Below are 71,093 nucleotides of genomic sequence, written 5' to 3' on the forward strand. Positions count from 1 at the left end.
GTGTATGTGTGTGTGTGTGCGTGCGTGTGTGTGTGTGAGAGAGAGACAGACGAGGAGAAGTACACTAGTCTAATGGGGAAAGACACACACCAGCTGGTGTGCTATGAGATCTCCCCATCTCCCCCAGTGGGGCAGCACCATCACCATGGACCGCCATCGCCAGGGACGACTGGATTCTAGAGACTAACTCTCCACAGAGCCTTGAATGGAAAACTAAAGCCTTGGGTTTTAGTTGTACCTGGAAATGTCATGGCGGGGGGATTTTACTATGGCGATGTACTTGAGACTCATATTGAATGTTTTTTGTTGTTGTTTGTTGATCAGTGTTTTTTTTCATTATAATTTAAAGCAATATTTCAGATGTAGTTCAGCTTTGCACATATTCCTTTCTATTGTATTGTTTACTGTATATTGTATAATATTATTGTGGGGCTAATCTTCTGTCTGATGCGTGGGTTCACCATGATTAATGCCACAACAAAGAATACTTGTTGATGTGGTTTATTACATAAGTAACATATAACTCACAGCACAGTGTGAACAAGTACCTAGCAGCTAGTTAGTATGAGTTTGTTAGGATGCTGTAGCTTTGGCACAAAACGAGTAGTGCCCCCAGTCCTGTGTCATTAAGCCATCAAGAGATCAATTTATTAACTGACAATCACTGGGTGCATGCCCACTATATTAAATACCCATATACTATGGTAGCCAATAGAATTACAGGAAACGTGCCAACGTGCACGCCCGCACGCCTGCCCGCACGCCTGCACGCACACACACACACACACACACCTTGAAATAATTCTTCAGGTAATATATTTACGAATATCATTGTCATCATTCTGAATACCATTGTATTGGAGAAACAAGCAGGTGAAACATATTAAAGTCTCCCTCAACTAATATGTAACGCATATTGCCACAGTCGAGTCTACCTGCAGCTCTTGTAAAAACAAACAGATGAACATTGACTGGAATTTTCAATGACATGCAGTAGTTTATGTGTCGGGGGGCTAGGGTCAGTTTGTTATATCTGGAGTACTTCTCCTGTCCTATTCGGTGTCCTGTGTGAATCTAAGTGTGCGTTCTCTAATTCTCTCCTTCTCTCTTTCTCTCTCTCGGAGGACCTGAGCCCTAGGACCATGCCCCCGGACTACCTGACATGATGACTCCTTGCTGTCCCCAGTCCACCTGGCCGTGCTGCTGCTCCAGTTTCAACTGTTCTGCCTTATTATTATTCGACCATGCTGGTCATTTATGAACATTTGAACATCTTGGCCATGTTCTGTTATAATCTCCACCCGGCACAGCCAGAAGAGAACTGGCCATCCCACATATGCTCTCTCTAATTCTCTCTTTCTTTCTCTCTCTCGGAGGACCTGAGCCCTAGGACCATGCCCCAGGAATACCTGACATGATGACTCCTTGCTGTCCCCAGTCCACCTGACTGTGCTGCTGCTCCAGTTTCAACTGTTCTGCCTTATTATTATTCGACCATGCTGGTCATTTATGAACATTTGAACATCTTGGCCATGTTCTGTTATAATCTCCACCCGGCACAGCCAGAAGAGGACTGGCCACCCCACATAGCCTGGTTCCTCTCTAGGTTTCTTCCTAGGTTTTGGCCTTTCTAGGGAGTTTTTCCTAGCCACCGTGCTTCTACACCTGCATTGCTTGCTGTTTGGGGTTTTAGGCTGGGTTTCTGTACAGCACTTTGAGATATCAGCTGATGTACGAAGGGCTATATAAATAAAAAATAAATTTGATTTGAAATAAAATAAATTTGATTTGATAAGATTTTTGCACTACATTTAGTAGACACACTTGTCCAGAGCGACTTACAGTAGTGAGTGCATGGTGCTGGTGCATGTGAGGTAAACAGATACCGTAGATACACCCAGTGGTGGAAAAAGTACACAATTGTCATACTTGAGTTAAAGTAAAGTTACTTAATAAGTCAAAGTATTTGGTTTTAAATATACTTAAGTATCAAAAGTAAATGTAAATGTTAAAATATACTTATGTATCAAAGTAAAAGTATAAATCATTTCAAATTCCTTATATTAAGCCATCATTTTCTTGTCTTTTATTTATTTATGGATAGCCAGGGGCACACTCCTCCACCATTTATAAACTAAGCATGTGTGTTTAATGAGTCCACCAGATCAGAGGCAGTAGTAATGACCAGGGATTTTCTCTTGATAAGTGTGTGAACTGGACAATTTTCCTGTCCTAAGCATTCAAAATGTAATGAGTACTTTTGGGTGTCACGGAAAATTGATGGAGTAAAAACTACATTATTTTCTTTAGGACTATAGTGAAGTAAAGGTTGTCAAATATATAAATAGTAAAGTAAAGATACCCCAAAAACTACTTTAGTAGTACTTTCAAGTACTTAAGTACTTTACACCACTGAATACACATAAATAAATACATACAAACCACAAACTCAGCAAAAAAAGAAACGTCCCTTTCATTCAAAGATAATTCCTAAAAGTCCGAATAACTTCACAGATCTGCATTGTAAAGGGTTTAAACACTGTTTCCCATGCTTGTTCAATGAACCATAAATAATTAATGAACATGCACCTGTGGAACGGTCGTTAAGACACTAACAGCTTACAGATGGTAGGCTACAACGTCGCCTATGGGCACCAACCCACCGTCGCTGGACCAGACTCTGACGAGTCACGGTTTTGTCTCACAAGGGGTGATGGTCGGATTCGCGTTTATCTTTTGAAGGAATGAGCGTTACACCGAGGCCTGTACTCTGGAGCGGGATCGATTTGGAGGTGGAGGGTCCGTCATGGTCTGGGAAGGTGTTTCACAGCATCATCGGACTGAGGTTGTTGTCATTGCAGGCAATCTCAACGCTGTGCGTTTCAGGGAAGACATCCTCCTCCTGGTACCCTTCCTGCAGGCTCATCTTGACATGACCCTCCAGCATGACAATGCCACCAGCCATGCTGCTCATTCTGTGCGTGATTTCCTGCAAGACAGGAATGTCAGTGTTCTGCCATGGCCAGCAAAGAGCCCTGATCTCAATCCCAATGAGCACGTCTGGGACCTGTTGGATTGGAGGGTGAGGGCTAGGGCCCTTCCCTCCAGAAATGTCCGGGAACTTGCAGGTGCCTTGGTGGAAGAGTGGGGTAACATCTCACAACAAGAACTGGCAAATCTGGTGCAGTCCATGAGGAGGAGATGCACTGCAGTATTTAATGCAGCTGGTGGCCACAACAGATACTGACTGTTACTGTTGATATTGACCCCCCCCCCCCCCCCCCCCTTTGTTCAGGGACACATTATTTCTGTTTGTCACATGTCTGTGGAACTTGTACAGTTTGTCTCAGTTGTTGAATCTTGTTATGTTCATACAAATATTTACACATGTTAAGTTTGCTGAAAATAAATGCAGTTGACAGTGAGAGAACATTTCTTTTTTTGCTGAGTTTAGATATTATGCCTATTATATATACAGATATACAGTACGTGTACCAAACATTAGGAACACCTCACTAATATTGAGTTGCACTGGCTTTTGCCCTCAGAACAGTCTCAATTCCTGGACTCTATAAGGTGTTAAAAGCATTCCACAGGGATGCTGGCCCATGTTGACTTCAATGCTTCCCACAGTTGTGTCATGTTGGCTGGATTTCCTTTGGGTGGTGGACAATTCTTGATACACACGGGAAACTGTTGAGCATGAAAAACCCAACAGTGTTGCAGTTCTTGACACAAACCAGTGTGCCTGTCACCTACTACTATACCCCGTTCAAAGGCCCTTAAATATTTTGTCTTGCCCATTCACCCTGTGAATAACACACATACACACAATTGTCTCAAGGCTTAAAAGTTATTCTTTAACATATCTCCTCCCCTTCATCTACACTGATTGAAGTGGATTTTACTTAATGTTTTGTATACTCAGTGTATTTAAAAAAAATAAATGTATTTAACTAGGGCAAGTCAGTTAAGAACACATTCTTATTTACAATGATGGCCTACCCTGGCCAAACCCTAACGAAGCTGGGCCAGTTGTCCACAGCTCTATGGGACTTCCAATCACAGCTGGTTGTGATACAGCCTCGAATGGAACCAGGGTCTGTAGTGATGCCTCTAGCTCTGAGATGCCGTGTCTTAGACCGCTACACCACTCGAGAGCCCCCCCTGTACAGATAGACACAAAATAGTTGGTAGAAATTATAGAAATGTTGAAACACCCAGAGACGATAAGTATTGATCAATACAGATTAGCAGGCCTAAATCTTAAAGGAAAATTCCACCCAAAAAGTATATTTTGGTATTTGTTTCATTAGTCCATTATTTTTTATAGTCTCAATGTTTTTCATGTCAACAATCAAGTTTTCAAGATACAGAACTTTCAAAATACAGAAATACTGCCGGTATTGAAAACTTGATTGCTAGTGTAGCCGATGCGAAATGGCTAGCTAGTTAGCTGTGGTGCGCGCTGATAGCGTTTCAATCGGTGACGTCACTTGCTCTGAGACCTTGAAGTAGTGGTTCCCCTTGCTCTGAGACCATGAAGTAGTGGTTCCCCTTGCTCTGCATGGGCTGCGGCTTTTGTAGAACGATGGGTAACGATGCTTCAAGGGTGAATGTTGATGTGTGCAGAGCGTCCCTGGTTCGCGCCCAGGTTGGGGCGAGGGGACGGACGCAAAGTCCATAGTGTTACACTGAAATGCAAAACATTTTGAGACTAGAAAAATGAAATGGGTTGTATTTCTGCATTTTGTATTTCTGTATTTTGAAAGTTATATACACTTGTCGTGTCTTTACAATCATTAACTCAAGACTTTTAGTTTGTATCAAAGATTCTCTGTAATTAGCATTTTGTGATTAACTAATCAGGCAAATGTAATTAACTAGGAAGTCGGGGCACCAAGGAAAATATTCAGATTACAAAGTTATAATTTTCCTAATAAAACTTTTCCGATATTTTAATATCTGATCAATTAGTCTTCTTAATAAAATATTTATTTATTTGACCTCACGTTAGTCTCATTCCAAACGTTGTAAATTGTTGGTTATCTGCACGAACCCAGTCTTCACTATTAGTCATCCATACATCAATTGTCTTAAAATCCTTTATTTACGAACTAAGTAACTCACAGAAATGCATAAACAAACAGTAGATAGTTACAAGGAAATGATAACGGAGTTTCCCTAGTGGGATAAACCGGCATCGCGACTTGGTGTCCAAAAGGGATGTGGGGGTCGACTGAGAAGACAACACACAGTTGATAATTATAACAATTGAAATGCTAATCCTTTGCACATGAACGCTCTCTCATTCGGAACAATTGCAATCAATTAATATATTTACGCTCAGTGTGTTGTCGGGATCTCTGTTGAAAAGTTAGTTTCTGTTGGAGAGTTTGTCCGTCCTCTCTGTCGTGGTTAGAATGGTTAGTTCAGAGTGACATTCATTCATGTTGTTATGGGTAGATGTTTTGGCGGTTGTCGGTCTTCGTGTTCAATGATACCGAATTCCTAGCTGCAGACTAGTAATTAATATCAAAGACTTGTTCTTATTCTGTCGGTATCAATAGTCTAAGAGTTTAACCATGTGGGATGGTTAAAAGATTCAGCAATCTGGTCTCAAACCTTGGCCCTCTCGTTATCGAGGGAAGCTGGTCTGCAACCTTTGTCCTCTCGTAATTGAGAGCAACATGGTCTGTTGAGAAATTCTCAAGGTGGGGTTTTTATTCGGAATTGCAGAAAAGGGCCTGTCCCAGGATGCCCGACCATAACTGTGCTCATGGGCGGCCCTCTGATTTAGTTAAACTCCAAAGGGAATTGGAGTTTCCTTCATTAAACAGTCCAAAATCACATTACACAATTTCACAAACAGTATCATCCTCACTCATTCATCTTATACAGCAATTAGATTTAAGCCTCATATCTGAGGCTATTATATAAACAGCGTTATGGTAATGTGGCCGTACTGGCTCCCATGAGTTTCACAAAATTGTACCAAACGGACCAGTTCGTAGCTGGATTCTTCACCGATCTTTTATACATTCTCCAGAACATAAATGTTGTTCGAACCTCAAGTTCTGTGAGGTGGAAGAAATTCCTTTGTTCTCCAATGAAAATTTACTCTGTCTCTATACTGTGGCCATGAGGAGATAATCTCCTCCAGGAATTTACGACCTCTCTCTGACCACAGCAGCCTGGGTGTAGGAGACAGGGGGGTAGGGGGATGGTGCATAGAAAAGGCCGGTGCAGAGGGAGGTGTGCTCGCTGTACCCAAAGAGGGCAACGTCATGACACACTGAACAAAAATATAAAGGCAACATGTAAAGTGTTGGTCCCATGTTTCATGAGCTGAAATAAAAGATCCCAGAAATGTGCCATATGCACAAAAAGCTTATTTCTCTCAGATGTTGTGCACAAATTAGTTTACACCCCTGTTAGTGAGCATTTATCCTTTGCCAAGATAATCCATCCACCTGACAGGTGTGGCATATCAAGAAGCTGATTAAACAGAATGATCATTACACAGGTGTACCTTGTGCTGAGGACAATAAAAGGCCACTCTAAAATGTTCAGTTTTGTCACACAACACATTGCCACAGATGTCTCAAGTTTCGAGGAAGCGTGCGATTGGCGAGCTGTTTGCTGATGTCAACTAATTGAACAGACTGCCCCATGGTGGCGGAGGGGTTATGGTATGGGCAGGCATAAGCTGCATGAGGCACATTGGCAGTCACACCAGGTACTGACTGGTTTTCTGATCCACGCCCTTTTCTTGAAGGTATCTGTGACCAACAGATGCATAGCTATATTACCAGTAGTGTCCAATTCAAAGATTAGGGCCTAATGCATTTATTTCAATTGACTGTTTCCTTATATGAACTGTAGCTCAGTGAAATCTTTGAAATTGTTGCATGTTGCGTTTATATTTTTGCTGACATGCAAAAACATTTTGGGACTATATCAACAATGGACTAATGAAACACATCGTTTTCCTTTAAGGATTTGTTTACGGCCATGACCTTCATATTATTGTTGCTGCTGCTGGTGTTTGCTGATGTCTTCGCTGTGGTCAGAGTCATCCAGAGTTACACTCGCTCCAACGTCGAGGGTCTGGTTTATAATATTAACTTTAAGTGTGTGATGTTTGCTCTTACTATGAAATATTTTTGGGGGATGTATTGAACAGTAGTATTTCTCTCATTCTCACTTATGATAAAATAATAGGATTTAAATGTGTTTTAACAGTTGATATTGAGCTTATCGTGCAAAATTAAATTTGTTATAAATCTCCTACAAAGGCCTTCAAGAGTAGCATGCAATCTCTTCCCAGAGGGCACAGACGTCAATTCAACGTTTAATAAACGTTGGTTCAAAATCATTTAATTGGATTGGTGTAGAAACAATGTTGATTCAACCAGTGTGATATTACATTACAGATAAAGTTGGAGTCCCAAGGAACAAAACTTACAGTTTTGACAAATTCATGTTACATATTCAAAAGGTTTTTTGACACATTTTCACTAACTTTTAATTTGTCTCCCAGAGATATCTACAACTCCTTCATCATTCTTTTCATCCTCATCATCACGGATCACTAATATGCTCTGATCGCCAACACCCGCAAAGTTCCAGAACTGGGCCAAGACACCTGTGGCCTGTACATCATCTTCTGGCTGCAAACATAAAACAGACTGGACTTCCATTGCAAACCATTTTAAACTATTTTCTATTTTATGCCCTAATGAACAGGCCCCTGGTTTCCTCTGTTAGACTGGGAGGTATACGTGGAGGACAACCTGATGGTGATGCAGGAGCAAGAGGAGGTCGAGAAAGTCACCTGGCCCGGGACTCTCTCTTCAGGTACTTTAAGCTGCAGAACATCCTGGACAAGGAGAGGAAGAAGCTGCAGAACCACCTGGACGAGGAGAGGAAGAAGCTGCAGAACCACCTGGACGAGGAGAGGAAGAGGCTTCAGAACATCCTGGACGAGGAGAGGAAGAGGCTGCAGAACCACCTGGACGAGGAGAGGAAGAGGCTGCAGAACCACCTGGACGAGGAGAGGAAGAGGCTGCAGAACATGGCAGGTAAGGAATCACATGTATAGTAGTAGTCCCCTACCAGAATGGATTTAGACAGGGAAGAGACTGGGGTCAGGTTAGGGCTGCATCTCAATAGTCATAAGTCGCTTCATTTGTTTCCTTGTCTCCTTTCCTTCATCTGCACTGATCAGTGATTATGAAAGAGATGAGATGGGCCAATGAGGTCAAATATATTTCTTCCTATTGATAGTAAACTTGAATGGCCTCACACTTCCACAGGATTTTCAATAGGGGGCGCTCTTACACAGTTTTCAGTGAGCCCCCTGGTAGGCCATGAACAATATCAACCAGTTCTCCTTGGGATTATTCCCTGGAATCAAATCCTCATATTACGGGGTTTAGATATGCCTATTTGGTAAATACAACATTTGTTGTCAGGGAATCATGTTCTTTCTCATTGAACGGTTTCCAATGATTACCCAGTTTCTGCCCCTAAAATGTAGGAACGGGGATATTTAATGTCCAGGTCATTCTTGCAATGGGTTGGCATTTGCATCCCTTTGCAACCATGAAAAACACTTGACAAATAGTTACACATCATACATATTTAAATATTTATCAATGATAAAACAAAATGCAAGTCCTTCATATTGCAAAACGTTTATGCATTGTTTAAAGTGCTAGTAAATTGTTTTTAGTTGTAGTGTCATGTTTTGGGGATTTAAAGATATCTATTAGTTTTAAAGCTAGAAAGTAAATACAAATATTTCATATATTGTAAATATCAATAAAAACAAAAGGATATTAAAATATATTTTTTAACAAATATAATATATGTCCCTAAGTTATATGTCATTGTTGTTACCGTCTTGACAATCTGTCATTACAAAGATATACTACGACGTTGAGCATTCCCTCCAGTGGCAAACTTATCAAAGGGGTTTATATTAAAGAAAATGATTAGCTAATCAGACCCTTTTATGATGTCATATTACATATCACTTAAGAAAATGATTAGCTAATCAGATCACATATCACTTTAGACAGGGTTGATTACTTTAGATTTGAGCATCTGCGTCCTCCATTTAAGAAAATCCTCAATGACCTAAAATGTTTCATTGGTGTTACCATCATTGGTGTTACTACGCCTACTGGTGGCACAATGTTATCATAACGGTTACAAACATTTAAAGAGTTCTTAAGATTCCATTTTAGTTCATTTAGAATGGGTGTGGAATGGCTGGGAATGGATGTTTTGACAAAAGAATCTTCTCTTGAACTTGATTGGACAACTCCCTGAGTCCTGCATCAACTACCATTAACATTTGTATAATTTGGGGTTTGCTGCAGTTCAGTGTTGTGGCACTTTAACTTTGCCCCACTCAGAGGGATGTAAAGAACTCTCAAGATCAGCCACCAAAGATATAGGATAAAAGGCAGGAATTCCTTTGGTGAGGGATTAGTATCGTACCCTTCCCGTTAGTACAGAACTTGAAGAGTAGGAATATGAAAATAAATAGTTAACATGCAAAAAAGGCTAAAAAGCAATCATTTTGTAAAAATGTGCTCAACTAGGGTTTGATATGTCATTACAAAGTATGGTGGACTAAGTGTAGGGTACATCATTTTAAAAAGAAAGTACAATTATTTTGGTGAAAATTATTTAACTGTTGACAACACACTATATTAGAAAACATACACTGGTTAAACCACATTTTATGATCCATGGGGTCAATTAATAATCAATAGTTGGTCTCCCATAAAATAATGCTTATAATAGTAATAAAATAAAAGCAATTGAATATTCATATTTGGACATACAAAATTACCATAATTTGACATCAGTCCTTATTTAACAATGCTTCACCTACATATAAAAGCCACTGAAGCAGACCTAAAGTTATTTTTATAATTTTGTTGAAATTATAATATAGCATTGCTGGTGTCGACCTTCTTTTGGCTTTTCAACCGCCTGGTAGAACTCTATTATTTCCTGAATACAGCCTGGTAAAACACTGTTATTTCCTGAATACCGTCTGGTAGGGCTCTATTATTTCCTGAATAACGTCTGGTAGGGCTCTATTATTTCCTGAATACCGTCTGGTAGAGCTCTATTATTTCCTGAATACCGTCTGGTAAGGCTCTATTATTTCCTGAATACAGCCTGGTAAAACACTGTTATTTCCTGAATACCGTCTGGTAGGGCTCTATTATTTCCTGAATACTGTCTGGTAGGGCTCTATTATTTCCTGAATACTGTCTGGTAGGGCTCTATTATTTCCTGAATACCGTCTGGTAGAATTACATTGGTTTCCTTACCCTTTAATTAGTCGATGGATAAGGTACGACAGCAATATATGCTGTGGTTTTGTTTACCTGGCCATTGTCTCCAAATGCTATAAATTTGGCATTTGTGGGAAGTCAATATGCCTGATATTTTTCACGTTTTATCATGTCCACATTTACAGTGCATTCAGAAAGTATTCAGACCTCTTGACTTTACACACATTTTGTTACGTTACAGCTTTATTCTAAAATTGATAAAATCTACACACAATACCCCATAATGACAAAGCAAAAACAGGTTTTTATACATTTTTGCAAATGTATTACAATTAAAAAACAGGAATACCTTATTTTTTCTGTAAGTATTCAGACCCTATGCTATGAGACTTGAAATTGAGCTCAGGTGCCTCCTGCTTCCATTGATCATCTATTTAACTTTTATTTAACTAGGCAAGTCAGTTAAGAACAAATTCTTATTGACAATCGGGGGCAGAATGACAGATTTGTACCTTGTCAGCTCGGGGATTCGATGACCAACAGATGCATATCTGTATTCCCAGTCATGGTAATCCATACATTAGAGCCTTGTATGAACAGTAACTCAGTAGAATCTTAGAAATTGTTGCATGTTGTGTTTATAGTTTTGTTCAGTGTAACGCCAAACCAAGGGGTCACCAAGAATACAAACTGCCCTGCAAAGATGAACATCAGTCTTGTACACACAGACGTTTGATGCAAAACATCCAAGGGCCATCCGGAGGGCTTTCAGGCAAGCAGGACCCACAACAATGACATCATCAGTTGCAAGCCGGCAGGTCAGACTTCGTTGATAACATTGTCTGGTTGCAGGACAACCCACCAATCAGTACCTGACCAGAAGTACAATCAGCTTTAGAAGAAAGTTTGAATGTCAAAATAACTCCACTCCAGCTGGACAATGCTTTACGAAGTACTGTAGCAATAACATTGATGGCAGCCGTCATATTTTATGCTTACATTTTTTTTTCCCCCAGTGTAGTCACACTGATGTCAAAAGACTGATGAATTTTGTAAGATTGCCGTAGTCTTTAAAATGTACACAATGTCAAACCAACCTGAATATCACTGTTTCACATCACTGTTCCTTTTATTTAATCAAATCACGTCCTCACACAAGGGCACATTACAGGAATAACTTCTTGACCTACTTATACAGTGTCATCTCTGACTCTGTGGCTACCTTGTAGTGTTCAGGCGTCACTTTCAGCTCTGGATCGTGTTCATTAGGAACAAAATGAAAGAAAATGAACTGAAACAGTGGGGCACTATCTGGACTTGTCCAATAAGAAACACTTGTTTTCATTTTGCATTGCAAGACGTTTTATAACTGGCAGATGACCCTTTGTTAATCTATTTAATGCAGCTAGATAAACAGACCCTCTGTAATTGTAATCAGATTACTGCAGAATAATAAAGACCACTGCAGACCTGTCTGTAGGAGTTACATCCTCATGTGGGACTGTCTCCAGTGCTGTAATACTGTGTACTGGCAGCCGTTTACATCTGTAGTAGTAGTAGTGCACTGCGGTGGTTTTGTGCCACCGGATAATATGGTACTGGTTGTCTTAGTATTTCAAAAGACTCATGGGTAAAAAAAAACAACAACCTGTCCTTATAATTTGCTATAATAAAAAGGTTGTTTCTAAAGAAAGATTACATCTACCACCATTCATATACATTAAAACACTGGGCTACAGTTACATTAAACACTGGGCTACAGTTACATTAAACACTGGGCTACAGTTACATTAAACACTGGGCTACAGTTACATTAAACACTGGGCTACAGTTACATTAAACACTGGGCTACAGTTACATTAAACACTGGGCTACAGTTACATTAAACACTGAGCTACAGTTACATTAAACACTGGGCTACAGTTACATTAAACACTGGGCTACAGTTACATTAAACACTGGGCTACAGTTACATTAAACACTGGGCTACAGTTACATTAAACACTGGGCTACAGTTACATTAAACACTGGGCTACAGTTTCAATCCATTTTAGAATAAGGCAGTAACGTAACAAAATGTGGAAAAGGTGAAGAGGTCTGAATACTTTCCGAAGGCACTGTTTTGGGCAACAGACGACCACACCGTGTCCCACTCCTATCAGAGAAAAACAAGAGGAAGTGGCTCCAGTGGACACGCGATCACCAACACTGGATCTCATATGCATACGTATATACTGTACTCTATATCATCGACTGTATCCTTATGTAATACATGTATCACTAGCCACTTTAAACTATGCCACTTTGTTTACATACTCATCTCATTTGTACATACTGTACTCGATACCATCTACTGTATCTTGCCTATGCTGCTCTGTACCATCACTCATTCATATATCCTTATGTACATATTCTTTATCCCCTTACACTGTGTACAAGACAGTAGTTTTGGAATTGTTAGTTAGATTACTTGTTATTACTGCATTGTCGGAACTAGAAGCACAAGCATTTCGCTACACTCGCATTAACATCTGCTAACCATGTGTATGTGACAAATAAAATTTGATTTGATTTGATTTGATAATTGAGGAGTGGAAAAACATTGCCTGGTCTGACGAATCCCGGTTCCTGTTGCGTCATGCTGAGTCAGGTTTTGGAGTGAACAGCATGAGTCCATGGCCCCTTCCTGTCTGGTGTCAACAGTACAGGCTTGTGGCGGTGGTGTGGGGAATGATTTCCTGGCACACGTTAGGTCTCTTGATACCAATTGAGCAATGTTTCCATGCTCAGGAGAATTCAGGCTGTTCTGGAGACAAAGGGGGGACTGACCCAGTACTAGATGGGTGTACCTAATAAAATGGCCAGTGTATATGGCATGCTTTATTGTAAAAAAAAATAAACGTCCCTTTTTCAGGACTGTCTTTCAAAGATAATTCATAAAAATCCAAATAACTTCACAGATCTGCATTGTAAAGGGTTTAAACACTGTTTCCCATGCTTGTTCAATGAACCATAAACAATTAATGAACATGCACCTGTGGAAAGGTTGTTAAGACACTAAAAGCTTACAGACGGTAGGCAATTAAGGTCACAGTTATGACAAGTTAGGACACTAAAGAGGCCTTTCTACTGACTCTGAAAAACACAAAAAGAAAGATGCCCAGGGTCCTTGCTCATCTGCGTGAACATGCCTTAGGCATGCTGCAAGGAGGGATGAGGACTGAGGGCTTGTAGGCCTGTTGTAAGGCAGGTCTTCACCAGAAATAACGTTGCCTATGGGCACCAACCCACCGATGCTGGACCAGACAAGACTGGCAAAAAGGGCTCTTCACTGACGAGTCATGGTTTTGTCTCACCAGGTATGATGGTCGGATTCGCATTTGTCATCGAAGGAATGAGCGTTACACCGAGGCCTGTACTCTGGAGCCGGATCGATTTGGAGGTGGAGGGTCCGTCATGGTCTGGGGCGATGTGACACAGCATCATCGGACTGAGCTTGTTGTCATTGCAGGCAATCTCAACGCTGTGAGTTACAGGGAATAAATCCTCCTCCCTCATGTGGTATCCTTCCTACAGGCTCATCCTGACATGACCCTCCAGCATGACAATGCCACAAGCCATGCTGCTCCTTCTGTGTGTGATTTCCTGCAAGACAGGAATGTCAGTGTTCTGCCATCTCCAGCTGAATAGCCCGGATCTCGAGCACGTCTGAGACCTGTTGGACTGGAGGGTGAAGGCTAGGGCCATTTCTCACAGAAATATCCGGGAACTTGCAGGTGCCTTGACAGAAGAGTGGGGTAACATCTCACGGCAAGAACTGGCAAATCTGGTGCAGTCCATGAAGAGGAAATGCACTGCAGTACTTAATGCAGCTGGTGGCCACACCAGATACTGACTGTTACTTTTGATATTGGTTGGAGGGTCAGGGAGCTGGTTGGAGGGTCAGGGAGCTGGTTGGAGGGTCAGGGAGCTGGTTGGAGCTGGATCGAGGGTCCGGGAGCTGGATCAAGGGTTAGGGAGGTGTTTGAAGTGGATCAAGGTTCAGGAGGTGGTTGGAGGGTAAAGGAGGTAGGTTGGAGGGTAAGGAAGCTGGTTGGAGCTGGATCGAGGGTCCGGGAGCTGGATCGAGGGTTAGGGAGGTGTTTGAAGTGGATGAAGGTTCAGGAGGTGGTTGGAGGGTAAATGAGGTAGGTTGGAGGGCGTTAAACACAGGTTACGACACCAAATGTTGACCGTTCTAAACCCATTGTAGCTTTTGATTTTCAACCCTACCCAGCTCAAAAAAATAGTAAAGGTCTATTTATAGCCCTGGTTACATTTTAATGAATGTGATTTTGGTGCTCTGGCCCGGATGACCCAGATACAACACATCCCCGACTACATCTGGAGTAAGATCATTTTACAATCACTTATTTAATCGTATACACCAGTTTAAAAATGTGGGCACAATCAGAATGTGGACAAGATCAAGACACACGTTGGAACCAGGTTAAAATGGCAAGGAAATACTTGGTCCAATAAGAACAGCATATTTTCGTTTTGCTACGCTGTCCTCTAAAAAAAAAAAAAACAACAACCTAGATTTCAGTAACAACATGCTTCTCCAATGCTTTTCAAACAATTCCGCCACCTGATTGTGTTACAATATCCAATGTTAGCCTGGCTGGCAGATCTGATGGGCAGTGCTCTGGTGACAACTTCTAATATCAGAACATTTTTTAGTAATTGTTCATATTGTGAAAGCTAGGCAGATATGCAGTTCTGACATATCGTACATTGTCATAGCTAACATTACTTGTCACTTACCGTACAAACAGAAAATAAATCAATGCAAACTCACACTTTTTGACCTTAAATCTGGGTACAGTAAAAGTAGTTAGCACAGTGCAGTGTTGTTTAGAGTATCAGTGTCATCATGACACCAAACCCTACCAAGCTGATCACAATCAAGCACCCGAGTGCTTGGCTACCATGGCGCTCACCTACTGTAAGTCAGTCAAAGCTTTGCTTTCATGCATGCACACACACACACACACATATACACCAGCCTTGAACAGTTAAAAGGTTACTAAGGTCTGCAACAGGCATGCAACAGGTTTAAAATATTAATGACAAATGAGAAAGATATTAAATAGATGGTTTCTTTAATAAAATATGTTTGAGAATGACATTCAATGGTGGGTTGAAATGATATTGCTGCTTGATACATACAGTAGGTCATCAAGCACCGAGCAGAGTAGTTTAGCATGAGCTATTAGTAGGACTTAGTTCAACCCGTGTCTTATTAATAACCCCAGCATACAGACAAACCCCTTACAAGTTATTATCAGTCCAACATGGCTGTTGTGCTACATTCAAGTTGTCAACAATCACTACATGGTTACACTGAATGTAGACTACCACAAATGGATGGATTATGTCAGGGATAATCAACACGGTGCTCTATGCGGTCTATGGAAAACAATTAACAACGTGGAAGGTGTGTTTCACGACGCGCTACAAAGAGCGGCATTGACCTTCCACGGAGTTACATTATTTTCCAGAGAACGCATAGAGAGAGCACCGTGTTGATTATACCTTTTGTACCATGGCTAAAATGTAAAATGTTCCGCTAGATGCGTGTTCATTTTCCAGTAGAAATGTGTTTTATTAACATCCACTGAAGTTGCTAACAAGTTTACTAGAAAGCTACAGTAGTTGTCGTAGTAACCAAACAAACAGACTTGCTAGTTTAGCTAACCAAACCCATCAGTAAGTTACTAGCTTGCCATTATGAAAATCAAATTCAGCAATGCTAATAAAGTTTTCCATTCGACTTTCGCTTTCTAAAAGCAGCTCAAAACATGTAAAAATTAACTATAGCCTTTGAATTCTACCGTGCTGATATACTTACTGTGCGTTATAGAGAAATAATGCACGCTCTAGAATGCTCTTCAAGCCAATCAGAAACAAGCATTCAACAATACCATGGTATATAGAATATAGGCATCCACCCAATAATACACAGGAGAGGATAAATGGTAGTAGACACATTGAGTATAGGACATGCTGTAGTTTAGGGTTAGGAGGTTAATTTTATTTATTTAACCTATATTTAGCCAGGTTAGTCTATTTTTCAAAAGAGACCTGGTTTAGGTGTTAAGCAGGAGTCCATTACGTATAATTTTATAGGGATTAGAGCTATAGGTATGCATAGTTCAGCCAACTTGTCAGGCATTTTGGCTCCAAACGCCCCAATGACTACCAGAATAATGTTCTTGAAACATTTGGTGCCATTTAAATCTGACATCTCAAAGAGAGTTGGATGTGTACACATGACCTATGGCTCTGATGGGGATGAGACAGAGGTTGGTAGGAAGAGGTATATCTGGGTTGGGAGTTGGGAGGGGGGGGGGGGGTTAGTCTACTTCCTGACCGGCGGAGGGATCTTGATGTCCTGACCCTTCTCCAGCTTCTTCTCACATTCGATCAGGTAGTTAACGCCGTCCACCACCGTCTGCACTAGCTGGACCTGATCACAGAGAGCGACAGTGGGCGTGTTAGCGAGCGACTGCATTGCAGACGCATGACAGATCTCACAACATCTAGGTAAGGGGTTTAGCATATCAGCTAAAGCACATCATATGATATTGGCCTAGCAAGCTGATGCCCGTTGGCACAGTCAAGGACGTGGCACGCAACCAAAGCCTGCGCGTGTTTGAGATCGACTGCATTGCGGCCAGACAGTGGCCAAATCACTGATCTACGAATTATCTTACATCCCAAATAACTAGTCATTATGTGATCAAGTTTAGTGATCAGAATTCTAAGCCCTGCTCAAACTAATCGCCTCAATCATGTGGACTGAGAGATTGTGGAGGGTCAAAAGTTCTCTCTCTCTTTCCACATTTTTTTTTCGCACACTACGGTTTTAGTTTCTTCACTCTCTCAAACTTGCCCTTCCATTCCTCACTGATTGGTCCTGGAGAGCTGCAGTGTGTACAGGGCTTTCATTCCCAGTGCTGTAATACCTCATTCCTGATTCAACTGATCAACCACATCTTGACTAGCTGAATCATGTGTGTATGTGTCAATTCACAGTGTTATTAGAGGTGTTATTAGTGTATGTGTCAATGCACAGTTTACTACCCCCCCCTTCTTACCATGCATTCACCCATCATACAACCCATGTTAACAATCCCATCATACAACCCATGTTAATAATCCCATCATACAACCCAGGCATGACAATATTGATGAGGAGTCCCACCGTACAGAATAGTGATGTGTACAGGAGTCCCACCGTACAGAATAGTGATGTGTACAGGAGTCCCACCGTACAGAATAGTGATGTGTACACGAGTCCCACCGTACAGAATAGTGATGTGTACAGGAGTCACACCGTATAGAATAGTGATGTGTACTTGACTTATGTTTCCCATCCAGACACAGGAGAGGGTTAGGGTTAAACACAGGCATGACAGTCTCTCTCCTCAATACATTCCTCAAGCCTTCCAGTGCAACCCATAGCCGCATCTCAATAGTCTAAAATGGATTCCTCTCTCATATTCTTTCATTCACTTGACTGATGGGTAAAGTGAAAGGATTTGCTACACTCCCCCTACCATCTGTAATGGGTAATAACTTTGACTTGACTCAAGCCTTTGGCTCCTCCTACAAGGAGCGGAGGCTACTGAGGAATGTCCTCCATCTCGATCCCTTCTGGGAAAAATTTGCCCGGTCGTACCAGTTGTAATGACCAAGTGAATTTATTTTGCATGGCCTTGTAATGTAGCGTAAGCCATTTAAAAAAATTGAGATGCACCCAGTAGCTGTGGGGGATGACATTTCTCCTAGGTACAGATCTAGGAACAGTTTCCCCTCCTTCTAAACCCAACTGAAACCATTAGTAGTGGGGGGGTAAAAACATTAAACCAACCCAAGATCAGTGTCCAAACCTAACACCATGTATTCCCCATTACCTCTGACTGGCCCAGTCTGTCTAGGTTGGAGATGTCGAAGGTGCTTCCCACGGCTGCAGTGTCCACTCCCCCAGTTCCTCTCTTCTGCAGACGCAGGTTGTCCAGGATCTTAGTGAAGCGAGGGTCCTGCAGGTTTACCAGACAGGAGTCACTTTTAGTAGACGCCCAAACAGAAAAACGGTTGGAAAATGGACAGATACCATCTCAACGCTCGTTTACCCCTTTTTTATATATTTTTCTGTTACGGTGTACCCTAACAAAGAGAAACATTCAGAAGATGATGGGTGGTGGATGACTGGCTCGTGGGGATCATATTGGTCCCTGGTTTAAGGGTATAGGTCTCATTCAAGTCCTACCATGGAGGTCTGGAGTACTGCTGGTTTTCGGTTCTACCTGATCATTAATTGCACCCACCTGGTGTCCCAAATCTAAATCAGTCCCTGATTACAGGGATGAAGGGTGAAAAAAGCAGTGGAACAGGTCCAGATTTGAATTTAAGGGGTTTGTGTATTTAAGAACCTGTATTTGGAAAATCCAAAGATAGCCTGTGGGTTGGGAATGACATGGGTGGCAGGTAGCCTAGCGGTTAAGAGAGTTGGGCTGGTAACCGAAAGGTCACTGGTTCGAATCTCCAAGCCGACGAGGTGAAAAATCTGTTGATGTGCCCTTGAGCAACGCACTTGACCCTAATTAGTTAACCCACATGTCAAAGTAAAATGCTTGTTGGTGCTCTTGATTAGATGTTACCTTGCTGAGCTTGGGCAAATTGACGTGTACTCCCGCACGGAGCCCAGTTCCCAGGTTGGAGGGGCACGTGAGGATGTAGCCCAGTCTCTCATTCCACATGAACTCCCAGCCTTTCTCCTGGATCAGCCTCTCCACCTGAACAAACCTTTCACTTTAGACTAGATGGAAAAACATTCGATGACAACTTTATTTGTCTTGCATACATACACCGGCAGCCACATAATGGTGTGTGTGTGCGTGCTGCACCTCTTTCAGGCCTGTGCAGAAGCGGTCAAACACTCTCTTCATGTTGCCTCCCTTCTCCATAGAGATGACTCTGGTGTGATCCTCTTCATTGATCCAGATCAGGAAGGTCTTCGTGTTGTTATGCCTGGAGTAGCGAGGGTTGAAAACACAAAACGTATCAATACTAATTTCAAACTAAATAAAAACTACACAAAACACAATCTTAAAAAGCAATACTTGTGTAGTGCTTCCTAATGCCATGGGATCCCAGCGCTCCCACCAGTGTACGTAGACTATTTTAGAGGAGCTGATCACGATCGTTGATAATAAATGCTTTTCCTAAGGAGGCCTTTATTTAATAAATAGAAGGTTCTGCTTCTCCTTCTGTCGGTAATCAGGTTTGATTCGGGTGGTCCAAAAAGGAGCTCAGAGCATTCCTCAAATTGAGTTAAACTATTTATACATGACAGAGAGATCATTTCTCCATCCTCTATTGCACCAGCTAGAGTTAAATGTCCAGGTTCCATTTCCCATACGTTATAACTTCATTGAGGTGATGGTGGCGGTAGACAGTATTGCCACATACGCAATAATCATATTGCATTGTAATGGATACAGTATTTCCATATAAGCAAAAACGTTATTGTAATGCAATTCATTATAGACAATGGCATATTTGCCCCATTGGCCTCCTGAAAACAATTAGAGAATTGAATGAAGTAATGGATAGGTCTGAAGCCAGGAGAGCAGAGAGAAGCATGAAAGGAGGAGAGAGCTGTCCGAACATTTTTAATTTAGAGCCCTGAGGATAAATTATAGAGGAGAGGCTGGCATGCTGTAGGGGGGTAGAGAATGGCTGGAGCAGGCCCTGGCAGGGTAGCGGTTGGCATCAGGCTATTTCTGGGCACCAACGGAAACTCAATGCGGAGAGGGCATTGTCTGCATCACTAATGTACATCTAAGGCTCAGTCTACAGAAGAGTCTATGACTAAGTCTACAGGAGAGCCTATGGCTCAGTCTACAGGAGAGCCTATGGCTCAGTCTACAGGAGAGCCTATGGCTCAGTCTACAGGAGAGCCTATGGCTCAGTCTACAGGAGAGCCTATGGCTCAGTCTACAGGAGAGCCTATGGCTCAGTCTACAGGAGAGCCTATGGCTCAGTCTACAGGAGAGCCTATGGCTCAGTCTACAGGAGAGTCTATGGATCAGTCTACAGTAGAGTCTATGGCTCAGTCTACAGGAGAGCCTATGGCTCAGTCTACAGGAGAGCCTATGGCTCAGTCTACAGGAGAGCCTATGGCTCAGTCTACAGGAGAGCCTTTGGCTCAGTCTACAGGAGAGCCTATGGCTCAGTCTACAGGAGATACAAGCTAGTGGACATTGCCACTTTGCTAGAAGGAAAACCTCCATAAAGAAGAGTCCTGATGATGTGTAGCACCAACTGTATGCAAATAATAACTTAGAGACAATAATCAAAATCCCCTCTTACCGTTATGACCACTAAGGTTCTGTATCTATAACCAACAGGTGCTTACCAGATACCGCGTGCATCTGGCCAATCGCGGGCCATCCCTGAACAGGTCAGCAGAGGGGACACGGGTTTATCGAACAGGAAGTGGTCCTGTGTCAACACAGTAGAGACAGGAAATGCTGTCTTAATGAAAGGGGAACAACATCAATGCCTAACAAAACATATCTGCTATTGTTTCCCTCCTGTCTTTTAGGTCTTCAAATGGATTGGCATCCTGCCTCACGTCAATGAGCTGCTGCTGCTCCTGGTCTGTCATGTGGGTGAGGCTATAATATGTCCCCGCCAGGTCCCCCTTCAGGCCAGCCAGGGCGTCCACCACCACCTTCTCCACCTCCCGGCGCTCTGCCCGGGTACACGCCGGGGGCAGGCTCAGTCCCCTGATGCTACGGCCTGTCCTGACCCGCGACGACAGCACATAGCGCTCGTCGAATTTGCCCGACTTGAGCTGACAGATGGAGGGAAACAGAAAAATAACAAATGGCGTAGCTATAGTAGTAAATAGTATGACAGTTAGGCCTATTATCATGAAACCGAAAAGAAGGACATTTGTGAATGACCTTTGCTCCCCAAAAAGCTAAATGGTTTAAGTCAAGGAAGTCATGACATGATTATTGATCCTACATTAGGTTCCTTTGATATGTGATTTGTATGGCATTATACAGTAATTGACATTCATTGTTTTTTTTTTATTTTTTATTTTACCTTTATTTTACTAGGCAAGTCAGTTAAGAACAAATTCTTATTTTCAATGACGGCCTAGGAACAGTGGGTTAACTGCCTGTTCAGGGGCAGAACGACAGATTTGTACCTTGTCAGCTCGGGGGTTTGAACTTGCAACCTTCCGGTTACTAGTCCAACGCTCTAACCACTAGGCTACCCTGCCGCCCCAATTGTAGCATATAACATATCATCGCTGTTTGAAGAAAACCTTGTGACATTTACATTTTTATTTATTTAAAGCAGTAACATCCCTCAATGTACTATGAACATTTAATTTAAGCTTCTAGTTTCAGAATTATATGTTCGTTAAAGAGAAAATATGGTCATTTGTTTTCAAATTCCTGAAAGGTTTCTGTTTTGGAGACGAGAGGTTTTCATCAGACAGAAACGACATTCATGTAATATAACGTAATGAATGATTAACGTTCCAATATGCACAATCGATTTACTGCCTAACGATATAATGTTAGCTGGTATCACTGATTAGTATAGCATGAGTGAATCTGTCCACTTTCTAATGTTAAATATAGTAGTATGCAACACCTAACATGGTCTGTGTGTGGTGACAGTGACGTCAGGGAAAACTGAGCTTAAGGACAGCTCCACCATTCAGCCAGTTCTAATTTTGACCAGACACAGCCCATACTGTTGTTTTCAGATGTATCTCTGTACCTTGCTGGAGTCCAAGTCAGTGGGATGGGTCATAGTCTGAGGGTCGTAGCCATTGTGCCTCTCCTTGATGACCGGGTCAAGGAGGTCTGCAAACACCTGAAACCCCCCCGTGTCAAAAATGTCATCATTATACAGTCTCTCATTTGGTTAGGATTTATAGAAAAGGAAAGGGTGATACCTAGTCAGTTGTATAGCTGAATGCATTCAACAGAAATGTGTCTTCCGTATTTAACCCAACCCCTCTGAATCAGAGAGGTGGGGCTGCCATAAATCAACATCCACAGCATTGGCACCCTCAGAGCAGCGGGTTAACTGCCTTGCTCAGGGGCAGAATAACAGATTTTTAACTTGTCAGCTCGGGGATTCGATTCAGCAACCTTTCGGTTTCTGGCCCAATGCTCCTACCCACCAGGATACCTGCCGCCACCTTGTAGACTACATTAAGAGAATCACTGTCACTTTACAAACTATTAGACAGGCTTACAGTATAGTATTCTAGTCTAGTATGATTTATACTATACCATTATGAGTTGGTGTAGTCTCATAGCAAGCAATGAAACTAACGACCAAAAGATGTGATCCCAAATGAAGGTCTCCTCTATCCTAAAACCAACACCCCTCTGGTGCAGTGGTAGTTGGTCTCAGTCTGAAATGGGACAGGGGGACTGGGTGTGCCTGTTCTCCATTGTCAGATTGAGTGGCTGGGATTGTAATATCACATGTGATCAATAGACCACTTGCTCTTGCTCCTCCTCATGTCAGAAAAGTATCAAAACACAGAGAGTTCTCATTCATTCTTAATATAGCTGACATAAATGTAGCCTATAGACTAAATGGGCTTTTTATGGCTTTAAGAAATGTCAAAAAGGGCATCTATTAAAAAAAGCAAACAATGAATATATACAGTGCATTCGGAAAGTATTCAGACCTGGATCTTTTCCACATTTTGTTACATTACTACCTTCTAAAATTAATTAAATTGTTATTTTCCCCCCTATCAATATACACACAATACCCCATAATGACAAAGCAAAAAAAGTTTTAATTCTATATATTTTTTAAATGTAAAGCTCATTTGAGGATGAGGTCCAGAGGGGACATTGGATCCTCTCCTCCAATGTGCTTTGTAAGAGCGGTGAGGAACTGAGAAAATAGACAGCCTATGGCTTCACCCTGATGAAAACTATACAGCTGTCATCTGCATTCAAGACTTCTAACTGCTGCCTGCTCTGACCTCGTAGGACTCCTCATCCCCTGCCACCATGCCCACGGTCTTGATGAAGGGGTGCCCGGGGTTGTCCACACCAGTCTGGATGGCCTGGTCAAGAGTGTAGCCGTTGGGCGTGGCCTTGTCCACCAGCTTGGCATAGATGGCAGGTGTCAGGTGGCTGGCCATGCAGTTGTTGTGCTTGCGCAGGTCCGGGTAGTCCGCACTGTCGGGATACATTAAATCATGCGGACAAAAATTGCTAAATCATTGTCTTTGAGAACCACAAGGATAATAAATAAATAATATATATATATATATTATAAAATATGTATATAAATATATATTTAAAAAAAAAAGCTGTATAGGAACCACCTGATTGATGACACCATTATGATAATTACTGCCTAAGACTCGCTGCAATGTAGCTTAGGCTACTCAATAGCCATCAGCTACAGTGATTTCCATCTATCACTCTGTTCTAGCCTACCTGTGCTTTTCTTTTGACATACCAGTGCATGCGCGCTATGTTTAGCCTATACCTATCACAATGCGCGGTCATCACAGACACAGCAGTGCAACCATACATGCTACAATCTGATCGCAGCAGACGTCGAGCATTCGACGACTTTGCTTTGGAAACGGAATATCCTATATTTCTTAATAGGCCTATGCGTTATGCAATCGGTTTGTCCAGTTTTGCATTTTGCCTCCAGCATCTTCTCTAATCGGTTTTGCGGTAGATTCTGCCTATCATAAAACCATAAAGCTGAGTTTTAGCCCAGCCCCCACGCAAGCCAAATAAAGAGATTCTAGATTCATTCTAGACCATTCCAACATGGTTCTGGAAAAAAAAACACCTGTCTATCTCACCAAATAATTAATTAGAGCGTATCAATGTAGTCTACATATTGTTGGCAAAACATTCCATCAGTAGACCATGCATTACGAGAATATTCTTATATTTTTATTTCATCATTAGACATAAAAAAAAACATGAGGCTGACTATAGTTTTAACATTTCATGAATAAAACAGGCCTAGGTCATTTATCATTTCCACAAAAAGTAAGTAAGAAAGAACCGATTCGAAATAGCACATTCATACAATGAATGCTGAAATAGTCTCCAGTTTTGACAGTCAGAGAATTCAGTGCATGTCAGCGTAGACTATTACTCATGTATTATTGTATCTAAAACAACAGGTCTACAGAATGACAATATTTCGCCCTTGAAATGGCTGGACTGAATGTCCATATAGCGCAATAAAGGGCGTCGTGGGTTACCTGGCAGGGTACACTCTCCGTACTTGCGCTCCGGCGGTGACATGTTCACGGTTGAGCAGAAAGGCCGCTGTCAAAGACCCGGCTCCAACTAATGACATAATGCCCACATTTCGTTTGCCGGACAAAATTCTGGCGAAGTTGTTTGCCATTGCTTTATTTCCACAGTTTCTGAGAGGTAGGGATGGATGAATGGAATGTGAGCCTTGGTGATGCTACGAGTCTAAAAGGAAAGGAGGAAAATCAGAGAGGATAAGATGAGTGAGACTGGAGGAGGAGACCGACGCGTGGAGTGAATGCTGATGGATCCAAGTGAATGCAGCAACAGACGAAGCGGCTAGACTAGGCTATACAGCATTTGCTGAAGTTCGTGTGTATTTCACCCCTCCTTTCAGAACGCTCTCAATTCCCATACACGCCAGCCTACTTAATCCAATGGACAGTAGTTAGTCCTACTGGAATTAGTTAAATATATATATTTTTTCATTAAATTGTTATTACAGATCGACATAATTTAATTGTGTTCATAAAACACTATTGAATTGAGAAATTAAAATTAGAAACTGCCGCGCACTAGCCCCGAGACTGCCGCGCACTAGCCCCGAGACTGCCGCGCACTAGCCCCGAGACCCGAGAGTGGTTTCTTGCATCAACACAACAACATTTTTTGTCACCTGGTCTGAAGGACCAGTGGATAAACAGGTTAATGTACAGTCCTGCACGTTTCCCCCCCCTAAAGTCTCTTGGAATGTAGTCTCATTGAACACCACACATTGACTTCTAGTGTTGGCTGAATGATAGAAAAGCTATTTCCATTTTAAAATGTTATGGATGCATTTTCTCCATTGTTTTTGATGGTAGGTCACTCTGTTAGGCATACATTATGATACAATAGGCACAGTATCCTACTTGGCCACTGGTATAACTAATTTAAAGCGAGTACAGCCTCAGCGTTGGAAGTTTGCGTTTTGACGTTTTAGAGGTAACATTGCTCACGGACAAACGTCCCATAACTAGACACCCAAGTAACAACGCAACGCGTTATGGGTGCGTGCAGTAACGCTAACGGTTTAATCCTTAAAAGCCAAATTAGAACAACTCGATGATATTCTTGGCATTTTCTTAATTGGTTTATCAAATTATTTTATCAATAGGTTGGAATATGACAAACATTATGCTTTATTAACCCAAACCAACAAAAACTATAGAAGGCTATTGGCGTTTGCGCAATTACACAATAGTCTAGTAGGACCAGTCAGCATGCATCGCAGGAACCAGGAATTTAGAAAGACGCTCTGGCTTTTTGCAGGCACCAAGGACAACTATAGTGGATAAATATATTGCTTTTGAGATACAAAACGTTTAAAGATGCACACGTCCCTATTCAGCCATATGCCTAATTCAACTGAAAGGTCAAGGCAAGATTGTTGCAATACTGTATTCTGAGGGAGACTTTTAGGTAGGACTATTTAGCAGGGGATAATTCAGTGATCAAGACATGAAATGAGGAAATAGCAAATGTATACGTTATCTGATCAAAGTTCACAGGAGGAAATTATGCAAGAGAAGTTTCTTTATACAGGCATTTACATTGCAGGAGGAATGATTGCATAACATATGCATTTACATTGCAGGAGGAATGATTGCATAACATATGCATTTACATTGCAGGAGGAATGATTGCATAACATATGCATTTGCATTACAATTTAGCAATCAGCAGTCTCTTATGTGGAATAATTTTGTAAAACAGCAATAAATGATACATTGTTAAAAATATCATAACGTGGTATGGTAATTGAGTTAACATTCATGGCAAACCAATTATTAAAATGTGTAAAGCATTTATACATTATAAGTTTTATGTGACACATTACAGATGTGAAATATATGTAGGATAGTCTCACCTTGTTTCAGCTACTGGATGGTACTGCCCATTGATGCATTTGGCAGCCCCGGCAGACCTTTGAGGCGTGGTGGCTCCTTATCTCCCTTAGAGTTGATTGTGCCTACACACATGACTAACGCCTACCAGTTAACCTGAGACACACACACAGTCTACGAAAACAGAGCCGACCAAGGTCCGTTTGCGTCGCTCACTAGAGTTGGAAGATAAAAGGGAGATGTACTTTACAGCTCTGACCTTTGAACAGGAAAGGGTGATTTCAGTTAGACTATCAGGTGCCTTTTATCAAATATACCTGCTGATAAGGTAAGGACAAAAAACACACAAAAAAAACACCCCGACAGGTTTACTGCCCATCCACTGGGTCCAGTATTGGAGACTGAACTAAAATTGTTATAAATAATAGGCCTAACTTGTATCTTGTTTGAAAAATTGTTACAGGTACAGAAATTAAAACTGGGAATGACAAAAAAGTGGTTCAGAACATACAGTTGAAGTCGGAAGTTTACATTCACTTAGGTTGGAGTCATTAAAACTAGTTTTTCAACCACTCCACAAATTTCTTGTTAACAAACTATAGTTTTGGCAAGTCGGTTAGGACATCTACTTTGTGCATGACACAAGTCATTTTTCCAACAATTGTTTACAGACATGTTATTTCACTGTATCACAATTCCAGTGGGTCAGAAGTTTACATACACTAAGTTGACTGTGCCTTTAAACAGCTTGGAAAATTCCAGAAAATGATGTCATGACTTTAGAAGCTTCTGATAGGCTAATTGACATCATTTGAGTCAATTGGAGGTGTACCTGTGGATGTGTTTCAAGGCATACCTTCAAACTCAGTGCCTCTTTGCTTGACATCATGGGAAAATCAAAAGAAATCAGCCAAGACCTCAGAAAAATAATTGTAGACCTCCACATGTCAGGTTCATCCTTGGAAGAAATTTCAAAATGCCTGAAGGTACCACGTTTATCTGTACATACCATAGTACGCAAGTATAAACACCATGGGACCACGCAGCCGTCATACCTCTCAGGATGGAGACGCGTTCTGTCTCCTAGAGATGAACATACTTTGGTGCAAAAAGTGCAAATCAATCCCAGAACAACAGCAAAGGACCTTGTGAAGATGCTGGAGAAAACAGGTACAAAAGTATCAATATCCACAGTAAAAGGGGTCCTACATCGACATAACCTAAAAGGCTGCTCAGCAAAGAAGAAGCCACTGCTCCAAAACCGCCATAAAAAAGCCAGACTACGGTTTGCAACTGCACATGGGGACAAAGATGGTACTTTTTGGAGAAATGTTCTCTGGTCTGATGAAACAAAAATAGAACTGTTTGGCCATAATGACCATCGTTATGTTTGGAGGAAAAAGGATGAGGCTTGCAAGCCGAAGAACACCATCCCAACCGTGAAGCACGGTGGTGGCAGCATCATGTTGTGGGGGTGCTTTACTGCAGGAGGGACTGGTGCACTTCACAAAATAGATGCCATCATGAGGCATCAAAACTATGTGGATATATTGAAGCAACATCTCAAGACATCAATCAAGAAGTTAGAGCTTGGTCACAAATGGGTCTTCCAAATGGATAATGACCCCAAGCATACTTCCAAAGTTGTGGCAAAATGGCTTAAGGACAACAATGTCAAGGTATTGGAGTGGCCATCACAAAGCCCTGACCTCAATCCTATAGAAAATGTGTGGGCAGAACTGAAAAAGCGTGTGCAAGCAAGTAGGCCTACAAACCTGACTCAGTTACACCAGCTCTGTCAGGAGGAATGGGCCAAAATTCACCCAATATATTGTGGGAAGCTTGCGGAAGGCCAAAGTTGCCCAAGTTAAACAATTTAAAGGCAATGCTACCAAATACTAATTAAGTGTATATACATTTATATAAACCCACTGGGAATGTGATGAAATAAATAAAAGCTGAAATAAATCACTCTACCATTCTGACATTTCACATTCTTAAAATAAAGTGGTGATCCGAACTGACCTAAAACAGGGAATTTTTACTAGGATTAAAATGTCAGGAATTGTGAAAAACTGAGTTTAAATGTATTTGACTAAGGTGTATGTAAACTTCCGACTTCAACCAAATCTAGTTTGCACGATGACTTGCATGAGTACCCTTGCCGGAAAACTAATGACTAATTTTATTCCCCAGAGCTAACGCCTAGGCTTTAGATTATGGCCACATTGAGATTTTGTGTCCGTAAAAATCTGTATTGAGCCAATAGTTTTTCAAATGGAAGTCATCGGTTGCTGGATGAATGACAACTAACATGATTGTTTATGCAAATACACACAATATGTCCGCCTTTGTTAAGTATGCAATTAATCTGAAAAAAAAGTAGATAATGATGTAGGTCTATCCCCATGTAATTTTTGATTTCATCCAAGTTCATGCGTCTCAGTGTGGCTTAACCTTCAGCCAAATAAGCTAGCACAATCTTGAATAGTGTAAACAACCCAGACTTGATACCTGGTCAGTCACATACTGAACATTCAGTGATCAATGAACATTGGAGGGAGATTCTAATGATAAAGAATGTTACTTATATATTTTTAATAAACACTAATAATTGTGGTTTTATTTTTTCACATTTTATTTAATTCAAATAACCATATAAGATATTTAAGTTAACTATTTTATATTGTTTTGTGAATAGGTATTTAAAATACTTTAAAATATAAAATCGACCACAAACAATCTTGAAATTTAAAGATTAAACGATTACACTATGGCCAAAAGTATGTGGACACCACTTCAAATGAGTGGATTTGGCTATTTCAGCCATACCGGTTGCTGACAGGTGTATAAAATCGAGTACACAGCCATGCAATCTCCAAAGACAAACATTGGCAGTAGAATGGAACGTACTGAAGAGCTCAGTGACTTTCAACGTGGCACCATCTGGCAACGTCGCCATCTGGCAGTCCGATGGATGACTGAGTTTGAAGGATGCCAGAAGAATGCTACCTGTCCCAATGCATAGTGCCAACTGTAAAGTCTGGTGGAGGATGAGTAATGGTCTGTGTCTGATTTTCATGGTGCGGGCTAGACCCTTAGTTCCAGTGAAGGGAAATCTTGCTACAGCATACAATGACATTCAAGATAATTATGTGCTTCCAACTTTGTGGCAACAGTTTGGGGAAGGCCCTTTCCAGTTTCAGCATGACAATGTCCCCATTCACAAAGCGAGGTCCATACAGAAATGGTTTGTCGAGATCGGCGTGGAAGAACTTGACTGGCCTGGAACACCGACTGCGAGCCAAGCCTAATCGCCCAACATCAGTGCTCGACCTCACTAATGCTCGTGGCTGATTTGGAAGCAAGTCACCGCAGCAATGTTCCCACATCTAGTGAAAATCCGTCCCAGAAGAGTGGAGGCTGTTATAGCAGCAAAGGAGGGACCATATTAATATGAATCCATATTAACGCCCTTGATTTTGGAATGAGACGATGGGGTAACTTTACTAATCTAGGTATACAAATAATACCGTACAAATCACGTGTTTTAAAAAGAGTCAAATTATGAATGTTAATTGCTTTATTTAAATGAGTTTAGCTTTTATTTACAAAATAATTTTAATATATAAACATATGTACATATCTTCCCTTGTGAAAAAAATAGTATTGGTGACAAAAAAAGAAAAAAGAAAGAAATCGACCAACAAACTGGCCAATAAATAAACATCAAGAACCATAAATCTCTTAAACGTTCATGTGACTTGATTGTAATATAGTTCAACTAACGCTTTTGATCCAAAGAGGGAGGGGAAAAAAAGTGTTTGTATTTGACCTTATGGAGTCACAAATATCCCAAGCAAGTACTTCAGTCACACACATTCCAAACCAAAGGAACCAGCCATCAACCCAGGGTTGGAGAAACATCCAAGTGTTCAAAGATGTTCTCTTTAGGGTTGTGGCAGAACTTTTTTTTCTGAGGCTTCATATGAAATAATCAACATTTGGGCCCCCTGTTTAAAGAATACCTTACAAAATTGCTGCTGGATTGAAAGAAGTCTGACAGGGTGACTTCTGGGTCAGTCCAGGCTATTCCAGGCCAGGCTAGTCCAGGTCAATCCAATCCAGTCCAGGCAAGGTCAGTCCAGGTCAATCCAATCCAGGCCAGTCCAGTCCAGGTCAGTCAAGCAGTCTCTTCCTACTGTCTGTGTTTCTTGTAGTTGACCGCCTAGGGTGCTGGCTGAAGGGAGAGCGCTCCAAATCAAACTCCATCTTCTTCTGAGAATGGGCTTCATCTAAAAGACAATCAGATGTACATTTCTTTACACATCACTTTGCCTTTTCTGAACTAAATGGCACATTTTAAAATTCCTAGCTGAGATATTACAAACAAAACAGTGGTCGTAGAATAATAAACATACACACAAGGAAATTAAGTCTGAGCATAATCTCACCTATAAAATGATGAGTTCTCTTGGTGGCAGAACCTGCCTTCCCCTTGAATAACATGGGCGACTGAGTGAGGGCTAGAATTCCACTGGCAGACACTGGCTTCCTCACCTTAGAGCTCGGGGGTGTTACCACTGCTGAAGATAATCAATCAAACCAACAAACAAAAAAATCAACTATTGCTAATCAATAAACAGATGGAAAGTTCATCATTAGAGGAATCATATGAATACATTCAATTAATAAAAAATAAAAAAAAACTCACAGTGAACAGTTCCAGTGGCCAAGATGGAATCTTCATCTTTCAGAGGCTCGGCACCTTTAGCCTGCTGAACCTGGCTCTCCATCCAGTCCATGTCCTCCAGCTGGTCCAGAGGAGAGCCTGCTCTTTTACCAGGGGAGGGCCTGGTAACCTGGCTGGACGTGGGAGTCAGTAGTAGTGCGTCAGTCTCCTCCGTCTCCTTCAGTCTGTAGATACCCTCCAGCTCTGCCTCGTCCAATATCTCCAGCCCCTCTAGCAGGAGCTCCTCCTTCAGTCCCCGCTGCTTGCCGCCCACCACCCCAGGCCGAGCCCTCTTCTTGCGGGGCCAGCTGTTGAGGCTCTCTGGGGTGGACCTCCCCATGCTCTGGGGCGACGGCGTCAGGGGGATGAGCTCAACTGTGCCCAGGGGGGGGGACATGGTCCCTGCAGGGTAGCGCGTGGGGGTGTAGGACTGGCAGATGTACGTCTGGAAGCCCCCTTTCCCCGGAGTGCCCTTGGCGGGAGTGCCGTGGGTGCATAGCAATGGCGAGACGTGACCAGGGTCTCTGTGTTTGGAGCAGAGCGCAAGAGGGCTGTCCGTGTGGGGGAGGTTCATACGGTCAGTGGGAGTCTGAGACGCTGCAGCCCCATCTCCGGCATTGAACGAGTCCATGCGCTTTAACTTAAGCTTGGGCAGCCCCGACGCTTGCATCTCCAGCTCCACTTTGTATGTTAGGGGGTTTGGGGTGACGAGCTCTTTCTTGCGACTTGTGGGGGTTCCTGAAGTCCTGGGGGTGGAGAACCGAGATGGTTCAGTGGAGTACCCCCAACGGACTGCCGCCTCCCTCTGCTGGCGGTCAGGGGTCTGGCGGAAACCGTAGCTTCTCCCAGGTTTACTGGTTTCTAAGGGTATTGGCTGTTTGGTAGAGGCTTCGGTGAACTGGAAGACTTGGTCGGTCTTTGAGGGTTTCCTGGAGAAAGATATGTTCATCTTGAGGCCGTCAGTGATTTGGGTCATGACCACTTTGGCCTCGGAGATGTCGATGCTCTCGTCCTCGGAGGTGGTGCTGAACTGGGAAGAGTCAAGCTGCTGGGAGCTGGCCTCCATCTCTCCCCCCAAGGCCTGGGAAGACGGCTCCCTCTCGTGGAAGTCTAACGGCACATTTAGGCTGGACACGGTGTCACCGGTTTCCTTACTCATAAGATCCGTGCTTGCTGCTACAACAGTTAAACTCCCATTGGACAGGGATATCAGATTCTGCCTGGTTTTAGCTTGCACACCCTGGCCAGAGCTAGTCCTGGTCAAACGTTTAGCTGAAGAGGCGGTGACAACTGTCGTTTTATTCAGTTGGGTTTTGACAGGAGTCTTTGGTGACGTTACGGACCTTGACAATCCTGAGGCCCTTTTCGTCAGTGTGCGCATGCCTTGGTGCAGAGGCATGGAGAGAGATTCTTCAACCGGGGTCCCTCCAGAGGGTGTGAGCATGCCGTGGGCAGGGCTCAGAGATTTCCTGGGAGTTGGGGTGGTGGGAGTGGGTGGGTGGTCAGGAGGTGGTGTGGAACCAGAAGAGGGGTGTTTCTGAGTACCATCAGGGAGGTCCTGCTCATCCTTAACAGGTGTGTTGAACTTTCCCATAAGCCGTTTGGAAGACCTCGGGCGTCCACTTTTCTCTGGCGTCACCTCAACGCCACCTGCAGCAGAATTTTCCGGAATCCTGGACAGAGACGCTTGGGGGGAAACTCTATGCGATCTCTGTACTACTTTTTCTGGAGTTTTAGATATCGCCTGTTTGCTGCTAGGACTCTTGAGTGGACTGCAGAACTTGTCAGGTGTGTTCATCAACAGCCTTGGAGAGCGTCGGGTGGAAAGGTGAGGCGACTCAGGCACCTTGAAGGGTGTGTTAGTCTCCGCGACTCTAAGTTTCTGTGGAGATGGGGACCAGGTGACGTGCTTCCTGGGCGTTCTGGAGCAGGGTGGGCTCTGGAGCAGGCTAGGGCCGATGGGAGACAGACGCTCCAGTAATGTCTTGACCGGAGTCCTCAGGATACCCTTCAGAGGGCTCTCCTTTTGGGGCGTCTCCAGCACCAAGCTCCTCCTGGCTGGGGATCTGAAGGGGCTGCCCCTCAGGGCCATGCCACCCTGCCCGTGAGAGGGCCCTGCCATCTGGCTGTCTGTGACTGAGTAACTCTGGACCCTGGAGGACCTGAAGTTCTTAGGTGTTCTGGGGGTCTGAGGGCTTCTTGGTGTCTTGCTCCCTCTAGCAGACCTACGGTGTCTACCAGGCGACTTTGTGGGAGTATTCTTTGGACTCTGAAAATCAAAACCAATAAAGTATTTCCAATAAGTATCGCAAATTAAAACTCAGCATTGCTATTCTTTGCTTGGGAGAAGACCATTGTGGAATACAGTGCATTTGGCAATTATTCAGACCCCTTCACTTTTTCCACATTGTTACGTTACAGCCTTACTCTAAAATGGATTTGAAAAATAAAAATCTACACATAATACCAAAGCAAAAACTGTTTTGATACATTTATAAAAAATATGACATTTTACATAAGTATTAAGACCCTTCTTGGGTATGACGCTACAAGCTTGTATTTCCATTCTTCTCTGCAGATCCTCTCAAGCTCTGTCAGGTTTAGATGGGGAGCATCGCTGCACAGCTATTTTCAGGTCTCTCCAGAGATTTTCAAAATCGGGTTCAAGTCTGGGCTATGGCTGGGCCACGCAAGGACATTCAGAGACTTGTCCCAAAGCCACTCCTTCGTTGTCTTGGATGTGTGCTTTTGGTTGTTGTCCTGTTGGAAGGTGAACCATCGCCCCAGTCTGAGGTCCTCAGCGCTCTGGAGCAGGTTTATCACCAAGGATCTCTCTGTATTTTGTTCCGTTCATCTTTCCCCTCGATACTGACTAGTCTCCCAGTCCCTGCAGCTGAAAAACATCCCCACAGCATGATTCTGCCACCACCATGCTTCACTGTAGTTACGGTATTGGTCAGGTGATGAGCGGTGCCAGGCATTGGCATTCCGGCCAAATAGTTAAATCTTGGTTTCATCAGACGAGAGAATCTTATTTCTCACAGTCAGAGTCCTTTAGGTGGCTTTTGGCAAACTCTAAGCGGGCTGTCATGTGCCTTTTACTGAGGAGTGGCTTCCGTCTAGCTACTCTACCATAAAGCCCTGATTGGTAGAGTGCTGCAGAGATGGGAAAACCTTCCAGAAGGACAACCATCTCCACAGAGGAACTCTGGAGCTCTGTCAGAGCTCTCTGACCAAGGCCCTTCTCCTACGATTGCTCAGTTTGGCTGCACGGCCAGCTCTAGGAAGAGTTCTGGTGGTTCCAAACTTATTCTATTTGATGGAGTCCACTGTGTTCTTGGGGGCCTTTAATGTTTAGGTACCCTTCCACCAGATCTGTGCCTCAACACAATCCTGTCTCAGAGCTCTACGAACAACTCCTTCGACCTAATGGCTTGGTTTTTTGCTCTGACATGCACTGTCAACTGTGGGACCTTATATAGACAGGTGTGTGCCCTTCCAAATCATAGAAGCATCTCAAGGATGACCAATGGAAACAGGATACACCTGAGCTCAATTTTGAGTCTCCTTATGTTCTTAAAATTGTATAACTGCCTTAATTTTGCCAGACCTCAGGCACAGTAGTTGCTGCCTTGGCAGCAGCTAATGGGGATCCATAATACATACGAAATACATGGCAAAGGGTCTGAATACTTATGTAAATAAGGTATTTATGTTTTTTTTTATATAAAAAAAGGTGCAAAAATGTCTAATTTATGGGAGGGGTGTATTGTGTGTAGATTGATGAGGATTAAAAATATGTTTATATCCATTTTAGAATAAGGCTGTAACGTAACAAAATAAGGAAAAAGTGAAGGGGTCTGAATACTTTCAGAATGTACTGCATGACTCCTGAAGAGGTTCAACGAGATGAAGTAGTTACCTGGAAGACATCAGAGTTAGACAACTGTCTCCAGCTGGACCTGGACTGTGTGGCTTCAAACAGAAGACGTACTGGAGACCGTACTGACCGCAGGTTTACCTCACCTTCAGAAATTGAATGATCAATGATGTCAATATGTGTCAGCTGAAAGACTCCGCAGAATATTGAACGGTGATAACTATACGGATACACCTGAAATAATGGTGTTAAGTCCACCTACTTATTTTGCTATCACTGAGCGGGAGCTGAGAGGAGAGAGCTTTGTCCAGGTTACGGGAACGAGGCTGGGAGCTTGAGTAGAAACTGGAATGTCTCCTGGCAAACTTCTCCAATCTTGGACTCCTCCTCAAGTCTGTTATAAATTTAATCTCATGTCTTTTATATTGTCATTGTAAAACTATTAAAACCACGGATTATTTATCAACTTATACAATTGCATTGTTGATATGGTTGATATTAAAAAACGTTTATGAGCATCTCAGAAATGTGCACAGGACATGGTGTTTCAAATACACTCTTAGCACCAGTCACTGACCTTCTAGGGGCTTCACTGGCGACTCCTCAACGATGCACTCGTCTGTCGGGACAGACCTCCTGACAAATCAAACAGACAGGGCATTTCACTTATCCACTATCGTCCCCACGATGTACTGCTGCCAATTCAGTTATTACTGTAACTCCTCCTAAAAAAAAATCTAAATTTTAAACTAATACAACAAGGCTCTCCAAAGGCAAATGAGCCATTTGCACTGCCAACGATGCAAGACTCCCTTTTTTCATATATGAATCAGAGTAAATGAATGACAAATTAATATGAGTTAATACGAGTTAATCAACACTAGTGTACTATTTAATTCATACTAGTTCATATTAAAAGCATCCCCCCCCCCCTGTAATCTCAATATCAAATCATTTCTGGGTAACAAATAATTTGTTTACTGTGATTGTTTTAAATTAAAATGGTCAACAAGAAGAAAAAAAATGGCTTCTTAGCAATTTCTCAAAACATAATTTTACTAGAAGTGGTCTGAGTGGAGAGGGGAAAACTAGTTGGCAGAGAGTTTTGAAACTCTTTCTTATTGGTCCATTAACTGGTCTATGGACCCAGGCAGGCCAAAACTCCATCCCAACAAAACAGGTAGTCATTTCAGGCAGTCTTTTCCAACAGCTCTTACACTAAAAAAGGCATTCTCATTTTTACAATATCAAATAATTATTCCAACCTCATTGTGTGGAAATACACAAAAATATAAAACACAACCTGTAACAATTTCAAAAAAGTTTACAGAGTTAAAGTTTATATAAGGAAATCAGTCCATTAAAATACATTCATTTGGCCCTAATCTACGGATTTCACATGACAGGGGTAATACAAAAATGCATCTATTGTTTTCAGATACCTTTTAAAAAAAGGATCAGAAACCCAAGTCAGTATCTGGTTTGACTCATTTGCCTCATGCAGCGTGACATCTGTCATATAGAGTTGATCAGGCTGTTGATTGTGGCTTAAGGAACGTTGTCCCACTCCCTTTTCAAATGGCTGTAAGAAGTTGCTGGATATTTGCGGGAACCGGAAAACACGCTGTCGTACACAGAGCATCCCAAACATGCTCAATGGGTGACATGTCTGGTAAGGATACAGGCCATGGAAGAACTTGGACATTTTTACCTTCCAGGAATTGTGTACAGATCCTTACGACATGGGGCTGTGAATTATCATGCTGAAACAGGTGATGGCGGCGGATGAACAGCAAGACCATGGGCCTCAGGATCTCGTCACGGTATCTCTGTGCATTCAAATTGGCATCGATAAAATGCTATTGTGTTTGTTGTCCGTAGCTTATGCCTGCCCCATACCCTAACCTCACCGCCACCCGGGGAACTCTGTTCACAACATTGACATCAGCAAACTGCTCGCCCACACGATGCCATATACTCTGTCTGCCATCTGCCAAGGTACAGTAGAACCCGAGATTCATCCATGAAGAGCACACTTCTCCAGTGTGCCAACGGCCATAGAAGGTGAGCATTTTCCCACTGAAGTCGGTTACGACGTCGAAATACAGTCAGGTCAAGACCCTGGTGAGGACGACGAGCACATAGATGAGCTTCCCTTGAACCATTCCTGACAGTTTGCGCAGAAATTGGTTGTGCAAACCCACAGTTTCATCAGCTGTCCAGGTGGCTGGTCTCAGACAATGCCGCAGGTGAAGAAGCCGGGTGTGGAAGTCCTGAGCTGGCGTGGTTACACGTGTTCTGTGGTTGGACGTACGGCTTATGGTAGAGAAATTAACATTTAAGTCTCTGGCATCAGCTCTGGTAGACATTCCTGCAGTCAGCATGCCAATTGCACGCTCCCTCAAAACTTTAGACATCTGTGGCATTGTGTTGTGTGACAAAACAGCACATTTTAGAGTGGCCTGTTATTGTCCCCAGCACAAGGTGCACCTGTGTAATGATCATGCCGTTTAATCAGCTTCTTGATATGCCACACCTGTCAGGTGGATGGATTATCTTGGCAAAGGAGAAATGCTCCCTAACAGGGATGTAAATAAATTTGTGCACAAAATTTAAGAGAAATAAGCTTTTTGTGCATATGGAACATTTCTGGGATCTTTTATTTCAGCTCATGAAACCAACACTTCACATGTTGCCTTCATATTTTATTATTATATATATATTTATATTGTATAATCAGGATTTTAAGAAAACATGTTGGACTCACCTGCCCATCTGTTGCCTGTGCAGCAGACGGTTGGACACCTGCTTATGAAGGGGCGTCTCCGTCACCTTTTTGGTCAGGAGGGAATGTCGATCTGAAAGGGCAGATATCCTCTGTCAGTCCCAGGTGCTAACAAAACCTTTTAAGTTGTGTTACTGAGCTCTTGGAATGTTGAACTATCATAGAACTCAGTGTCGTTACCACCACCTTCTGTTGCCTGGGAGCCTTTACGCTTCAGTCCATCCATGGCTGAGACAGACCGACTCCTGGGCATCTTGGCCTTCTTGGAAGGGGACATAGTCTCCTGGTTGAACAAGTTCCTCCGGACCTTTGTGACCTCTGTAGACCAAATGAAGTGGTATTAAAATTGGGCAATTACAGCACAAGATGGCTGCCTGCCCTACAGGACACCTAGGGCAGGCCCAAGAAGATCATCAGGGACTCCAGCCACCTGAGCCACACCCTGTTCTCCCCGCTTCAATCACTCAAGACGCGGGCAGTACAGGAGCATCATGACAAGAACTGTCAGACTGGCCAATAGCTTCTACCCTCAGACCATCAGGCTGCTGAATAGCCACCACTGCAACCAGTTCCACCACCCCCCCACCACCACCATCACCACCACCACCATCTCAACAGACCAGACCTTACCTGCTGATTCCCCTATGGACATTCTAAGATTTTCACTGTACCCTGCAATCACACCTGCAACCCTGTTCATGCAACTATTAGACACTCTGAATCTGAGTGTATGAGACAAGGAGTTTGTTGATCTAACAGAGTTGGAGGAAATGACCTTGTGCAGCCTGCTTTGGGGGCGGTTCAGCGGCTGGTTTCTCCACAGCAACACAGAGCTTAGGCTTGGCCTGGTCATACGACACAGAGAGAGAGAGAGAGAGAGAGAGAGAGAGAGAGAGAGAGAGAGAGAGAGAGAGAGAGAGAGAGAGAGAGAGATCAAAATTTGGGTGATTAGTAAGTTCATACTGTACATCCATCCAGGCAGGACTAAGAAAAAAATCAATATTACAAATTTAGATCTTTTGTTAGCATATTTTATTGGACTTTATAGCTGTGGTAGAAAAAAATGAAATGGATCCCGTCTTAGCTCACCGCTCTGGTGGTCTTCCTGGGCACCTCGATCTGTAGACTCTGGGATGCTTCAGTCATGCTGCGATGGCGAGTCAGCCTCCCACTCCTCAAACACAACACGGGTTAGTTAAGGAGGGTTATATGAAAGTGTACTAACAGGTTAGTTAAAGAGGGTTATATGAAAGTGTACTAACGGGTTAGTTAAAGAGGGTTATATGAAAGCGTACTAACAACAGACAACTTGGAACGGTCATTGTATCACATCCACACAGCTGCACCACAGCAGATAAAGCCTCCGGACCCAGGTAACTCACTTCCTCTTGCTGGCGGAGCGGTCGCGGAGCTCCTGTAGCCGCTCCCCGCAGTCGGAGGCCATGCTGAGTGCCGTGGAGAGGGGAGGAGAGGAGGAGACGCTGTCCCTGGTCACGGACTCGTCGCTGAAGAAGTCCGAGGGCAACACGGCTGACAGGGCGGCGGGCAGCTGGGTTCCCAGGCTGTGGTATACGTCTGCTAGGACCCTAGGGATGGCCGTCAGGAACCTGACAGCCCATAACACCATTTATTCTAACTTTTTATAAACTGGGTGGTTCGAGCCCTGAATGCTGATAGGCTGACAGGCAGGGTATATGAGGCCGTATACCACAGGTATGACAAAACATGTATTTTTAATGCTCTAATTACTTTATTGGTAACCAGTTTATTATAGCAATAAAGCACCTCGGGGGGTTTGTGGTATATGGCCAATATACAACGGCTAAGGGCTGTATCCAGGCACTCCTCGATGTGTCGTGCTTAAGAACAGCACTTAGCCGTAGTATATTGGCCATATACCACACCCCCCCGGGCCTTATTGCTTAACTTTATATAGAGCTATTTTTATTGTAACTTTATATAGAGATATTTTTATTGTAACTTTATATAGAGATATTTTCCTCATCTCCTTAATCTGGATTCAACCCCTAAAATTGAGTCCGATTTCACAGAGAAGAAACTCACGCAGGAAGGACCTCATCTTGCAGGAACTTGGCAAGGTACACAGGGTCTTTGGTTAGAGAGATGATCCTCAACATGTCAGCCACCTGGGTAGAGGGAAGGAGAAATCAAAGCCTGTCAAATGACTCTGTTTTGAATGGATTCAGGTAGGAGGAAGTAATATGATGGGTTGTGGAGGTGGCTACGATTAGTCATTTCCTACCTCCTCCACTGTCTGCTCCACATCCGGTGTGTCGGCCTGCTGCTCAGAGGGGAGGAGTCGGCACATCTCCAACCTGAGAACCGCCTGCAGCTGGCACCTTAGAGAGACATAGTGTTGGTAATTGGTCATGTTCAGTAGGGCAAACAGTAGTAAAACATTATGAAACCAAAAACAAAAATGAGCGTTTTGTTATTGGACCAGTAGTCTGTTTCAGTCGGTTTGACACTTGACGAAAACAAGCCTCTATTTAAAGCACACTTATCGGTGAAGACCATAAGTTGCTGTTCAATTTAATAATAACAACAACAACAATAATAATAATAATATTTTGAAACCTGAGACTACTTTGTTTAACAGTCCCTACTTACTCTCTGAGTTTGCTGTTGGCGTCAGGAGCGTTGCTGTAAAGCTGGCGGATGGACTTGCTGGACTTGAGCAGGTTCTGTTGGACGAACAGCCAGACCTGCCGGGCAGAGAGAAAGAGTGAAGTCAGACGTATTCCCGACGAACATAAGGAAGTGGAACCCTTGTATTAAGGTTGGCCGATATCCGCATCTACACATCATCTAACTTGTTCAATATCGAGATAAATCAGTTTTAGTGCATGTGTAACCTTTATTCAATTAGCCAATTAAGTTAAGAACAAATTCTTATTTACGACGAAGGCCTACCCCGGCGACGCAGGGCCAACTGTGCACCGCCCTATGGGACACCCAATCACGGCCCGGATGTGATACAGCCTGGATTCGAACAAGGGACTGTAGTGGCGCCTCTTTCACCGAGATGCAGTGCCTTAGACCGCTACGCCACTCGGTAGCCCCATGATATACAATATCCTAATATTCTCCCAAACCTACCTTGCATTCACATTAGCCGTTCATCATGTCAAGTCAGGTATTACATCACATTAGCTGTTTATCACGCCAAGTCAGGTATTACATCACATTAGCTTGTTTACATCAAGGGAAGAAGAGATAGTGAGTGACCTTCAGGATTTTCAAACAGAACCTGTCCACTAGGTATTTTCTTCTCTACGTCTTTCTTACCCCCAGGAACGTCTTACCCCCAGGTCTGGGTTGTGAGTCCCTGGAACGTCTTACTCCCAGGTCTGGGTTGGGTCCCTGGAACGTCTTACCCCCAGGTCTGTCGTACCCCCAGGTCTGTCGTACCCCCAGGTCTGTCGTACCCCCAGGTCTGTCGTACCCTCAGGTCTGGGTTGGGTCCCTGGAACGTCTTACCCCCAGGTCGGTCTTACCCCCAGGTCTGTCTTGCCTCCAGGTCTGGGTTGGGCCCCAGGAACGTCTTACCCCCAGGTCTGTCTTACCCCCAGGTCTGGGTTGGGTCCCTGGAACATCCTGACAGCAGAGAGGAGGTGCTGGGCCTCAGTGAGGAGGGAGGAGTCTCTCTCAGCCACCGTCTTCTCATAGCCGGCCTTCAGGTGGGACAGCAGCTCGGCCTCGCTCTTGAAGTCTGACAGGAGAGTAGGCACGGAAGTTTGTGACAGTTATTAACTGGTGTGAGGTTCAGAACATTCATTGAAGATAAACAGAAAGTACAGAGCTGGCATGATTCCCTATGCTACATAGAACACCAAGAACCAACTCTGTTCTATAAAAGTAAAATGTTTTATTTGAATGCTCTGTAATACACCCATCTTCATTCCGCTGTCTAAAAATGATGAGAATAGGCCTCTTATCAATCATTTGACCATTAAAAGCTGAATCTGAACCATGCTGAGACTATGGGTTAGCCCTTTGGGAGCAGAACACTTAAGATATATCCCTGTTGTTGTGGTGGGGGCCAGACAGACAAGGCACCTGCGTCGGGCCAGACAGACAAGGCACCTGCGTCGGGCCAGACAGACAAGGCACCTGCGTCGGGCCAGACAGACAAGGCACCTGCGTCGGGCCAGACAGACAAGGCACCTGCGTCGGGCCAGACAGACAAGGCACCTGCGTCGGGCCAGACAGACAAGACACCTGCGTCGGGCCAGACAGACAAGACACCTGCGTCGGGCCAGACAGACAAGACACTTGCGTCGGGCCAGACAGACAAGACACTTGCGTCGGGCCAGACAGACAAGACACTTACGTTGGGCGTGGGGTCCAGTCTTGGCCCTGTTTCCTGTGCGTCTTTTCCCCAGCCTTTCCTGTCCCCTGCAGCCCTCTGCCCCCGACGCCCCCACCTCAGTCTCTCCAGCCTGGCTTTTCTGGGCCTTGACATTCAGACGGGCCACGTTCAGCATCTGCAGTGAGCGGCTCATCGTCTTCATCTTCTGCCTCACTGGCGTGCGCTGGGTGCCCCCTGCAGGCGGCAGGAGAATAGACAGACACTCAGCAGGGGAAGAACAACATGATAACAAGTGTCTCGTCATTGTAGGTTATGAGCTGCTACAACGATGGCGTATCACAGAAGAATCGCTCTTCGCCATCTGTTCACTGATTAGTACAAAAATATATAGAGACATTTCTAAAATACAAACAGAAGTCACTGACAATTGAGGGTGGGGGGGGTCCTTGAGAGATATGGGGGGGGGGATATGCAGTCAGTAGGGTCTGAGGCGTTTCCTTACGTTTCTTCCCCGTCTTGTCACTGTGGGACTGGGAGGTTATTCTCTGGTAGAGGTCTGCCAGGCTGATGACCAAGTCCTGCTGAGGGCCCGACAGCTCCTCTTCCTGACCCTCGGTTTCACCCTCTGGCACCGCATGGAGCAGCCTGGACACACACGGACATGGACATAGTCAACAACAGGTTAAAGGTCATGATAAAGCAGTTCAGCTACATATTTTATATATGTGTAAGAAAGACACTAACCACCGGGAAATTGTTATTTGGCCCTAGATCTATGTATTTAAAAACTAGGCGACAGTGGTCTAATGACATATTTAATATTAAGAAATTGTAATGTTTCAAATACACATAATTACAGACATAACGTTAAAAAGGGCAAATCATACCTCATTGACTCCATTAAGTGGGAGCTGACTCCTGATTGGTCTGCGTGCGGGAACCAGCCCTCCACCAGCCCAGCGGTCAGAGGGCTGGACCAATGGCTGAGCTCCTGCTGTGCCCAGTCAGGAACCTGGTGCTCAACTCGAGGAGCTGTGGAGGCAGGACAGTCTGTTACGATAACACTGCACCAATAAACTAATAGAGTGAATCATTTTCTGGAGATCTGTAATTGAATTAAACTCAATTTGATATAAAAGGTAAGAAAAGTCAGACAATTAAAGTGACAGCAATGACAGAAGCAATGTGGAGCTCTCTCTCAGACCCTACCGTCGCCGCGAGTCGTCTCAGACCCTACCGTCGCCGCGAGTCGTCTCAGACCCTACCGTTGCCGCGAGTCGTCTCAGACCCTACCGTTGCCGCGAGTCGTCTCAGACCCTACCGTCGCCGCGAGTCGTCTCAGACCCTACCGTCGCCACGAGTCGTCTCAGACTCTACCGTCGCCACGAGTCGTCTCAGACCCTACCGTCGCCGCGAGTCATCTCATACTCTACCGTAACTGCGAGTCATCTCAGACCCTACCGTAACTACGAGTCGCTAGTCATCTCAGACCCTCCCGTAACTACGAGTCGCTAGTCATCTCAGACCCTCCCGTAACTACGAGTCGTTACTCATCTCATACCCTACCGTAACTGCGAGTCATCTCAGACCCTACCGTAACTACGAGTCGCTAGTCATCTCAGACCCTCCCGTAACTACGAGTCGTTACTCATCTCAGACCATAGCGTAACTACGAATCGCTAGTCATCTCAGACAATACTGTAACTAAGTCGCTAGTCATCTCAGACCCTACTGTAACTACTAGCCGCGAGTCGTCTCAGACCCTACAGTCACCGCGAGTCTTTTCAGACCCTACCGTAAACGCGAGTCGTCTCAGACCCTACCGTAACTACGAGTCGCTAGTCATCTCAGATCCTACTGTAACCACGAGTCGCGAGTCATCTCAAACCGTACCCTGACACCAAGTCGTCTCAGACTCTACAGTAACCGCAAGTCGTCTCAGACCCTACCGTAAACGCGAGTCATCTCAGACCCTACCGTAAACGCGAGTCGTTAGTCATCTCAGACCCTACTGTAACTACGAGTCGCTAGTCATCTCAGACCCTACTGTAACTACTAGCCCTCGAGTCGTCTCAGACCCTACAGTCACCGCGAGTCGTCTCAGACCCTACAGTAACCGCAACTCTTTTCAGACCCTACCGCAAACGCAAGTCGTCTCAGACCCTACCGCAAACGCGAGTCGTCTCAGACCCTACCGTAAACGCGAGTCGTCTCAGACCCTACCGTAAACGCGAGTCGTCTCAGACCCTATCGTAACTGCGAGTCGCTAGTCATCTCAGACCCTACCGTAACCACGAGTCGCAAGTCATCTCAGATATGTCTAGGCGTATAATAAAGACAGAGGAAACAGAGCCAATCATAACCTCCATCTCCCTCCATGATGTCATAGAACCCTCCCAGGACACTGCTGACTATCTCGGGCAGGTCTGAGGAGTTGTCCGCCGCTGCTGGTGCGATGACATCCAAGGTCAGGGTGTGGTAGCCGGAAGCGACACTGGGCCGAAGGACGGTGAGCAAAGCCGTGAGGGCTGAGAGGGGAGACAGGAAGGCCGAGCACGGCAAGTCTCCTCCGTCACTCACCTCTGCAAACTGTGGAGACAACAAACTATTTATCAGCCCCAAAACCATTGATCATTTTGACATTACAGTAAAATAATAATTTTGATACTTATTAGCCTGATCTGTTGGGAGCATCATGACCATTGTGGAGCGGACCACACAGCGGAGTGGACCACACAGCGGAGTGGACCACACAGCGGAGTGGACAACACAGCGGAGTGGACAACACAGCGGAGTGGTCAACACAGCGGAGTGGTCAACACAGCGGAGTGGACAACACAGCGGAGTGGACAACACAGCGGAGTGGACAACACAGCGGAGTGGACCACACAGCGGAGTGGACAACACAGCGGAGTGGACAACAAAGTGAAGTGGACAACACAGCGAAGTGGACCACACAGCGGAGTGGACCACACAGCGGAGTGGAGTGGACAACACAGCGGACGGGACAACAGAGTGAAGTGGACAACACAGCGGAGTGGACAACAGGGTGGACAACAAAGCGGAGTGGACAACAGAGTGAAGTGGACAACACAGCGGAGTGGACAACACAGCGGACGGGACAACAGAGTGAAGTGGACAACACAGCGGAGTGGACAACAGAGTGGACAACACAGCGGACGGGACAACAGAGTGAAGTGGACAACACAGCGGACGGGACAACAGAGTGAAGTGGACAACAGAGCGGAGTGGACAACAGAGTGAAGTGGACAAAACAGCGGAGTGGACAACAGAGTGAAGTGGACAACACAGCGGAGTGGTCAAATGTTTGTTTCAGTTTAGATTAAACCCTCTCATTTCAAATTGAACACAACACACTGACAACTAAACCAGGAAGACAACAGTACTTCTATGTCCTACACATTGTTGCCATATTGGGTGGTTTTATTCCCATTTGGAAAGTGTCAACAGAATCTGGCAACATTGGCGTTACGGTGTGGCTTTACCATGTGAAGAGCCTGGGCAGAGAGCTCCCTTAGTAGCTGTTGGAAGACAGCTTGGCCCTGGTCTGTGTGGTTGTTGATGGAACACTGCAGCACCCAGGACTCTGAGGACGCCTCTGTGAGGGAGTGGGCGTCCCAGCCCTGAAGGACCCCTTTCAGACATACCTCCACGGGGGCCGGGAGGAGCCTCTGTCTGAGGGCAACCGGCTCCAACGTCACCCTGCAGCTCTGTGGAGCATCACCTGAGTACATGACAGACAGCACACAGGGGAAAAACAGCATGTGAAACCAGATGGTTGTACTCTTATATCAATGATGAATACTATTCACTACTACAAGATTTACAAGTGTGGCCTTTTATTGTGGTTTGGTTAACATGTGTAGGCATAATAGCTTTGTTATGTCATGAGAGTTATCCAGTGACAGAGGGAGATTTTCCAAATGACAGTTCACTTCCATGCATCACAAACCTTGCCCCCATCGCAGGACTCCCCCCAGGACAGGAAACGCTAGGCGGTACAGTCGTTCTGAGGACAACAGGTATCCCATGCTAGAGTCGAGTGGAAAGGTCTCTCGCCCCAAAATGGCATCTGAAGGGGAGTCTACGGGGGACTGAACACTGTAGGACTTGTGTGGACAGCAGAGGTTTAGCAGGGCGTCCATGGGGACGACTCTACCACCCATCTCCCTCAACACCTCAGAAAGCATATCTGAGCCCCAGTGCTCCTCACTTCTCATAACCTGTAATGAGAAAGACAGGTCAGCAAGTATTTTAACAGATTCCCAATTACATTTGTCCAGTTATCTGAAAGCAACTGTCACTATTTACCTGGACGTATGAAGTGCTGTCCACCCAGTGAAGGACAACTTGACGTTGGACCAACATTTCATGGAGTCCCTTGGGTAGGATACGGTCAGACACGTCTGTGTGACTGGCACCTACAGGGATTCCAGCGAGGGACACATATTCTTCTAAATCTGCCCTTGAGTGAGGACAGCTTGACAAGAGGAATAACACATTTCTCCCCAGGCTTGACAATTCATCCTCTGGAGAAAGAGGGCCTCCTTTACCTGCTCGACCTCTCCTGGGTCTCAATGTCAATTTGGTGGGAGAGGTGATATCTGGTCTGTCCCATTGGAAGTCCAACAAAGCTTCTTTCAATGCATTCTGTATGGAAGCAGCAGGGCTGGTGGGTTGATTCCTTGGCTGAGCCGAGATTGTCTTCACACTTGCATCGAACTTTAATCGAAACTCCACCTCGAAGTCTTCAAAGGTTTTGTCTCGTAGTTCTTTAAAATCAGAGCCCCTGGATATCAGGTTACCATTGCGTCCAGTTCTTGATTGACAGAATTTGTAACCCCATCGCACCTTCTCGAATCCATACTTATATCCGAAATGAAGCAGAATTCGGAGAATGCCCTGCTTCAGTGGATGGTTTTGGACATTGACGTGTCCTGATGGCCGATAATCCACATCAATGACAAAAACTAAGTTATGCAAAGCCATAGCTGGAACGGGACACTTGCTCCATGTACACCAAGTAGATAGTAGTCACGAAGTTAGCAAATTTCTCAGCTGGTTGAACATAAACTGGCTAATGCTAACTTCAGATACAACAGTTGCTAACGTTAACTAGCTTGCTAGCTTCTTGGCTCAAGCTAGCGAAACAAGCTTTGTTTACGATTTTTTGTTTGTTTACCATAAACCGGTTTAGGAATGAGCAGACGCCCGCAACAATATAGTTACGACGTGTTGAATAGCTAATTATTTAGACGCAAAATTGCCACACGTTTGTTTTTTGTTTTTGTCATATTAAAACGTATCTACCATTATAGTTTTAAAGATTCGCCATTTTACAGCTCCTTCTCTCCTCAAACTCTTCGCGCCCCCGACTCGAAACCCCTCCCTCTTTGCTGTGATTGGTAACATCGCACTCGATCGGTTCTCATTCGCCCAATGTGAGTAGAATACTTGTCGATGATTTGCCACTACTGTCACAGTAATCTCCGATTGGATAACTATAACATCAATCATCTCTGTAAAATCTAAATACCCTATCAAAGTTCCGTAGTGTTTTTGAATGGACTCCACGCTAATATCAAGTTCATTAAAATGAATTCATGAAAATGAATAAAATGAATTCATGAAAATGTCATGTGAGTGCTTCAAATTCCTTGGTGTCCACATCAACAACAAACTAGATTGGTCCAAACACACCAGGACTGTCGTGAAGAGGGCACGACAAAGCCTATTCCCCATCAGGAAACTAAAAGGATTTGGCATGGGTCCTGAGATACTCAAAAGGTTCTACAGCTGCAACATCGAAAGCATCCTGACCGGTGTACTGCAATTGCTCGGCCTCCTACAGCGCAAGGCACTTCAGAGAGTAACATCACTGGGGCAAAGCTGCCTGCCATCCAGGATCTCTACACCAGGCGGTGTCAGAGGAAGGCCCTAAAAATGGTCAAAGACCCCAGCCACCCCAGTCATAGACTGTTCTCTCTACTACAGCATGGCAAGTGGTACCGGAGTGCCAAGTCTAGGACAAAAAGGCTTTTCAACAGTTTGTACCCCCAAGCCATAAGACTCCTGTACAGGCAACCAATGGGTTACCCAGACTATTTGCATTGTGTACCCCCCCCCCCCCCCCCCCCCCGACAAACATTAACATTTAAATTTAAAAAAATGATCAATCACAAAGCACACTGGGTATTATTATTGGCCTTCTTATGGGTGCGGAGGTCATTATTTTAATACCCAGCATGCTTTTCAACTGTTCTTTTTTACTTTAACATTTGAACCCCCCCCAAACCCCTCTTTTACGCTGCTGCTACTCTCTGTTTATCTTATATGCATAGTCACTTTAACTATACATTCATGGACATACTACCTCAATTGGCCTGACCAACCAGTGCTCCCGCACATTGGCTAACCGGGCTATCTGCATTGTGTCCCACCACCCGCCAACCCCTCTTTTTACACTTCTGCTACTCTCTGTTCATCATATATGCATAGTCACTTTAACGATACCTACATGTACATACTACCTCAATAAGCCTCAATAAGCCAAACTAACAGGTGTCTATATATAGCCTTGCTACTCTTTTTTCAAATGTCTTTTTACTGTTGTTTTATTTCTTTACTTACCTACACACACACACACACACACATACCTTTTTTTTCCCGCACCATTGGTTAGAGCTTGTAAGTAAGCATTTCACTGTAAGGTTTACACCTGTTGTATTCGGCGCACGTGACAAATAAACTTTGATTTGATTTTAAATTATATTTGTATTCGTGGATTAATTTACCTTCACCCAATGCCTTTAATTAAGTTTTTCGATTTGACAGACTCACAGAGAGAATAAATAATTTAGTTGTGTCAATTTGACTTCCGGCGCCGCCAGAGATGGCCGCCTCGCTTCGCGTTCCTAGGAAACTATGCAGTATTTAGTTTTTTTACCGTGTTACTTCTTACATTGGTACCCCAGGGAACCTTAGGTATTATTACATACAGCCGGGAGGAACTACTGGAAAAAAAGAGCAACGACGGCCCTGAACAAACTTTATTTGACTCTATGTAAACTGGATACCACATATCCTGAGGCTGCATTCATCGTAGCTGGGGATTTTAACAAGGGTAATCTGAAAACAAGACTCCCTAAATGATATCAGCATATTGATTGTGCTACCAGAGCTGGCTGGTAAAACCCTGGATCATTGTTATTCTAACTTCCGCGACGCATATAAGGTCCTCCCCCGCCCTCCTTTTGGAAAAGCTGACCACGACTCAATTTTGTTGCTCCCAGCCTATAGACAGAGACTAAAACAGGAAACTCCCGCGCTCAGGTCTGTTCAACGCTGGTCCGACCAATCTGATTCCACGCTTCAAGATTGCTTCGATCACGTGGATTGGGATATGTTCCACACTGCGTCAAACAACAACATTGACGAATACGCTGATTCGGTGAGCGAGTTTATTAGCAAGTGCATCAGCGATGTCGTACCCACAACAACTATTAAAACGTTCCCAAACTAGAAACCGTGGATTGATGGCAGCATTCGCACGAAACTGAAAGCTCGAACCACTGATTTTAACCAGGGCAAGGTGACCGGAAACATGACCGAATACAAACAGTGTAGCTATTCCCTCCGCAAGGCAATCAAACAAGCTAAGCGTCAGTATAGAGACAAAGTAGAGTCGCAATTCAACGGCTCAGACACAAGAGGTATGTGGCAGGGTCTACAGTCAATCACGGACTACAAAAAGAAAACCCTTGCAAGGCTGCAGGCCCAGGCGGCATCCCCAGCCACGCCCTCAGAGCATGAGCAGACCAGCTGGCTGCTGTGTTTACGGACATATTCAATCAATCCTTATCCCAGTCTGTTGTTCCCACATGCTTCAAGAGGGCCACCAATGTTCCTGTTCCCAAGAAAGCTAAGGTAACTGAGCTAAACGACTACCGCCCTGTAGCACTCACTTCCGTCATCATGAAGTGCTTTGAGAGACTAGTCAAGGACCATATCACCTCCACCCTACCTGACACCCAAGACCCACTCCAATTTGCTTACCGTCATAATAGGTCCACAGACGACGCAATCGCAACCACACTGCACACTGCCCTAACCCATCTGGACAAGAAGAATACCTATGTGAGAATGCTGTTCATCGACTACAGCTCAGCATTTAACACCATAGTACCCTCCAAACTCATCATCAAGACCCTGGGTCTCGACCCCGCCCTGTGCAACTGGGTCCTGGACTTCCTGACGGGCCGCTCCCAGGTGGTGAGGGTAGGTAACAACATCTCCACCCCGCTGATCCTCAACACAATCCCCCACAAGGGTGCGTTCTGAGCCCTCTCCTGTACTCCCTGTTCACCCACGACTGCGTGGCCATGCACGCCTCCAACTCAATCATCAAGTTTGCAGACGACACTACAGTGGTAGGCTCGATTACCAACAACGACGAGACGGCCTACAGGGAGGAGGTGAGGGCCCTCGGAGTGTGGTGTCAGGAAAATAACCTCACACTCAACGTCAACAAAACAAAGGAGATGATTGTGGACTTCAGGAAACAGCAGAGGGAGCACCCACCTATCCATATCGACAGGACAGTAGTGGAGAGGGTAGTAAGTTTTAAGTTCCTTGGCGTACACATCACAGACAAACTGAATTGGTCCACCCACACAGACAGCGTGGCTTGTCACCAAAAGCACTCACAAACTTCTACAGATGCACAATCGAGAGCATCCTGTCGGGCTGTATCACCGCCTGGTAAGGCAACTGCTCCGCCCACAACCGTAAGGCTCTCCAGAGGGTAGTGAGGTCTGCACAGCGCATCACCGGGGGCAAACTACCTGCCCTCCAGGACACCTACACCACCCGATGTCACAGGAAGGCCATAAAGATCATCAAGGACAACAACCACCCGAGCCACTACCTGTTCACCCCGCTATCATCCAGAAGGCGAAGTCAGTACATGTGCATCAAAGCAGGGACCGAGAGACTGAAAAACAGCTTCTATCTCAAGGCCATCAGACTGTTAAACAGCCACCACTAACATTGAGTGGCTGCTGCCAACACACTGACTCAACTCCTGCCACTTTAATAATGGAAAAATTGATGTAAAAATGTATCACTAGCCACTTTAAACAATGACACTTAATATAATGTTTACATACCCTACATTACTCATCTCATATGTATATACTGTACCCTATACCATCTACTGCATCTTGCCATCTTTATGTAATACATGTATCACTAGCCACTTTAAACAATTCCACGTTTATGTTTACCTACCCTACATTACTCATCTCATGTGTATATACTGTACTCTATACCATCTACTGCATCTTGCCTATGCCGCTCTGTACCATCACTCATTCATATATCTTTATGTACATATTCTTTATCCCTTTACACTTGTGTGTATAAGGTAGTAGTTTTGGAATTGTTAGCTAGATTACTCGTTGGTTATTACTGCATTGTCGGAACCAGAAGCATAAGCATTTCACTACACTCGCATTAACATCTGCTAACCATGTGTATGTGACAAATAACATTTGATTTGGATTTGATTTGCTGTAAAATATTCTCTCATAAGGCTGCCGAGTGGGTGTGGTATACGGACAATATTCCATGGCTAAGGGCTGTTCTTACCCATGACGCAAAGCAGAGTGCCTGCATACAGCTCTTTGCCGTGGTATATTGGCCATATACCACCACTGTATGCTGCAGCATAAATGATGTAATATGCCAGGGAGATATGTACATACAGTAGCTAAGAAAGTAATACTAGGTGTATGTTGTGTAGTCAGCTATTAGTAGCCCATATGCCTCACCCTAATAAGTCGGTCCCTTTCCCCCTCATAACTTAGCCTACTGTTCTGACTTGGTGGTGCAGATGTAGTCTATAGCCTGTTTTTGAGAAATGTCATCATCTAATATTGTAAGAGGTGTCATTGTCTGCTTATATGCCCCCTTTATTTATCCTATTGTTCTGACCTGGTGTAAAGGGAGAAGAATACTGAAAGAACGGCCCATCTTCTGAATTCTGTCACTGTACATTACAAAAGTATTGACAAAAAAATAGTTTTATTGACTATGTCCGTCTTAGCTCATGAATGTATTAATCTAAATTACGGATTGCCTCTTATCCGCTCATCATTCCCTTATGCCATAGTTTGTACATCTCAATTGGTTATAAGCCTATTACTCATATAAGTCTATTTCATTACTCTTATTCATAATTTCAGGAAATGTTGGAATTATTTAATTATTTTGCTTAATTTGTGTGTTATATTAAGCTCATGTGCTTTTCTTGAGGAGGAAGGGGTACGATATAAATGTTGTTGGGTCTGTAACCATGTAGGCCAAAGAAAGGTCTCTTCCCATTCAAATATTTTTAATAGACATGTGATTCCAGTTGATATCGCGAGGGTTGTTTTGTTTACGCATGACGTATATTGTCTATAAAAGTGGATCTTCATGATTGTATTGTCCTTCCTTTTGAGACCACATGGGCCTAATAAAATACTTCAAATGGTAAGCTAACCGCTGACTCTGGGTCTCTGTCTTTCTCCCTCTGTGTGGTGACTTAAAGAAGAGTAAAGTTAAGGCCACAACATCTTGCTGAATGTATCTGAATTTCTGTCGGTGTCCGTTATGTAAGTGTTGAACAAATAGGCCTACCTCATCGCAGCTCGTTTGTTTGAATTTGCTTATACTTAATTATAATAGAACAACCATTATGAATTTACTGAACATAAATGTAATAATGTTTGTGTATGGTTCAAAGGTCAAAACTCATGTCGAGGTTCATTATTATTGAAGGAGAATGCGGTTCTTCTCGACTCGCACAAATCCACAAGGAGTCAGTAGAAACCACATTTGTTTAAGCAAGTCAGCCATAATCAGCTATGGTTTTTAAAAAGGCAGTAAATGAGGCTGAAAGAACTGTTTCGCTGCCAGACAAGGCTCCATTGATGTGTGGCATGTGTAGCGGTGGTAAGGATCTACTCCATGGTGCTGAAAAGAAAGCTCTGCTGTTGGGACAGCTTTATGTAGGCCATAACAGTTTGTGGGCACCGTTTGTCACCGTTACAGGGCAATTCATGTATTCTTTAGTGTTGTGCTGTGGCTTTGCAGGCATGCATAAAAAAATGGAGTTTGCCAAAACAAGATTTACATGCTAAAATCGCCACTGAGGGGAAGGACGTGGATCAGAAAACCAGTAAGTAAGTATATGGTGTGACCACCATTTGCCTCATGCAAAGCGACATCTCCTTCACTTAGGCGAGCTGTTGATTGTGGCCTATGGAATGTTGTCCTACTCCTCTTCAATGGCTGTGTGAAGTTGCTGGATATTGGCGGGAACCAGAACACGCTGTCGTACACATCGATCCAGAGCATCCCAAACATGGGTGGCATGTCTGGTAAGGATGCAGGCCATGGAAGAACTTGGGACATTTTTAGCTACCAGGTATTGTATACAGATTCTTCCGACATGGGGCTGTGCATTATCATGCTGAAAACTTGAGGTGATGGTGGCGGATGAATGGCACGACAATGGGCCTCAAGATCTCATCATGGTATCTCTGTGCATTGAATTGCCATCGATGAAATGCAATTGTTTTCGTTGTACAAAGCTTATGCCTGTCCGTACCATAACCCCACCGCCACCACAGGGAACTCTGTTCACAATGTTGACATCAGCAAACTGTTTGCCCACATGACGCCATACATGCTGTCTGCCATCTGCCTGGTACAGTTGAACCCGGGATTCATCCGTGAAACGCACACTTCTCCAGCGTGCCAATGGTCATCGAAGGAGAGCATTTTCCCACTAAAGTCAGTTACGACGCCAAACTGAAGTCAGGCAAGACCCTGGTGAGAACGACGAGCACACAGATGAGCTTCTCGAAGACGGTTTCTGACAGTTTGTGCATACATTCTTCGGCTCTGCAAACCCACATTTTCATCAGCTGTCTGAGTGGCTGGTCTCAGACGATCCCACAGTTGAAGAAGCCAGATGTGGAGGTCCTGAGCTGGCGTGTTTGCACATTGTCTGCGGTTGTGAAGCCTGTTGGACATACTTTTCAATGGTAGAGAAATTAACATTAAATTATCTGACAACAGCTCTGATGGACATTCCTGCAGTCAGCATGCCAATTGCACACTCCCTCAAAACTTGAGACATATGTGGCACTGTGTTGTGTGACATAACTGCACATTTTAGAGTTGCCTTTTATTGTCCCCAGCACAAGGTGCACCTGTGTAATGATCATGCTGTTTAATCAGCTTCTTGATATGCCACACCTGTCAGGTAGATGGATTATCTTGGCAAAGAAGAAATGCTCACTAACAGGGATGTAAACACATTTGTGCACAACATTGAGAGAAATAAGCTTTTTGTGCATATGGAACTGGGATCTTTTATTTCAGCTCATGAAACATGAGACCAATACTTTACATGTTGCGTTTATATTTTTGTTCAGTGTAATTTTACATTTACTATGTTATGTCTTGTCTGAGACCAGGCTGCGGGTCACAGGTCTACTGTTAAAGTCTGTGGAAGTCTTCACAAAGTGGACTTTATTAGAAACAATCATTTCTGGTAATCTGTTTTGAAATGCATCTCAGGGTGATGAGTTAGTGGCCAGACTGATGTTATTGACACATTGAATCAAATGTATACTTTCCAGAAAATATATTTTCTATTAGTTAAAGAGTATTACACATACATTTTCTCCTAAAGCCGCTCATTTATGATGTTGCTTTAATTTTGTATGGAGTAATTTGCTCCTGATGAATAATTGATTGTCCCAGATCATCCTGTGCTTAAAGCCTACACGTTCAGCCTTAAAGCTTATGACTAAAATACGTTTTTCAATCAGAATTCTTTGCATCTCTTAGTTGTACACGTACCACAAAAATCTCAGCAGGCAACTTAAGAAGTCCACTATCACGCAATACTTAAAAAATGCCCACTGTTACACTCGTACCTTGTTGTCTGTCCAGTGCAGTTGAGGCATTAGAAGTTGTGGGCGCGTTCCAGTGGATCAGTTTTTATGAAGTCGGTGCAAATTGGTTAGACATCTCTTCAACCAGTTAATTGTACACATTTATTTAAAAATTATAAAGAACAACTTTAATCAACAATGGCAGCTCAAGATTCACAACAGTGTTTAGTTTGTTAAAATAGAGACCTTGAAAATGTTTTCTGTTGAAAAATAAAAAACTTAAGTAAAGTATAATTATTGATTATGTTGGCCTAGATCGGCGGCGCACAATTGGCACAGCGTCGTCCGGGTTAGAATTTGGCCAGGGTAGGCCGTCATTGTAAATAAGAATGTGTTCTTAACCGACTTGCCTGGGTAAATAAAGGTTAAATATAAAAAATAAAATAAAAAATAAATACAAAAATCTCTCTCTGGTACAAACAATATATTTTGAAAAAATGTCCTTTGTCTGGGCTCTGTCCATTTTATTGCCAAAAACCATGTACAACAAACTACAACGTGTTTCAAACCTGATATGAAGTTTTACCACATCACACACCATTAGAGCTTTGTTAACAGACATATGACAGTAGTTGTCATGTATCAGAAAAAATCATAAATTACATTTCTTAGAAATTAAAGAGATTTCACTGAAAATTAAAGTTTGTCATACGTTTTCAGACTTGAAAAGAAGAATGACAACATCCCAGTACCCAGAGTTTGTACTGGTAACCCGTGTTATCGTTTGTGTATTATTATTTCTCTATATTGTTCGGAAGGTCCTGTAAGTAAGAATTTCACTGTTGTTTACGAAGCACGTGACAAATGAAATTAGATTTGAATCCCAAATGAATGGACATTTTTACATGTAACCTTTATTTAGCTAGGCAAGTCAGTTTTAATAACAAATTCTTACTTACAATGACAGCCAACCGGGGAACAGTGGGTTAACTGCCTTGTTCAGGGGCAGAACGACAGATTTTTACCTTGTCAGCTCAGGGATTCAATCTTGCAACCTTACGGTTAACTAGTCCAACGCTCTAACCACTAGACTACCTGCTGAAAACCATCTAATTTCCTGGTTTGATTTGGTTGCTTATCTTTTCCATTAATTTGGGGGTGAAGGCAAATAACTTAATCTACACAACATATGTTGTGGGATGTGATTTATCTTCAGACTTCTTCAGTTCTGAAAATGTCTAACTTGGACTTGAGAGTGTAACGTTTGTAAAAAGGGCGTAATAAATAGTTGATTGGAATTTGATAACGTGATAGCGTTCCGTAAAAATGGCCATTGAACAGATTCCCAGATTTCAGACTGTAGCAAGAGCCGTGACCTGAGGGGTGTCCTCTTAACATAGTCGCTACCTTCCAACAACACATTTTACACAACGTGCATTATTATGTGTTCTCAGTCATTGGCAATATTTACTCTGTGAGTTCGCAGATGTCTCTTCAGACTTGCTGCTAACTTCAAGTAAGTTCCACACAAATGACATTGAACTCCTTCCCCCGTATGAGTCCTCATATGCACTGTCAGGTTTCCCTTGAGGTTGAAGCGTCTGCCACATTCGTTGCAGCAGTGTGGTTTCTCCTGTGTGTGAGTCATCATGTGCTTTGTCAGGCTTCCCTTCTCGCCGAAGCACTTGCCACATTCTTTGCACTGAAATGGTTTCTCCCCAGTGTGAGTCCTCGTATGCTTTATCAAGTCTGACTCGCAGTAGAAAGCCTTGTCACATTCTTTGCACGGATGCGATTTTTCCCCCGTGTGATTTTGCCTATGCAGTTTCAGACGACCTTTTGTCGACAAGCATTTCCCACACAAATCACATTTAAAAATCAGCCCTGTATGCAGATTAACCATGTGATTTTTCAGGCTTTCCTTGTGAAAGAAACGTTTGCCACAGACCGCGCAGCGATGTGGTCTCTCCACTGTGTGAATCTTCATGTGTCGGGTCAGGTATCGGTTTAAGGCGAAACACTGGCCACATGTATCGCACATGTATGGTCTGTCTTCACTGTGCCGTAACTGCCGGTGCCTTTCCAGACCACTTGCTGTCGCAAAGTATTTTACGCACACATCACACTTCGGATCCGTCAACTCACTGGTTTCTTTTCTTGGCCGTCCTCGTCGTCTCTTTGACCCCGACAGAGGTATTCTCTTCTCCACTCTATGCACTTTTCCGCCATTACTTTCATCATTGTCACTTTCCGGATTTACTTCCGAGGGGGGCTGATAGTCACTGGTTGATTCTGATTCTCTGTTGCCGTCAGATTCTTTTTGGTTCTCTACCGTTATGATGTTGAAAGAGTTCCAAGTAGACTCTTCGGTATCAGACTCCACTGGCCCCAGATAGGAGCTCCACTCCTGCTGCCCAGAGTTAACCTTCTCTTCAGAGACAGTGAGCCGCTGGTGGTCTGGAGGAAAGGAGAAAGGATGAAATTTGATGAAAACTTAAAACGCTGAAAAGAGACAAGAAATAGGGCTCTACCTCTATTTCCTGTCTTGTTGTGTCAGATGTAAGTGAAGTTACATAAAATATGTATTTGAAAACCAGCTATAGGCTAAGGCTAACAAAGGCTGAGTACTGAGGCTAACTGAGTATGGTGGCAATCCAACAGTTGGCTTTTGCTTGTGAATTTTTTATTCATTGGACTGAACACGCATGATGCGTCCCAGTAAATAGCCCAGGTATTATCAACTTCACATCGCCTACCTTACCTAATAAATCAGACTTTTAAACACATTCTTCATATACAGTCTGAAACTAATGACTGGGTAAATCCATATGAATTCAATCGCTTTTTGACAGTGTACCTTTTGATTTAAACAACAAAAACTTTCCATACATGTTTGTCCACGGAAAGAAGTGGCAAAACATTGTCGAAACATTCAGGAGATCAAGGTGCTCGAAGTTGACCCATTTTGCATACCCCACCATAGCATGAGACATCCATGTCTTCTTCACTGGAATAGATACAAAGATACAGGCGTCCTTCCAAACTCAGTTGCCGCAGAGGAAGGAAACCGCTGAGGGATTTCACCATGAGACCAATTGTGACTTTAAAACAGTTACAGAGTTTAATGGCTGTGATAAGAGAAAACAGAGGATGGATCCCCAACATTGTAGTTACTTCACAATACTAACCAAATTGACCAACCTGGTCTCAAAACATTTCATATGATTCTGTATGTAAATGAGAGAAACAGCATGTTGCGTTTGGTATGGTTACAGATGGCCACTTAAGACCAAAAAAACAAAAAAAAAGTGTTTGGTCGGGGTGGATCTGTGGGCATACAACGCGAACGTCTAGCAACTCAAAGATTGTCAGTTCAAATCTCATCACAGACAATTTAGCATTTTTGCTACTTTTCAACTACTTATTCGTGAAGTATTCAGACCCCTTCCCTTTTTTCCACATTTTGTTAAATTACAGCATTGTTCTAAAATGGATTCAACAAAAAAATAATCCTCATCAATCTAGACACAATACCCTATAAAGACAAACCAAAAACTGTTTATGAAAAACAAATAAATAATTAAAAATATATATTTTTTTATAGAGACCTTGGTGATTGTGTGAGTGTAATCAGATTGAAAACATTAGGAAATGTTATTGACATTGAACATTGACATTGACATTATTGACATTGAACAGATTATATAGCCTACTAAGCAGATGTGTACCAAATTGTGTTTAATTTGTAGCATAGGCCTATGAATTGGGCTGATATGTTCTGTTGTGCTGACTATTAGCTGAGAAAAACAAATAGGAGTTCCCATACCTGGAATAAATCAAATTTACTTTCACCCCTGAAAATACAGTTGAATCACGTTTTTGGTTGCACTGGGCCTTTAACCATTTTAAACGTCAACTCAATAGGGTGCTGTCAGTTGGACGTCCCAAGGATATCGGATTACTTTTAGTCAGTAGCTAGATAACTATGTGACTAAGTGATGTATTACGCAAAGCCTCTCAAATCAAATGACACAAATTAGACTACAATGTAAAATGAATGTCAAATAGAGAGACGTAGTCACAAACCTGCTAATCTATGCAACTTTATCTCTGGTTTGAAAACCAAATCCAGCAGTCTTCGTAGACGTGCATTCGCCCGTTCCAAACGGGATATTTCTTCCTGATACTCTGCGATCGTTTTTTTAACTACTACAGATATCTCCAAAGGAACTGCTGTTAATTTTTCGTTGAGAAACACATTGAGATGCTGAAGTTTAGACATTTTTGGGAGCAAAGGGATTAGTGGGAGAATGTATAATTATTTTCTATTCAAGTGTCACTATAACTACGGGTTTGAGAAACAGGAAATTACGTTTTCTTATTTGCATTTGTTTGGCGGATCGCAACAAACTGGAAAGTTGCACACACCGCCGCTTACTGTACTGGAGTGTGAGTCCGGTCACGGTCTACCTACACAACTATAGTATGTTACCAAAACCTTTATAAATCCATACAAACCTCACCCCCCCTACCCCAAACCCCATCCAACCTGCCTGACCCATCAAACAAACCCTCCCTACCTAAATCACACAGTTCACAATATAATAAACATGTCCAACAGTTTCCTCTACCATACACCCATCACCAGTGTTTAATTTGAGCCGGATCCTGTACACATCTCCGTATTGGAATATTTCGTTCCGGAACCTAATTTGGCCGGATCCGGTACCTCTCGTGGCATGAACAATAATTGGCACTTTTTGCAACGTAAAGATTATAATTAAAGCGATTAAAGTTAATTATATTGGCCTCTTCGTTAATTGTTCCCCCGGACCTGATATTCTAAAAGTTGATTCGGGTTGAGTCGGCCCGGCGCGCCTGCTCTCACACAGAACTAGAATGAGATTCACTTTCAATTATCTCTCGTCCTCTCTCTGCTCTGACAGACATGAGCCTGCAACTCTAATCTCTCCAGCGTTGCACCTTTCGGTTACTGGCTCAACGCTCTTATCCACTAGGCTACATGTCGCCGATTGCATGGCTGTGTGCTTGATTTTATACACCTGTCAGCAACGAGTGTGGCTGAAATAACCGAAACAACACTAATTTGAAGGGCTGTCCACATACTTGTCTATGTATAGTATATAATATTTTGTTTTCTAACCATGGAATTAGTCCACTGTGCCACCAGGATGGAGTTAGAGTTTCATGTTTTTTTACGCATATAAAGCTATTTATTTTAGTCTATTCAAATAGTGTCTCCTGACCCCTCCTGTCTCAGCCTCCAGTATTTATGCTGCAGTAGTTTATGTGTCGGGGGGCTAGGGTCAGTTTGTTATATCTGGAGTACTTCTCCTGTCCTATTCGGTGTCCTGTGTGAATTTAAGTGTGCGTTCTCTAATTCTCTCTTTCTCTCTCTCGGAGGACCTGAGCCCTAGGACCATGCCCCAGGACTACCTGGCATGATGACTCCTTGCTGTCACCAGTCCACCTGGCCGTGCTGCTGCTCCAGTTTCTTTCAACTGTTCTGCCTTATTATTATTCGACCATGCTGGTCATTTATGAACATTTGAACATCTTGGCCATGTTCTGTTATAATCTCCACCCGGCACAGCCAGAAGAGGACTGGCCATCCCACATATGCTCTCTCTAATTCTCTCTTTCTTTCTCTCTCTCGGAGGACCTGAGCCCTAGGACCATGCCCCAGGAATACCTGACATGATGACTCCTTGCTGTCCCCAGTCCACCTGACTGTGCTGCTGCTCCAGTTTCAACTGTTCTGCCTTATTATTATTCGACCATGCTGGTCATTTATGAACATTTGAACATCTTGACCATGTTCTGTTATAATCTCCACCCGGCACAGCCAGAAGAGGACTGGCCACCCCACATAGCCTGGTTCCTCTCTAGGTTTCTTCCTAGGTTTTGGCCTTTCTAGGGAGTTTTTCCTAGCCACCGTGTTTCTACACCTGCATTGCTTGCTGTTTGGGGTTTTAGGCTGGGTTTCTGTACAGCACTTTGAGATATCAGCTGATGTACGAAGGGCTATATAAATAAATTTGATTTGAAATAGACCCCATTTCAGGGGAAACAAACACTCATTAAGATCAGGTATGGTCAATTAGTGGGCGTGGCCAACACACCTGAAAACGCGTAACAAGATTGAGGACAGAGAGGGTTTTGTTGATACTGAGAACGTAATTGATGTGTGTTTTTAAATAATATTCTTAAAACTAAAGTTTTCTTAACGTTATCGGGAAATATGAAAACATAACTTCAAATAGAACCACGCGGAAATGTTATGCTGATGTATGGAAATTCCCTCAGAACGATGTTGTTTCTTAACATTCTTGGAACAATTTGAGAACATGACTTTAAATAGAACCCTGAGATAACTTGTAGGAAACGTTATGCTGAAGCACTAAAATTACACAGAACGTTGTTTCTTAATGTTCTCTGAACTACTTGAGAACATTCCCAATGTCAAACCAGTTGGACAATGTTCTAGAAAATGTACAAAATTGAAATGAAATGTAACCATGTTTGAACTTTTAGGAAACGTTCTGTTAAAGTAATTTAAGTTCCTTAAATATGCTGAGAATGTTCCAGCACCAAGCAACTATCTTGCACCATTCCCAGAAAGTTGTGGAAAGGTTGTATGCAAAATAACCATATGACGACCAAGCTCAAAGAAACATATATTCTCAGAACAATATGTGCTTGCTGGGAAATTTCTTATTTTCAAATATTTGAATACAAACTGATGTTCCAATGTCAGTTTAGGTTTGTGTGACGCCGATAAAAATATATGGTATCAGATTTTATGTATAGAACATGTTTGGGAGTCCTCGAACGATTTCCATTGGGAATTGTTTATGCCTGTTGCCGCCAGCAGGGGGCGTAGAAGGAATACCAAGTGGGATACGTTACAAAATTGTATTTTTAACAGTAAAAGACGAATGCTCCAAAGGGTGTTATTGAACAAAACTTTCCATACAAATTTGCCCATGTTAGAAGTGGTCAGAAAGTACGTTTTTGGACCTGAATGTCAAAACATTTAGGAGATAGAGGTGCTCAAAGTTGACTCATTTTGCATACCTGACCCTAACATGAGACATCCATGTCTTCATCACTTCAATTTGAAAAAGTTTACAAAAAGGGTTGCCAAACTATTTGATAATTTCTTGAAAAAAAAAAAACTGTTTTCATAACAAGTATGTCGTTTTTTAACCTTTATTATATTGTCTAAAAACGTGTGGAATCAGATGTTTTTTTCCATTTTTGCATATGTTGTAGCTTTGGCCCTATTTTACATAATCTGAGGTGTTACTGTTGTGCCCTCCATTGGATGAGACACAGCGTGCTCTTGAATACAGGGTGGATGTCATGTTTTGGCTGGTAAATGTATTAAAAGGGGAATAAAATGGACATTTCACATTTCAAATGGTAGCATAAAGATGGTTGGTCCACACATCAGAGAGTTTTGACTTGAATGGGAATATCAGCTGTTTAAAATTATACTATCAATATTCAATAGGAAACGTATTGTAATTGATGAAATATACTTACGTATTAAAAGTAAAAGTATAAATCATTTAAAAAACAGCACCATTTTCTTGTTTTTAAAATGTAAGGATAGCCAGGGGTACACTCCAACACTCAAACATTATTTACAAAAGATGCGTTTGTGTTTAGTGAGTCCGCCAGGCCAGAGTTCTCTTGATAAGTGCGAGAATTTGATCATTTTCCTGTCCTGCAAAACATTCAAAAGTACTTTTGGTTGGCAGGGATAATGTCTGGAGTAAAAAGTGCAATTTTTTTTATTTTTTAGGAATGCAGTAAAGTAAAAGTTGTCAAAAATATAAATAGTAAATTGAACAGATAACCCAAAAAACGACTTAAGTACTTTACACCACTGATTAAACCCGATCAAACGGGATTTCTAAAAAACATGTACTCATCGGATAATGTCAGATGACCGTTTGATGTTATCAACCATGTAAAGGAGCACAAGACTGCTTCTATACTGTTGATGCTGATGCTGAGAAGGCGTTCGACAGAGTGGAATGGAATTTCCTATTCTCTGTTTTGCAAAAATGTAATATGGATGCTAATTTCAACAAATGGGTCAAAGTGATTTATTACCAGTCCCAGAGTTATGGTCTCCAACCAAAGGTTTAAGTTCCCAAGAATTTCCCCTGAGTAGAGGAACCCGGCAAGGCTGTCCTCTGTCTCCTCTTCTCTTCTCAATGGAGGAGTCCATACGTTCTAATGAGACTAGAGGTCCTGTTATTGCAGTTATTACAGGAACATAAACAGATTATATTATTATTGCATGTTGTCAATCCATTCCACATATCGTTGATAGTATTGTATGTTGTCAGAAGTTGTAGAATGAATAACCACATCTATATCTATCAAAGGAATAATTGCTAAAATGTAGTGTACATTATCAAGACAATGTGAATCTGCCTTTATCCCTCTTCAAAGGATGTGGGAAAACGATTTAGGTATGGAATTTGATGAGGAGGCATGGCTTGAGATCTGTAATAAGATGCACTATGCACTTACTAGTTTCATATGTTTCAGGAAACTAACTACAAATTCATGTTCAAGTTTTATTTGACTCCTGTTCAATTAAATCGTATGTTCCCAGACACCTCACCAAATTTTCCCAAAATGTTGGACCGAAAAAGGAACCTTTTTACACCTATTTTGGCAATGCGGCAGGGTAGTGGTTAGAGTGTTGGACTAGTAACCAGAAGGTTGCAAGTTCAAATCCCCGAGCTGACAAGGTACAAATCCGTCATTGAAAATAAGAATTTGTTCTTAACTGACTTGCCTAGTAAAATAAACATGCAATATGCATAAGATGTTGTCTGGGTTTGGCTGGGGTAGGCTGTCATTGTAAATAAGAATTTGTTCTTAACTGACTTAAATAATCAAATGAGGTGACAGAACAGCACCTTTTATTTGAGTGTATTTTCATAGATATCTGTTTTACTGTTTAGAAATTTACCCGCCATTTGAAGATCAAGCTTGTGACTTTATAAAACTTTTGGGATATATATATATAACAGCTTATTTTGGTTGTGTTTCAGATGACTTTGAATGAATTCAGAGGTCGTTTTAACGTTTTTGCATGCAGAAAAAAGATAAAACACGTATGAAATATCTTGCTGCATGTTATAAACACAGATCTGAAATGCTTGGTATTGTAATTTTTTCAGCATCAGACTCATTTTGCGCTACTGGAATTCGTAATAATTTACGTCAATTGACAGTTGATAGTAGGATCGGATGATAGGCTTCAGGCAGCTCATGATCGAAAAAAACGGAAGTGTTTTAATATAGAAAAATACCTCCCTGCACTTTCTCATGCCATCTCTGTGCCCGTGCGTCCTCAATTTGCAGCGGGCAGCCACGAGCCTCGTTACTGTCACTCAGCCAGAATGCCCATCCGTTTTATATTTTCCCCCTACCCTTGCCCCACTTGTTAGATACTATGCACGTTGACAGCAAACATCCTCGCCATGTGATTTATCTGATCAGACCTAAAACATGCAAGGAAAAGTTATCGGGTGAAATTATGAAGCGAGTGGACAGAAATACTGTTTCTCTCTATCCAATCAGAGCAGCAGGATCTACGTACAGCCCGGCCTTCTCTTTACAGACAGGCAAACTAGCCAGTTGAGTTATTTAGACCACGTAGAACCTTGCACATGACTGATTGACATGAGAAAGATACTTGATGGCTCCTGAAAATTTTATTTTTCTTCCGATCTCAGATAATTACAAAAAAGTACTTGGATTATAATCGTATCCTGAAAATAGCACATATCCCTTAGATACTCGTTTTGGCCGAACAGGATTTACAAACCGGCATGCTGACAGCTCTGACTGACGTGAGGTACTTTTCTCGGTGTAGCCAGTAAAATGCAAGGTTAACTTCCAACAAAACATTAGGAAATGTAGATGTCTCGATTCTTTCTATGATAAATATTAGAAATATGGCCACCATGCATCGTTTAAAAAAAAATTATGCATGCCAGCAAAGCCACTACACAACACAACAATAAACAATACATTAATTGCACTATATTGGTGACAATCGATGCCCACAAATTGTTAGGGCCTACATAAAGCTGTCCCGACAGCACCATGGCATGAATCCTTACCACTGCTACACCTGGCTATCAGCGGAGCCTTGTCTGGCAGAGAAACAGTTAATTCAGCCTCATTTACTACCTTTAAAAAAAACATAGCTGATATGGTTGACTTGCTTAAACAAATGTGGTTTCTAATTACAATTGAGATGTACAAACTATGGCATAATGGGACGACGGACAGATAAGAGGCAATCTGTAATTTCAATGAAAACATTAATGAGCGAGCTAAGACGGATGTAGTTAATAAAACTATTTGCTTAGCCCATTTGAAATTTACAGCAACAGAATTCAGAACATGGGCTGTTCTTACCGTATTCTCCCTGTACACCGAGTCAGAATCGTAGTATAAATAAAGGGGGCATATAAGCAGACAATGAAAGCTTTTACAATATTAGATGATTACATTTCTCTAAAACAGGCTATAGGCTACATGTGCACCACCAGGTCAGAACAGTTGGCTAAGTTATGAGGGGGAAAGGGACCGACTTTGGGGAGGCACATGGGTTACTAATAGCTTACTACACAACATACACTTAGTATTACTTTCTTACCTACAGTATACATATCTCCCTGACATATTACATTTTATGCAGCAGCATACAATACATGTTTGGACTCACCTTGTTGTGATGTGCTCACCACAGGAAGGTGGAGCGGTGGTCCTTGTGGGCAAATTTTGTCATCTAATTTGTCATCAAAGTCTGGCATTCTCTGGATTTATGGTTCTTTCAAGACTACTGAGAACTCTGAAAAAAAACCAAGTTGAATCAGGACATCAGTGATCTTCAGGTCGGAGCTCTAGAAAGAGGCCTGAGTTCCCTCTTAGAAAAGAGACCCTTAAACCCAGACTTGGACCACACACCCACTCTACTGAATACCAGGCTAGTGATTGCTATGCCACGCTTGCAGTTAGCCACTGACTCCTTCCAAACCACTCATTGTTGAATTTGCGATTTCAACTTGTTGTGTAATGTTTATGTCCAATGGCTGATACGATTTATCTACATTGTCTTTTCATGTGACAAGGATTGAAAAGTAGATTGTTGACTTGATTCATGACGATGACTGTTTGTCTAGCTTGCTAGCTACGATTTTGAAAGTCTGACGTGGACATTATCAGTCCAATTAAAGCTACTGTAGATATAACGTGATTTGACGTCATTTTACATGTGGCCAATGACATTGAGCCTTCTTGGATGGGCACTTCTAATGCAACTCTATGGCAGCACCCAAGGGACTTGAACTTTCGAGCTCTCCTCGTAGATTAGAGAACATTACCAACCCCTACGCTCCATATTGTCTGCTGGCTGCCCCACCACCACAGAAAGCACTGAGCTAGGCTGAAACACCTGCATTTTGGAGTGGCCATACTTAAGAAAGCAAAAAAGAGACCATGTGTGTATGCGGCTTTATCAACTCAATTATTATAATTGTTTTACATTGTTTGCAAACAATACAGCATGTGATACGTGCTAATGCCCAAATAACATGGAAAACAGACAACAGCTTAACATGTGGGGCTCCCCATCTCAACATTTAACGTCTCTGTTTTTGCATGTACATTGATATTTTAGTATTTAGGCAAAAAATATGAATTACTACAGTATTTACGCAACCAACTGTTTTTCTAACAACAATGTTCATTCCATTTTAATTCAGTCAATTCAGAGAAAGAAAAATCAATTCAAGAATTTAAAATCTGAACAGGTTCATCAGATCACAATCTGCTCACAATGTGTATTTCAAACGTCTACACACCTACAAACATGGGCACAATCAGGATGTGGGCACCATCAGGACAAAGGACACATGCTAGCACAAGGTATAAACGGGGCTAGAGATTCCTATCTCAATGAGACTCACCTTCGGACACATCTAAAATAAGCATGACTCAAGCAGGAGTTCTGCGAGAGCCTTTGTCGTTTACTGCCTTCTTGGCACGACTCCTGTCCTCGCCAGCCTCTCTCCCTGAGACTCCATCTGATCTCGATCTGAAACTGACCTCTTTATGTAAGAGAACAGACGGTTACATAAGTAAATATCAGAACAACCGATGATTCCACAATGCTGCACGGAACAAAAATGTCTTTTTTTAAAAAAATGAATCAGAACACAAACACATCAAATAAACAGTAGACTTAACTGTTCATGGAGACGACCTGGGGTGAGAGAAAATGTTAATTATACTCGTGTATATCAATATCCGAGCGGCCAAAACGCATCAGCACAGTGAGGGCCACCATCTGTGAAACATTAACAAAGAGGGAACTGAACATGTTGTTGTGCCGGAATGGTTCCTCCTGGCCAAAATGTCAGAGAGAGTTAGCATCAGGGTTATTGAAGCTGTGTTGTGTATCCGACTGGGAGGGTGGTGTTGCCAACAGCCAAGTGTGGGGGAATGAAAATGAAAGATGCAGTTCATGTTGCTGACGTTTTTTCGTACATCACATTTTCATCACTCTCTCTCTCCCATCTCCACGGCAACAGTATAAAAAATAGGTTGTGGGAGACGGAGGGCGAGAAATGGAGAGATGAACTGGAGTGGCCAATCTGTCACCACGACACGAGAAATGAGAAACACATCTCTCTTTCCTTCTCTCTCCCCTCTCCCCTGCTCCCTTCCTCCAGTCCTGTCCTCTGATCCATGACACAAATGTTTGTAGACTTGAATCAGCTGGTAAAATAAGAAAAAACGATTTGAGATTTGTCAACTAGTGAAGTGCATGGTAAACACAGGGTCTAGTGTGTGTGTTTTTTGTTGTTGTTGTTGAGTGAATGACATTGGCCATTTTATGTGCATGCAGTTGTCATCACTCAGAGATGGCTGGAGAACAGGAAGTGGTTTGTGTTTGGACTTCTGGATCTGTTGACGTCGTGACAATAGCAGGGTCACAACCAATTCACACAACGTTGGTATGGATTGGAAAATACCATGCATGTGTATAGACGTGTCTGCACACATAATCACACACACATGAATCAAGTGCGCGCACACACACGCACGCACGCACACACACACACACACACACACACACACAGTGTTATCCCAAGATTTAGCTCTACTGTGATTCTTTTTCGTCGCTGCACCTGCACCACACACATCAACAAAGTAATCTAGCTACTTCTCTTTCTGTAGTTACACTTGAAACAGGAGGCCTACTTTTTGTATATGTGCGCCAACCATCAAGCATGTGCATGCCTAATACAGTCTAGCATTGTGTGCTCAGTAATGTACTGGTGAAATGGCCACTGATGAACCTGCTAGGCCTATCATTTGTCACTTGTCATTCAGCAGCTGAGAGTCTTCTAGGGGTCTCCAAGGGTCAGCTGTGTAGGTGCCCCCTCCCCTAAAAAAAGAAGAGGGATGTTCCCCAATGCTGGAATGGAGGCCTAAGTGACAGAAATATTGTCCCAGAACTCATTGCATATCTCATCCTATAATGATATAATAGATTGATTAACATTCAGTTAACGTTCAAGCCAAAATTTGATGTAAAGAATTAGCAACTAAAGTTCTATCGTGTTTGCATGTGAGCAAAAGAGAAAACAACAGGATATATTTGCAAATATTTATTAAAGTACAACATAACAAATATAGATGTAAAACAAATGTATAAATGATATTTATCTTAGAAATCAAGAGTGACTTTAAGAAGTCAAAAGAGACAACGAACAAAATAAAAGGTATAGTTTTGGCGTGTTATTAACAAAATAAGAGAATACATATTTTCACGTCTGGAAAGCGCTTTTTTTTGTTCCTATCTTCAAGATGAAGGATGAGAGGTCGTTTTCTATCTGTGGAGCTTCACACAGAAGTAAGAGCTGTGCCAAAAGCGTTTCAAAGTATCTCCTAACTTTTGTTACCGTTGAATCACTTTCAGTGGTCGGTCGATGCTTTCAGAGTTTAGTCAATCAAATCTCGAATGAGCATTTTGTTGTTGTTGCTGATGTCCTTTGGGTGGGTGGACCATTCTTGACAGACACGGAAAATTGTAGAGCGTGAAAATCTCAGCAGTGTTTCAGCTCTTGACACAAACCGGTGCGCCTGGCACCTACGACCAGACCCCATTCAATGGACCTTCAATGTTTTGTCTGGCTCTTTTCACCCTCTGAATGGCACACATACACAATCCATGTCTCAATTATCTCACCCTCTGAATGGCACACATACACAATCCATGTCTCAATTATCTCACCCTCTGAATGGCACACATACACAATCCATGTCTCAATTGTCTCAATGCTTAAAAATCCTTCTTTAACCACCTGTCTCCTCCTCCTTCATCTAAACTGATTGAAGTGGATTTAGCAAGTGACATCAATAAGGGATCATAGTTTTCACCTGGATTCACCTGGTCAGTCTATGTCATGGAAAGAGCAGGTGTTCTTAATGTTTTGTATACTCAGTGTATATCGATATGCTAATATACAGTATATTTGTATGTAGAAACATATATTTTCAAGGAGAATGGCCTCTATATACACAGGAGCAGCTTGGAGATCAGTCGAGCTCAGTTCATTGGGCCCCGGTGTGCAGCAAAAAATTGTAGGGAAAAGGGGGCGTGCCAGTGCCAGGAAGGTGGCGTACACGTTCTATTTCTCCTCAGGCTCCGCCCCTCACTGGGCAGTGTCAGAGTCACTGGAGTCCAGGCTTTGCTGTGGGGGCGTGGCTGTGCGGCGGCCGGTCGTTGGGCAGTAGAGCGCCTGTGTGCTCCGGCGAAGGTTCTCCAGGGACTGCAGGAAAGACCGGCGCGCCCTCTCCTCCTCCAGGGGCGAGGCGCCCTCCTCCTCCACCTCAGCGATCTCAGCGAAGGTGACGGGCTGGGTCTTGAAGCGGGCCTCACGGGGCCGACGGGGGCGGCTCTTGCCACGGGCGGGCCCCTTGGGGACGGGGAGCTGCTGGGGGAACTCCTCCATGGTCGAGGAGAGCAAGTGGGCAGGCAGCACGTGGTGGAATCCCTGGGTCTCCAAGGGCATCGGACGGACAACAGCCATATGGTGGAAGCCCTGGGTCTCCATGGGCATCGGACGGACAACAGCCATATGGTGGAAGCCCTGGGTCTCCATGGGCATCGGACGGACAACAGCCATGTGTGGACCACTGAGTGTGAAAGCACGTGTGAAAAGCAGTTGTTTTTTCGTGTCCCAAAGTTCTTCTCTCTCTTTATTTGGTGCCTCCTCTTCTGTCAGAGGCTCTTTCTCTGATAGTGAAGCAGAGTTCTCTCACAAACACATCAAACTCTCATAGAATCTTCCAAAGTCGCGGATGATGAAATTCAGTGTCTGTACCAAAGAGCTGCTCTGTCAAGCCTTGGCTTCTGTTTTCCAATTCTCCAGTATTTGAATCCTAGTAGAGCCCGTATGAGTGGAGATCCAATATATCTGTCCACACAGTTCTTCCTTCTTGGTTCTCTATAGCTCTGCTACTGACACAGACAGCTCCGGCAATGGCTTTTATAGCTCTGTCTCGCTACCCAGTCAACTTCACTGCCCCTCCCTCGTTCTCTCTCTGTGCCATCACCCCCCCCCCCTCCTCTTAGTCACGGTTCCGGCTTCCATATCAGTCGCCCAGAGTCAGTCTCCCTAAATAAACAGAAACGGAGTGAGAGAGGAGCAAGGGAGAGAAGTGTGTTTGGTAGAGATGGGGAATGGTGGAGAGAGGGAACGAATGTA

General features: G+C 43.2%; 5 protein-coding genes across 9 annotated transcripts in view; all 5 read right to left on the bottom strand.

The window, feature by feature from the left end:
- Positions 1 to 15,449: 15,449 nt before the first annotated feature.
- Positions 15,450 to 26,654, bottom strand: LOC139406379 (creatine kinase U-type, mitochondrial-like). 2 transcript variants are annotated; one of them, XM_071148915.1, is made up of 10 exons: positions 26,574 to 26,654; positions 24,670 to 24,889; positions 23,413 to 23,611; positions 22,179 to 22,274; positions 21,010 to 21,231; positions 20,791 to 20,876; positions 19,277 to 19,400; positions 19,031 to 19,165; positions 18,284 to 18,409; positions 15,450 to 16,833 (listed from the first exon to the last, which is right to left on the bottom strand). In XM_071148915.1, the coding sequence occupies exons 2-10, from the start codon at positions 24,816 to 24,818 to the stop codon at positions 16,726 to 16,728; spliced, it is 1,245 nt and encodes a 414-aa protein (XP_071005016.1). In that variant the 5' UTR covers positions 24,819 to 24,889; positions 26,574 to 26,654; the 3' UTR covers positions 15,450 to 16,725. The 2 variants fall into 2 exon arrangements, with proteins under 2 accessions (XP_071005016.1, XP_071005015.1); XM_071148914.1 differs by lacking the exon at positions 26,574 to 26,654 and having other exon boundaries at positions 16,701 to 16,833; positions 24,670 to 24,958.
- A 3,464-nt stretch (positions 26,655 to 30,118) lies between these two features.
- On the bottom strand, positions 30,119 to 47,713 carry LOC139407553 (TopBP1-interacting, checkpoint, and replication regulator). 3 transcript variants are annotated; one of them, XM_071151377.1, is made up of 22 exons: positions 46,613 to 47,713; positions 46,254 to 46,524; positions 45,787 to 46,025; positions 44,644 to 44,869; positions 43,168 to 43,312; positions 42,783 to 42,925; positions 42,302 to 42,514; positions 41,535 to 41,680; positions 40,579 to 40,673; positions 40,211 to 40,307; positions 40,012 to 40,094; positions 39,330 to 39,554; positions 39,037 to 39,121; positions 38,723 to 38,792; positions 38,134 to 38,265; positions 37,930 to 38,020; positions 35,740 to 35,798; positions 35,425 to 35,556; positions 35,205 to 35,308; positions 31,265 to 33,551; positions 31,005 to 31,136; positions 30,119 to 30,845 (listed from the first exon to the last, which is right to left on the bottom strand). In XM_071151377.1, exons 1-22 carry the CDS (start codon positions 47,288 to 47,290, stop codon positions 30,730 to 30,732), a joined length of 5,769 nt encoding a protein of 1,922 aa, XP_071007478.1. In that variant the 5' UTR covers positions 47,291 to 47,713; the 3' UTR covers positions 30,119 to 30,729. The 3 variants fall into 3 exon arrangements, with proteins under 3 accessions (XP_071007478.1, XP_071007477.1, XP_071007479.1); XM_071151376.1 differs by having other exon boundaries at positions 38,128 to 38,265; positions 46,613 to 47,674; XM_071151378.1 differs by having other exon boundaries at positions 31,005 to 31,133; positions 46,613 to 47,673.
- Positions 47,714 to 54,697: 6,984 nt separating this feature from the next.
- On the bottom strand, positions 54,698 to 67,688 carry LOC139406381 (zinc finger protein OZF-like). 2 transcript variants are annotated; one of them, XM_071148917.1, is made up of 5 exons: positions 67,564 to 67,688; positions 67,284 to 67,424; positions 66,041 to 66,166; positions 63,397 to 63,537; positions 54,782 to 57,708 (listed from the first exon to the last, which is right to left on the bottom strand). In XM_071148917.1, exons 3-5 carry the CDS (start codon positions 66,126 to 66,128, stop codon positions 56,702 to 56,704), a joined length of 1,236 nt encoding a protein of 411 aa, XP_071005018.1. In that variant the 5' UTR covers positions 66,129 to 66,166; positions 67,284 to 67,424; positions 67,564 to 67,688; the 3' UTR covers positions 54,782 to 56,701. The 2 variants fall into 2 exon arrangements, with proteins under 2 accessions (XP_071005019.1, XP_071005018.1); XM_071148918.1 differs by lacking the exons at positions 63,397 to 63,537; positions 66,041 to 66,166; positions 67,284 to 67,424; positions 67,564 to 67,688 and adding an exon at positions 59,338 to 59,635 and having other exon boundaries at positions 54,698 to 57,708.
- A 1,684-nt stretch (positions 67,689 to 69,372) lies between these two features.
- Positions 69,373 to 70,872, bottom strand: LOC139406380 (uncharacterized protein C11orf96 homolog). Its single transcript, XM_071148916.1, has one exon. The coding sequence runs from the start codon at positions 70,509 to 70,511 to the stop codon at positions 70,038 to 70,040; it is 474 nt and encodes a 157-aa protein (XP_071005017.1). The 5' UTR covers positions 70,512 to 70,872; the 3' UTR covers positions 69,373 to 70,037.
- Positions 70,873 to 70,940: 68 nt separating this feature from the next.
- Positions 70,941 to 71,093, bottom strand: part of LOC139407488 (alpha-ketoglutarate-dependent dioxygenase alkB homolog 3-like) — a 60,279-nt gene continuing 60,126 nt past the window's right edge. The window contains exon 9 of the mRNA XM_071151284.1: positions 70,941 to 71,003. Within this exon, the coding sequence (XP_071007385.1) occupies positions 70,961 to 71,003 (43 nt within the window). The 3' untranslated portion in view covers positions 70,941 to 70,960. The remainder of the gene's footprint in view (positions 71,004 to 71,093) is intronic.

This window comes from Oncorhynchus clarkii, chromosome 4 (genome assembly GCF_045791955.1).
Source record: "Oncorhynchus clarkii lewisi isolate Uvic-CL-2024 chromosome 4, UVic_Ocla_1.0, whole genome shotgun sequence".
NCBI classification, from domain to species: Eukaryota; Metazoa; Chordata; class Actinopteri; order Salmoniformes; family Salmonidae; genus Oncorhynchus; species Oncorhynchus clarkii.

Coding starts and splice junctions, on each gene's coding strand:
- LOC139406379 (XM_071148915.1), bottom strand. CDS start 24,818: ATGGCAAACAACTTCGCCAGAATTTTGTCCGGCAAACGAAATGTGGGC. Junction 22,275..23,412: donor GGGATGAGGAGTCCTACGAG/GTCAGAGCAGGC, acceptor GGGGGGTTTCAG/GTGTTTGCAGACCTCCTTGA. Junction 20,877..21,009: donor AGCAGCAGCAGCTCATTGAC/GTGAGGCAGGAT, acceptor GTGTTGACACAG/GACCACTTCCTGTTCGATAA.
- LOC139407553 (XM_071151376.1), bottom strand. CDS start 47,290: ATGGCTTTGCATAACTTAGTTTTTGTCATTGATGTGGATTATCGGCCA. Junction 41,681..42,301: donor GACTGGACCCCACGCCCAAC/GTAAGTGTCTTG, acceptor CTCTCCTGTCAG/ACTTCAAGAGCGAGGCCGAG. Junction 39,122..39,329: donor CGCTCCGCCAGCAAGAGGAA/GTGAGTTACCTG, acceptor GTTGTGTTTGAG/GAGTGGGAGGCTGACTCGCC.
- LOC139406381 (XM_071148917.1), bottom strand. CDS start 66,128: ATGCCAGACTTTGATGACAAATTAGATGACAAAATTTGCCCACAAGGA. Junction 63,538..66,040: donor GGTGAGCACATCACAACAAG/GTGAGTCCAAAC, acceptor CTGCAATAACAG/GACCTCTAGTCTCATTAGAA. Junction 57,709..63,396: donor AGACCATAACTCTGGGACTG/GTAATAAATCAC, acceptor CCTTTCCTCCAG/ACCACCAGCGGCTCACTGTC.
- LOC139406380 (XM_071148916.1), bottom strand. CDS start 70,511: ATGGCTGTTGTCCGTCCGATGCCCATGGAGACCCAGGGCTTCCACCAT.